General features: G+C 34.6%; 1 protein-coding gene across 1 annotated transcript; it reads right to left on the minus strand.

Moving 5' to 3' along the window:
* Positions 1 to 6452: 6452 nt before the first annotated feature.
* Positions 6453 to 40310, minus strand: LOC129220494 (6-pyruvoyl tetrahydrobiopterin synthase-like). The gene is made up of 6 exons (XM_054854917.1): positions 40058 to 40310; positions 39898 to 39977; positions 20499 to 20521; positions 20360 to 20416; positions 19183 to 19253; positions 6453 to 6625 (listed from the first exon to the last, which is right to left on the minus strand). Exons 1-6 carry the CDS (start codon positions 40120 to 40122, stop codon positions 6496 to 6498), a joined length of 426 nt encoding a protein of 141 aa, XP_054710892.1. The 5' UTR covers positions 40123 to 40310; the 3' UTR covers positions 6453 to 6495.
* Between the last annotated feature and the right edge of the window lie 31779 nt (positions 40311 to 72089).

Below are 72089 nucleotides of genomic sequence, written 5' to 3' on the forward strand. Positions count from 1 at the left end.
TTTCATTATAATTTTTTCCCCCAGGTGCAGATATTGAACTGTTTTTCTTTTAGTTATGCATTATTTTGACTAGAGACGTACCGAGTACTCGGTAACTACTCGGTACTCGGCCAATTTGCCGAGTACTCGGTACTCGGCCAAATTCTGATCAGATACTCGGCCAATACCGAGTAGTTGCAAAAAATGGAATATTGTCCTAGACAGATGCTAAAATGTATAAAAAAAGAGCAAGCATTATATTCTGCAATCATTTACAATTAAAATTTATAAGTCAAATTAAAATTTTTGAGAATAATGAAGTTTGTAATGCTTCATATCAATTATTCATATATGAATAAATCTTTATTTTAATGTCCGCAAAGTTAATAAAACTTATTTATTAAAAATTTTGCAAAAAAGGTAAGTATAGAAAATATGGAAGTTTTATATTAAAAATGAATTTTTGCTACAAACAAAAATTAGTTATAAAAAATATAAAAATACCTTTGTTTAAAAAGTAAAATTAAATAAAACAACGTTAAAAGCACAGTGCAGGAACACTGCAGACACTTCTTTTGGCGTTACAAGGAATTCCTTTTTCAATGCACAAAATGGAAGCTCGTGGATTCAAAGTCATCCGACAAAAGTATGATTTTTTGTCGAATTTCTTTACATTCTTTAGCTCACATGTTATGCACTGAAAAAGACGTTCCTTGTAACGGGGGAGGAGAGGGGCGTGGGCAAAAACACGTGCGTGCAGTGTTCCTGTACATTTGTTTTATCTGCTTTTAAAAATTATTTATGTTTGGCGGACTAGAACTATAATTGATTGGTATACAGTGAAACCCCTCCTAACGGACACCCCTCTTATGCGGACAATTTTTAATTCCTTAGTTCCAATGCAAGTAACATTATTACACCCCTGTCCTGCGGACACCTCTCTATTGAGGACAAAAAAATTGTCCTGTTAGTGTCCACACTAGAGGGATTTTACTGTAATTTGTTTTAAATTCCAACTTGTTTAATCATACCTTTAGTTTATTTATTTTTAAAAATAATGTCTTTGTAATATTTTTGACACAAAATTTTTTAAATAATGCTTAATTAAATTTCAGCAGGAATTTAGTTTTAAAAACTATTATATGGACAAGGAGGTCTATTCCAATAAGTTCAAAATTCATCACTTGTGTGTCGGTGGTTCTTCTTAAAACGTAATTGGTACTTGGTAACTCGGCCGAGTACTCGGTAACTCGGTACTCGGCCGAGTACTCGGTACTCGGCTACTCGGCCAAAGTGCTACTCGGTACGTCTCTAATTTTGACATTAGTAATTAGTTTTTGATCACAGTTTTCAGTAACTTTCATTTCATTTGGAACTGCTACGTCAGCGTTGGCGTGAACGTAATGGCGTAAACGTTTTGCGTTAACGCAAAAATGTACTAATCGGTATCTTAAATTGAAATTGTAGGTAAAAATCTTACCGTTTGCCGATTCTTTTTGGGCGCTTGCATCTTTTAATTGCTTACAGAGTTATTGAAATTGATTAAAGAAAATGCACAGTACTATCAACGAAAAACTCACTGTATTGACAAAATATTTACAACTTAGAATAACAAATTTACAAATCGGACTCCATTAAAGATCCTTCTTCCGTGTTTCATCAATTCTATTTATTTTATTTTTCTCGTTGGCGTTGATCGTCTGCTACAATCAACGCACGCTGTTGCTAGGATATCCACCAGTCACATGGTTTGGTTTATGAGCAGCAAAAGGGTTGCCATAGCTCGGTCTATTCTTATTATCAGTCTATGAATGGAAATGATCGGAAAAACTGTTACCATCTTATGTTTGTTAACAAATAAATTATTTGTAATTAATTCAAAATGCAAAGCTTTTAAAATAACTTTCAATTGGGTCGTTTCCGAAATTTAAAAGTATCTTTTTCTTAAAGAGCATGCTTCAAAACATGTGATATGACCATTTTTTAAATAATTTGTTTAAGTTTAATATTTAAAAAAAATTATTTAAATCGTTGCGCTTTCATTGTTTACACTTCTGTCGTGTAACATCACAAATGATGAAATGCCATTCACAGAACAAAATATTTAATTCGCATCTTTACTCACGCATATTGGCAACGATATGGTTGATAGCAAGCGTAGAGCGCAATATTTAATTCGCTGCTTGATTATCATAACGTGGAAACGTAGTAGAAAGATGCGCCAAATTGCATCATTTGTGACGTCATCAAGACCATGCCTTGTTTGAAAAATCGGACAATTAAAAAAATTAAAACACAACTGCTGGTAAAATAAAAATATCTTCTGGGTCTATGTTATTTTTTTACTTATTCTATCAATTTCAGTGACTAAAAGTAGTACTTTTAAATGAAGGAAACAACCCAATTTTCGCTTGATTTTGAGATAATTCATACATTGGGGTGGTCGTCAAGTTTTTGCATGTGTAATTTTGTTTTTGTTCGGAATATTGCTCCCTCTCAAGCATGGGGAGGGATCAGAATTAAAAGAAAGATATAGAAGAAGGTTTTGTGATGTCCATAACATACTAAATGACAGTGCAGGGCTACTGTTTAACCACGGATTGTATGGAAAGGCAAATTATCCGGTTTTTTTCACGTGGAAATGGAAGCATCTATTAGTTTTCAGGGATGTCAGATTTTGCAGATGTATGTTAGCCTCTAAATTAAGCAGAGGTCACATTCAAATAAGCGGAATACGCGCATAAAATTTTTATTTTTCCCCTCATTCAGATGGAGTCGCCTTAACTGGATGTTTGCCAATTCCATACAATCTGTGGTCAAACAGTACTAGTACTATCACTTGCTCCAAGACAGAGCTGAGGTTCACCTATCATTTGTACTGGTTATCTCCATTTTTTTAATTTTGCTACTTACAACACTTTGCTTCTCACTGCCTCATGTGCCCTACGGGTTCGCTAGCGCAGGGTCTCTCAATTCTCAAACGTTTTGACGTTGCTATCCCCTTTTTAGACTTAAGTATATTGGCGACTCCCCAAAGTTTTAACTCTGTCTAAACTCTTAAACAATAACTAAAAACTATATAAATGATTAAGTTTTGTCTTTCGAAACACAAGTAACTAGTGAAATAAACATTTTTTTTCTCTTGAATTATTTTATCAGGGGTGCCCGCCCTACGAGCAAGGGCACCCCCTCCCCTAAAAATTTCAATGGCGCAGTCTGCACCATGACACCCCCCCCCCCCTCAGGTGGGTACCCCTGATTTTATAATAAGAGTAGTAGACCTTACTGATTTTATAATCTTTTGCTCTCCTTCAAGTTCAATCATTGCACGCAGTGCAATAAAAGAAACAAAGATGACTCATGAAATAGACAATTTTTTTTTTCTAAATAAAAACGTAGCAATAAGATTAATTTTCTTTTAACTTTTCTTCCACATCTCGTGACCCAAAAGTGGCAACGATTTTTCACCGTCGCGAACAGCTATGTAGCTTAAAGGCTCCCTACTTGCACTGTTTCGTATGATGTTTTTCAAAGTTATAATAATGTAAAAAACGCCTGTATTGTAATAAAAAATATCATTAGTCACTTGTAGTGATTTGCAATACCCATATTTGATGGGGTAGAATACAAGTATTTTCAGTATTAGCTAGAAATAATAAGTTTTAACCTAAGTTTCCAATTTTACTAATTGGATATTTACTGTTATCTTAATATATAAAAATCTTCTGTGCAGACGTTTGTCACCATAAGGCTTTTAAACGGCTGGAACGATTTTGATCAAATATTTCGTGTGTAATTAAGTTGTGGCAAGCATGGTTTCGAAGCGCGATGGATCGAATCGGAAACGTTTTTGTTAATAAATTAATTAATTTAAATATTGGATGGTTAATATTTATTTTAACCTATTGTTGAGCGAGAACCATAGACTAATAATAAGAGTAGACCGAGCTTTCTCATTCTTACTGATAAAGAAAATTGGTTCATAGATGTATCATGTGACTAGTGGAAGGGCTTGGCGAAGACTTTGGCAGCATGGTTGCTAGATGGCAGCATTATCTATAGTTTGGCACTAGACATGTATTTTAAGACAATGTGTTTTCATTAAAAAAAACTTCCAGGTGCAGAGATTGAACTGTTTTTCTTTTAGTTATGCATTATTTTGACATTAATAATAGTTTTTGATCAGTTTTCGGTAACTTTTATTTCATTTGGAGCTGTCAGCGTTGGCGTGAACGCAATGGCGTAAACGTTTTGCGTTAACGCAAAAATGTACTAATCGGTATCTTAAATTGAAACTGTAGGTAAAAATCTTACCGTTTGCTGATTCTTCTTGGTCGCTTGCATCTTTTATTGCTTAGAGAGTTATTGAAATTGACTAAAGAAAATGCACAATGCTATCTAAACGAAAAACTCACTATATTAACAAAATATTTACAACTTAGAATAACAAATTTACAAATCGGACTCCATAAAAGATCATTCTTCCGTGTTCCATCAATTCTATTTATTTTATTTCGCGCTGGCGTTGATCGTCTGCTAGGATTAACGCCCGCTGTTGCTAGGATATCCACCAGTCACATGGTTTGGTTTATGAGCAGCAAAAGGGTTGCCATAGCTCGGTCTACTCTTATTATTAGTCTATGGCGAGAACTGAAATAAACACTTATCCCGTTGCCAAAGGACAATAAGAAAATCAGCTCTGCTTTTTGTAATGAAATTTCCTACTGTGATTATGTCAATTGAGAATAAATAAATCGTAGAGAGAGAGAGAGAGTGAAGCCTTAATTTCTTAAAAGCAACGATTTTAGGTCCCAAGATATATTTTAAAAGTAAAGTACTACTGGTAATATAAAGTAAAGTTCACGCAAAACGTGTGTTCTGTCGTCGTAGTTGAACTATGTGACCGAATTGGTGCTTTAGGTTTTCCTAACTAAATGATCAGAAAGTACAGTCCTCAGCAACATTTGTTTCTCGGCTCAAATCCATCTGAGTTTTGGCACTAATGTCAAGAATACTTTAATAATAAACTGATTAGTTTGATTATCCTTAAAGGAAAAGATGGTGGAATTTAAAGACGAAAAAAATTTTATTTTCGTCCAGATAAATTACAACAGGGTAGTTCTGTACACAAAAGATCAGTGCAGTGGAAGATATTTATCTTTGGTGGAAAGAACAAATTAGGCAATATTTGAAGTTTAAAAAGTTTTCGTTCAAAAAATCGGACCGCTAATCGGTCGGAGTTAGCTTCGCTCACTGATCCGCTGGATTACAGTAACGTGGTGGCTTGGCGACTTTGGCTTTAAACAATAAAGTTGCGTGATCATTTGTTTACATTTTAAAGCGACTGTTAATGTAATTGTATTTTTTGTTTATTTGGCGAAATATTTCGAATTGCAAAGAATTGTTTTTTGTTTTTAAAGAGTGTTTCGTCACTTTGATTGAAGAATGTGTTTATTTTACATCCGGGGGTGGGGGGGGGGGAGTGATTTTCTCTTATTCAGAGAACTGTTTCTATCTTTATCATTTTTTAAACGATATCCTTCCTATTGTTTTATTCTTTTTCATATGGAGAGGTTGCAGCGGGATTTTCCGTTTGTTCTAGATGGGTAGTTAGTTTTTTACACTTAATATTTGAGGACGCTTCTTATACTTTGAGTATGGCTGAAGGAACAAACCATCAAGTACGGGAGAAAAAAAAGTTAATAAAACAACTGCCCAGTGGGCATTAGATAAATCAAGTTGTGATGAATGTACGCATTCTGACACCAAGCAGCTTAAAACATTTTCTTTTTACTTATTTTTTTCAACAAAACGGTTCAAACACTGGATAGTTTATTGAAGTTTTTAAACTTTTCAATTAAATAAGTTTGAACAGAATAACGCCTGTCGGGTCCGCTAGTTTTAAATATAATTTTCTTTTGCAACGAGACCGGTCCAAAAATCAATCTATTGAAGTAAAAATTTGGCTTCAAAAGTACGGATTAAGAGAATATCAAATCACTTGTTATTTTTTTCACACGGAGAATCAATGACTTGTTATTCTTTTTTTTTTCCTTGGATTACTTAATGAACATACACCATTCAGTATTTTTTAGAAACAGAAAAGTGTTGAACTGCAGTTGACATATAGTAGACAGCGGATGGTTTCTGAACATACTTTGGGCCAAATAAAGACTATCTATTGTTTTCGAAGAACCAGAACAGTTTCCGATTCGTAAAACATTGAACATTACAAGTGGCCACATAGATAAACCCCGCGGACCGTAGGTTGGGCACCACTGATTTAAATCAATGTTTTTTTTAAAAATATATTTTGATTTAAATCATTGTTTGGAACAACGAACCCTGCATACAACCAAGATCAGGATATAACACCCCTAATGATTTGATTTAGTGAACTAAAGAGAAAATCAAAGAATGAATTTAAAAATAATAAATATTTTTGTTTCAAAATAAACTTAGTGTCATCAGCGTCATTTTTATTTTCATTTATTTATTTTTTTTACTATTTCTTAATTACACATATTCCCCGTGGAATGTTACAACATTTTTGTCTGTTTCGTGTATTTTAACACAATGGAGAACTCCGGATGGAAGATGATGCGATAATTCTTTCCAGATGAACACACAGAGATTTTCAGTAGTGCTGAAGGAAAAGGGAGATTAAAAAATATATATAAATAATAATAATAATAAAACTTCATAAAAACAGTAATAAAAATACTAAGTGTGCGTAAATCAATAGCTCAACTATCCGAGGTTACTAAAAAAGAAATATTTATGATAAAAACTTGTGTGTTTTCTACTCCTTTTTTGTTTTTAATCAGAAATAATAAGTGAAATTTTTCGGCCCATTTTTATTCTCAAACTAGCGGTACCCGCACGGCTTTGCCCGTAGTAGGAAATTAAAAGGTCATTTGATTCGCTTGTATATTTGCAAATAATTGATGATGAATTTCTGGCCAATTTGCTATGTTCATTTGCTCGCCCATGTTATAGTAGTTTTCTCGTCCATGTTATGATAATTTGCTCGGTAAAATGTTCTTAAAATTGGAATAAAAAAGAACCAAATCGAATTTTCGAAAAATCGCTTCGAGGTGCACACCTCATGCTAAAAAACTAATTTTGTGCCAACTTTCATGAAAATCGGCCGAACGGTCTAGGCGCTATGCGCGTCACAGACATCCAGAGATCCAGACTTTCAGGTTTACTAGTAACTAGCGGCACCCACACGGCTTTGCATGTAGTAGAAAAATTAAAAGGTCATTTGGTTCGCATGTATATTTACAAATAATGGATGATGAATTTCTCGATAATTTGCTATGTTTATTTGCTTGCGCATGGTTCGGTTCCACGTTATGATAATTTCGTAATTTACTCTTACACTTTATGATCATTTGTAGGGTAAAATATTTTTAAAATTGGAAAGAAAAAGAAAAAAATCGAATTTTTGAAAAATCGCTTCGATGTGCACGCCCCCATGCTACAAACTAATTCTGTGCCGAATTTCGTGAAAATCGCTATGCGCGTCACAAAGATCCAGACAGAAATCCAGACAGAGACACTTTCAGCTTTATTATTAGTAGAGAAGAAGAAAAAGAAGAATATATATTTTTTTAAATGGGTGCACTTTGCGATGTTACAAAGTTGGTTCTGTTGCACAGTTAGAATGAAAATAAGGTAACGTCCCAAGGTACAATATATTTGGCTGCCCCAAGATACAACATAACGTGGTTTGAAAAAAAATAAATAAAATGGCGTGATCAATCTAGATATACTGTTTGACCACGGATTGTATGGAATTGGCAAGCATCCAGTTAAGGCGACTCCATCTGAATGAGGGGAAAAATAAAAATTTTATTCGCGTATTCCGCTCATTTGAATGAGACTCTGCTTAATTTAGAGGCTAACATACATCTGCAAAATCTGACATCCCTGAAATCTAATAGATGCTTCCATTTCCGCGTGTAAACCAGATGTTTGCCTTTCCATACAATCCGTGGTTAGACAGTACTATCATTACTTTCTCATAACCAAAATATTTAAAGTACTTCTTTTTTATTTGCAACTCCGGCGCTCTGATATGCTATCTTGCGGTGATTTACAAAATTAAAGAAAAAGGTAAAACAATGCGTTCCACGTGTGTCTGCTGGTAAATATAGTGTTACAAATTCTGTAAATATTAGTTATTTTTGTGATTAATTTGTCGTAATCTAGCTAAAATTTGGCGTTCATTAAATTATCTGTCATCTAAAATTATTGTGGTAACGTAACCTGTAAATAGTTTCCTGTAATGAATATACAGCCGCTAACATTCGATTGAAGTATACGGTCCCCCTATTTTTCATTGATAAGATTCGTGAATGAATAAAAAGAAGATATAGAAATGCGTAGAACTTAGTAGGATTTTCTAGAGATTTCTTCGCTCCGTATAAAGCGCCGGGCGTCTTAGTCAATGAGTCAGTTTCGATTGAGAATTTGTACTGAGAGTGTATTAGCTCTGTTTATTGCGAGGCATTTCGCTGTGTTGTTTTTCGTATTTGGAAGTAAATACGTGTGTAACCGTTGAGTTTATGGTGTTGTGTGATATTTGCTTAAGTGCTGATGATTAATTTAGCAGTTGTTGACGATCTTTCCTGTACTTAGTGTAAATAAATTTCCTGTCTTTTTCTCAAGAACTGTGTCGTCCTTTCAAGAAAGTTGGAAGTAGCACCGGATCCGTTTTAATAGACAGTTTGTTATGAGTATTTATTAACGCATTCGATGTGTCTTAGATTGCTTTCAGCTACAGAAATTGTTTCGTCCCTTAATAGTATTCTCGAGCTTCCCAAAATAATGTTAGTTTTCATTATTTCCTTCTAAAAAGTGAGTTGATTGTTAAATGGTGAAAGCCTAAACACAAAAATCTCTAGATTAACAAACTTGGATAACGTTATACCAGGTAAAATTTTTTATTGTTTTGTGTGAATTTGTAAAAATATGGGGTATTTTTTTTAAATCTTTAATTAATTTAACCAACCATATTTTACAGCAACATTTAGTTAAAACGGACAGTATGGAAAATATTTTCTTGAATAGATTATCGTAGAACGAAATGAAAAATGTTTAACCCAGAAAGAATTTACTTTGTTGCTTACATTCTCGGCTGAAAGGTTCTCGCCAAATTTGTTTAGGGTTATAGTTTTAATATTGTGCGAGCAAAGAACCCTTGGCAAGATTTCGCATGTCAGTTAAACCATTTTTATTTTTTATCATGAGTGGAATAAAATGGTAGAAACAGTGGTTGGAAAAACTACATTTTTTTTTGTAGCGAACTACAACTACTTTGTTACAAATGTAGTTAACTACTACTACAACTACTTTTTTCAAAATGTAGCAACTACAAACTACTTTTGAAATGTAGTCGCTACTTCGCTACTTTCCAAAAAATAAGTAAATACAAAGCAAACACAATAGGTTGTTCCTCAAAAAATGAAAGTCAATTTTTCAAGTCGCATACACTCTTGTATTTTTCCTCTTGTGTCAAAACAATCGTAAAAAAAGTTTCATATAATTTGCACAACGGCAACCTGTGCCGACTTGCACCTGAAAGTGTAAAACAGTACTCGTATGCTAGGAAAAATCGAAAAAAAAAGACCTTTTTTTAGTAACTCGAAATTTCTGTTGATAAAACGTTGCCCCTGAACCCAACACCCACATGTACCACAAGAACATTTATTCAAATTAAAAAACGTTTAGATATGCCACACTTGACCTAATATTTATAATTTTATTTAAAAAATTGATTTTTTTTTTTCAGTTATCTTTCAAAAAATTACATATAAATTTAAATAGAATATCAAGTTCAAAAATTACTGGCGAATACATTTACAGATCAACAATTACAAACGAATAATAAAAAAATAATATATTTTAAATGAAAAATTTAACTCAACCTGGAAAAAATCCATATCTTAGAGTACTATGTGGGAGACTTAAAAATTGCAGGAAAACAAAAATTTCTATTTAACGCTAATTACCTACTTTTCTACTTTACTGTTTATATTTTTCAGCTTAATAATTTCGTAAAATCTTACATATCTGAAAATATGTATCAAAAACTTAATTTTTTGAAGAAAATTATAAATGTTAGGCCACGTGTTGGACATCTAAATGGCTTTTGATTTGAATAAATATTTTTGTGGTGCATATGTGGGGTATAGGAGCAACGTTTTATCAACAGAAATTTTGAGTTTCTAAAAAAACATTTTATTTTAATTTGGCCTAGCACTACACAAGTGCTGGTTCACACTTTTAGACATAATCGGCACTTGTTGCTGTTGTTCAAATTACATGATTTTTTTTTTTTTTTTTTTTTACATAAAAGGATAAAATATAAGAGAGTGTGCGACTTGAAAAATCAACTTCCGATTTTTTTTGGGGGGGGGGGGACACCCTAATACACAAACATACCGTAAGAGGATTGAACAAAAAAAGATTGATAAATTAGCTCATCAGAAGACACTAAGAAAAATGTCCATTATCATACTCTCATACATGCTGTAATGCTCGCGTTTATTGTTAGTCCTCCAGAACAGTTCAATTTCATCCTTTTCTATAACAGTTTCAGTAGCTTCTTTTTATTTGGTGAATACTGTCGAAAATTTAAGCCTCGCTAAAATATTTTTGTTTTTTAATCTTCAGTCTGTTCATATAAAATTCAAAAAAGTTTCAACTCGCGAAATCACCGATATCTTCATTTTCGCGAAAATAAGTGCTTTTTTCAATATAAATATTGGTGAAATATGAAAATTACGACGGCAAACAAACTAATGGCGTCGAACAGATAGAACGTATGGCGTCAAAATGAAATGCCTGAGGTCAGCTCGTATTTTTATGAGTCTTATTCCTCATTGCATCCGCTGATGTACTTGTGTAAAATTTGCACCAGTCATTGAATTCATTTAAACCTTGATTTGTTTCTTTATTCTTTTTTTTTTCAGTTTATTTAAAATTAGTTTCCAGAAATCGCTACAAACTACTATTTTTTTGTAGTTAACTACTCACTACACTACTTTTTTTTAAAAAGTAGTACGCTACACTACAAACTACTCAAAAATGTAGCTACTACAGTAGCGTCGCTACTTGTAGCGCGCTACTTCCAACCACTGGGTAGAAAGATTACAAAATTCGGTAAGTAAAGAGAAATAATGGTAGATCTCAATTGAAAAGAAAACTACCACCATATATCCGTAGGAATGTTGTTGATGATTTGCATGGCGTGACATAATTAAATCATAACGCAAAAATGAGAAAAATACGAAACATAAAAATTTAAAATTAACCGATTCGGCAATTTGAGAAAAATAACTCGGCTACAAATGCAAAACAATTCGCAACTCTAGCGCTCGAATACGCTACCTTGCGGTGATTTACAAAACTGCCGAAAAAACTAAAACATTGTGCCACATTGCGTTCCACGTGTGTCTGTTGACGTAAACACAGGCAGTTTCTTCTGAGTATTTATCAACGCAATCGATGTGTCTTAGTTTCCTTTCAGGTACAGAAATTAATTCGTCCCTTAGTATTATTCTCGAGCTTCTCAAAATAATGTTAGTTTTCCTTATTTCCATTTCAAATATGAGTTGATTGAGAAATGGTGAAAGCCACAAGAAAACTCTGGATTAACAAACTTGGATAAAATTTTATTGTTTTGTGTGAATTTGTGAGAATATGGGGTTTTTTTGAGCAATCACGATTGCTTATTGTTCTCATTTGACTGTTTTCGGCGTTACGATGATTTTATTTTCCCGACAGCACCCTCTGCAGCACCACCGTCGACCGGCTCCTCACGATACTGCTCCTCTTGCGAAAACCGTGTCCAGGTTGTGTCCATATCCTACACACACACGCATACATACACATACCTACACACACACACACACCTACACATACACACACTCATGCCTGCACACAGACACAAACACACGTGTCTACATACACACACGAACACGCACACGCGCATACACAACACTCACACACATGCATACATACACTCACACACACGCACCCACACACATGTGCCTATACAAACACACACACATGCGCCTACACAAACAGACACGCACATTCATACACACACACGCTCGTGATTGCGAAAAACATAATATGAATTCAAGATGCCAAAAATTCAAATTAATATAATTTTTTTATTTATTTTAATCTTAAATTAATTTAACTAACCATATTTTACAGCAGCATTTAAATGGAATAGACAGTATGCAAAATATTTTCTTGAATATATTATAGTAGAACGAAATGAAAAATGTTTAACCGAGAAAGAATTTACTTTATTGAGCAATCACGATTGCTTATTGCTTTCATTTAACTCTTTTTGGCGTCCTATCATTTTATTTTCCCACCGCCACCCTCCGCACCATCACCGTCGATCGGCTCCAGTGTTGCCAGATTGGGGGAAATTTCCCCATTTTGGGGAAATCTGGTGCTCTCTGGGGAAATATTGGGGAAATGGGTTTTGAGGGGAACTCTTTGGGGAAAAATATTTTCCTTGGGGAAAACATGGGGGAAAAAAACCCTCGGGAAAAAAAGATTTTTTTTTCGTATTTAAATTCGCGTCAAGAAGTAGTGAGAACATTGTATCAAACAGCGTTGGGTTAGCTTTGCTCAACTTTATGGAATTCGCATTTCGCATTATGTGGAACATTATGCTATGGAATTCGCATTAATGTTCTGCGTGAGTAACTAGTTGATACGTGAAACAGGTAAAAATAAGTGTGATGAAGAGTGTTCTTGGATAAATATATACAAAAATCATAGTTTAAATATACATACAGAAGCAGAGTAGTAAATGCGAGTAGAAAAAAAAAATATTTGGTTATTTCTTATCTCCTAGTCAGGCGCTTGTATTTATGACTAGTGGCACTCGTACGGCTTTGCCCGTAGTAGAAAATTAAAAGGTCTTTTGGTCCCCCTGTATATTTACAAATAATGCATGATGAATTTCTCGAAAATTGACTTGCTCACGTTACGATTCCACGTTATGATAACTTGGTAATTTACTCGTCCATCTTATGATAATTTTGCTTGGGAAAATATTCTTAAAATTGGAATAGAAAAAGAACAAAATCAAATTTAAAAAAAAAATCGCTTAAAGGTGCACACCCCCATACTACAAACTAATGCTTTGCCAAATTTCACGAAAATCAGCCGAACGGTCTTGTCACTATATGCGCGTTAGAGATCCTGACAGACAGAAAGAGATCCGGACAGAGAGACTTTCGGCTTTATTATTAGTAAAGATAAAGAAAGGTAAAGATAAAGAAGACAAAAAAAAAAAAAAGCGAAAATGTGAAGAAAAAAAAAAGTTGGGGAATTTTATAAGAAAATTTGGCTATTTGGGGGAAAAATATTTTTTTCAAGAGACAAAAATATTAGAGGAAGTCTATTCATTTTATGAAAATATTAGTGGAAAAATAATTTTTGCATTTGGGGAATTTTGGTAGAAAACATCGCTTTTTGGGGAAAAGTTGGAAGGGAATTGGGGAAATCTGGATTTGACCATCTGGCAACACTGCTTCTTACTCAGTACGCCAGAATTTTGAACTCGAATATCTCCTTGAATATTGTTCGCAAACGATTCAAATTTTATGTGTTGGGATTATTTTTCAACGGGGAGTATTACCCTAAACATAATGGAGTCGTTTCCTAAATTTTAAAAGTATTTTTTTCATAAAGAGCATGCTTAAAAACATAGAATCTGACCATTTTTAAAATAATTTCATTAAGTTTAGTATTTTTAAAAAATTACTTAAATCGGTGCTCTTTCATCGTTTAGCGCTTCTGCCGATGACATCACAAATGATGAAATGCCATTCACTGTTGCCATTCACGGTCCAAAATATTTAATTCGCATCTTTACTCACGTGTATTGGCAACGATATGGTTGATAGCACGCGTAGAGCGCAATTTTAATTCGCTTCTTGATTATTATAACGTGGAAATGCGGTAAAGATGCGCCATAGTGCATCATTTGCGACGTCATAAAGACCATGCCTTGTTTGAAGAATCGGTCATTTAAAAAAAATAATTAAAAAATAACTTGGGAAAATGAAAGCATTTTCTGGGTCTATGCTCTTTTTTTTTTTTTTTTGCTTATTCTATCAATTTCAGTGACTAAAAGTACTACTTTTGACTGAAGGAAACAACCCCATCATAAGGACTAGAGGCCATGCAAAAAGTTAATTTCATACTTTCCCACTATTTTTTCTTTTTTTTTTTCACTTCAAACTTTTAATTTCTTAAGTCTTATTATGACCATTTTTACTTTCTTCTATATCTAATATATAGAAGAAAGTATTGGATTCGTGCGAATTTTCGAATTTCGAATTTTGACGGATTCGAACGTTTTGAGGTGTGCTGAGTCCATTTCGACCATTTTTGGAAAATGTCTGTCTGTCTCTGTGTGTGTGTGTGTGTATGTGTGTGTGTATGTGTGTGTGTATGTATGTATGTGTGTGTGTGTGTGTATGTATGTGTGTCACGTCTGTGTGTGACCAGTTTTTTGTGGCCGCTCTACAACAAAAACTATCGCATGAAATCGAACGAAATTTAGTACACATATGTGCCCCTATGTGAACTTGTGCCCATTAGTTTTTGGCGCGAATTCCTCCAAGGGGGGTGGAGCAATGGGACGTTTTTCGAGTTACGCGTGCTTGCTATTCCTCAGGAAGTAACTGGCGGAATCAAACAAAATTTGGTCCATATGTTGGTATTAACAGGAACAGGTGCTGATTCAATTTTGGTGTCAATAACTCAAACGGGGGTTGAGCTATAGAACGTTTTTTGTCGTCAATTGTGACTGCTGTATCTCAAGAAATAATGAACGGAATGAAAGAAAAATTTATCGGCAAGTAACCCTTAGTGGGTATAAGAACTGATTTTATTTTTGTGTCAACAGCTAAAAAGGAGGTAGCGCAATCACCCGTTCTTTTTTTCCATTTTGAGTACCCTATCTCAAGAAGTAATGCTACGTTCTGGTTGAAATTTGGAATATATGTGAATCCATATGTAAACAGGCTTTGGTTCGATTTTGACGCCGATCGCTCCAAGAGGTGTTGATTTTCTTTTTTTTTTGCGAATGAAAATATTTTTATTAATGCAACAATAAGAAAGATAAATCGTAATAGATTGTCGTCTGCGTATTTCTCGTGATTTTAATTGTATGGAAATGATAGGAAATATTATCTCAATGATTTAAAATTTTTAACTGTTGCCATCTTATGTTTGTTAATAAATAAAATATTTGTAATTAATTCAAGTTAAGCTTTTAAAGTAACTTTCAATTTTCGCTCTTTGTTTTGTTTTTACAATAATTCAGACATTGGGATGGTCGTCAAGTTTTTGCATGTGTAATTTTGTTTTTGTTAGGAATATTGCTTCCTCGTCAAGCATGGGGAGGGATCAGAAAAAGGAAAAATATAGAAGAAAGTTTCGTGATGGCCACAACATACTAGTTGCAATTGGAAAAATATGTATCTAGGACTAACGGCTGTGAAAATAGAAGTTTTGCAGGTTATAAGGTGAGACGCTGTATATGTAGGTAATGATAAATATTACTGCTCGAAAAACTAATAATACGAACCAAAAAAGTTCTGCCGGCTTTAGATGAAGCAAAATGCAAAAGTGGCTAATGGGTACATTTAATTGTATAAAGCTGCGATATTTTTCGACAGACTACATATTACAAGACTTCGTAGATTAATAAATTTAGTGGTTTTGATGTTTGAATCGGATAATAGTAGTCCAGTCAATAGATACATTTTACCTTGCAAAAAATGGGGTCAAAGATTTTATTTTTTTAATTTGTACATATTGGTGCCGACATGGAAAAACCAAGTTATCCAACACGAAAGACCCCGGGAGAACTTTTGGGGGCCGAAAAACCACAAAAATTTATGACTTTTTTTGTTTTTTCCAAAATATCTCCGAAATGGTTCAACTTAGAAAAAAGTTTTAAATGTAAAGTTTAAAGAACATAAAATTTCCTACAACTTTTGCATTTACAACTTTTTTGTAGCACAAATAACAAGCTTGCTATAGCTCTTTGAAAATAGGCAGTTTTCCTCCACTCCGAAAAAAAAAAGCTTTCGCACCGAAAGCAAGGCGTCATAACTATTAGAACTTGAATAGAAACTTTAGTTTCAAAGAATTTATTGACAGTTAGAGTAGTTTGAGTTTCTTGCCCCCCCCCCCCTGGACACAGAGTAGCAATTCTGGCTGACAAATTAGTTCCCACTAGACTCCAAAAACAAACGATGTATTATGAAACTGAAATACATATATACACATTCATTTAAAGCACATACGACGATGCAATAATAAAAAAAAAAAAAAAAAAACCCTTTCCCACTGCTCACGAACTAACTTTTCTGATCTGACAAAGGTAGTCTTCATCAGACTCCAATAACAGATGATATATTGCTGTTTGTAACTGGATTACACAATATATACGTTCATTTGAGGGATATAATTCGTACATTCTAGTCTAATTATTGCAAACAGAGATGCGATTTTTAAATATTAATGTGAAGGAATGAATATTAGGCAGCTAATAAGCAAATAATCAACACAGTCATGCATCCTATGCTCTGATACAATAATAATAATAATAAACCCTCCCCCACCGCTCACGAACTAATATTTCTAGTTTGACAGAGGTAGTCTTCAGTCAGACTCCAAAAATATATGATTTATATTGCAGTTTGTAATTGAATTACATAATCTTCTCATTCATTTAAAGCACATAATTCGTATCATCTATTCTATTACAATCGAAAATGCAATATTCGAATATAAATGTGAATGAATAAATATTAGGGTGATAATAAGCAAACAATAAATATAATAATGCGTAAATAAAGGTACAATAGTAATACGTAATGAAAACTTCGAAAAAATTCTGCAGAAACTGACTTTTTGAGGCATGAAAAACCCAAAAGAATTAACTTTCAAAATGAAAATCAAGATGTAGAAGCTTAATACAGATTAATTACAGACAGAATAATACAGATCTAAATTACAGAGAGATTCTTTCGACCTTAAAGCAAATAGAGAAAGGACAACAGAATACGCTGTGTATCTTTTTCGAAGCCGTTTTGAAGGTCCAGGTTCTCCCGGTTCAGAATCTGTAGGGGGTAGAAAGAAGCTGTGGTCCTTTAATTGTTCATCTCCTTGTTGCAGTAATTCCAAAAGCTCCTGGAACAAATCATCTTCTTCAGCAGTCTCATCCAAAGATGAAATTTCTGCAACATTTTCACAATTTGTGCCACTGCAGTGTTTGCACGTGCTGGAGCATTTTAAACCTGCCTTGTGACAAGAACAGGCTCCAGTACAATTTTTCTTGCAGGTACAAGGCACAATCTTCAAAAGATTCTGAGTAACTGAATCTCTTTTCGTGTCAACATGCATTAGACCTTGCTTTCTGCGTTCCCAACCCCATTTCTCTGGTTCAATTATGTTGCCCAACCAACTTTGAATTTGGTGGTAGAACCAATATGAGTGATAACGTCCAGCATCCTCCCCCCCTCCCCGCACATTGGAGGTAGCCCTGCAAGATTTATCTTAGCCCTGTATACTAGTTTCATAAAAAGATTAAATTGCAAAGTATCCAAAGATAGGTTCAAATACTTTACGTCACCTGTGTATAATATTTGTAAAAGGTTTTCTCCAGCTGCAACTAAGGCATCATGATGACAGATTGGGTTCATAAATACTTCAATAGCTTCCTTAATTTCAGGAGTTTTTTTTTTTTTTTTTTTGACTATTTTGTACAACTTAATTTTGCCTCAGCCAAAGATTGCCGAAATCGTATCACACCCACTAAACGCATGGATGAAAATGAAAAGAATATTGCTGGGGTCAAACTTAAAAGATATAGTGGGAAAAAAAATAAATCACAAGCATTCCCTCTTCCAGGTTTTAAAAAGAACAAGTTGCTGAAAGGCTGTCCTAAAGCTGTCATCAGCACCAACAGATCTATATCCTCTCGCCCACTATAACAACCTTTTCAATTTCTTTTGCCTTTGAGGGGAGTAAGTAAGTCGGCATCATCTTGAGTCTGCCTGACTTCAATGCCACTCTTCGAAATATGTCTCAAGAAGTTGAATAAGACAATTCTTGTTGTTATAATTTGCCAGTAATCTTTCTTGAGGAATTTAGTTAACATGTAAGGTTCAACCATTACTTCAAGGGAAGAGATTGATTGCTCATTGATATAGCATTTGTGACAGGCAGTGTGAATTGTCACTTCTTTTAAGAATTTCAAAAAACGCTGATGTTCTTCATTTTGCCGTTTTGCACTGCATCTTTAAAGATTTTCTATTCCCTTCTCCTTCAATCTTTATTTCGCATTAATGGAAACTGATTTCGCAAATAATAATTATAACAATTAAAAAAAAACACCTTGGTCAGGCTTAATCATTTCTAGGGAAAAAAATTATAATACAGAACACACAAATTGATAAAACATACTCTCGCTCAAACCCTGAAGTGACCAACATGAGTAGCTATTGAGTCGATTCATCTCATTTGGAGAAAAAAAGGGGGGGGGGGATGGAATGGGAGTGTTTTGTTTAAGTTAAAGGGAACGGAGGCATTTACCCTCAACTGTGAAAGACAAATGATTTTCAAGGTCAGACTGCCGGCGTTTCTCCTTTTTTCCTCCGTTATCCGATGCGCTTTCACGCACTTCGCTGGGGGGTTCAGAAAAAGTGTGACTTTCAAGAAGCTGTAACTCGCTTGCTTTTCATGCTACAAAAATGTTGTAATGACAAAAGTTGAAGGAAATTTAATTCCCTTTAACACTTGCATTGGAAGTTTTTTTGTAATTTTAACCATTTTTGAGATATTTTGAAAATACTACAAAAAGTCACAAATTTTTGGGGGTTTTCGGCCCCCAAAACTTCTCCCGAGGTCTTTCGTGTTGGATAACTTGGTTTTTTCATATTGGCACTAGTATACACAAATTTAAAAAATAAAATCTTTGACCCCATTTTTTGTAAGGTAAGCCCGTTTTTTTCTACCTATTGACTGGACTATAGGTTGAATTTATGGAAATAAAATAACTTAGTTCGATGAAATGTTCAGGAATGAAGTATGCAAAATTCAGTCAAGGAAATAGTTTTTTTTTTCCTTTTTTTTCCGTACCTCACTGTATCTTTGAAGAATGGAACATCTTGATCTAAGTTCTTATGATCCAGAACATCTAATATTGTATCCTACAAAAAAAGAAGAAGAAAAAGTTGAAACAGTTGAACTCATCTAATGTAGATAACAGATTTAAGCTTTAGAGCAGATGTACTGAATAGAGTAGACCGGGGCACGTTTACGCGGATTTTTTTCAATGAATTTTCTAATTTTCATGTTTTAACGTAAGAAATTTTAGACATTGCGGTTTTATGAAGCAGTTAATGGAGTCACAATTGGTATATTCAGTTGTTGCTCAGTTTGTGTTTTCAACCGTTAAAAAAATATTTTTGAGTCCAAGTCGGTTGCGTAAACTTGCCCCGGACACGGGGCACGTTTACGCATACTTATTTTGACAGCTAACGTTGTTCTGTTAGTGTTTCGAACATAACGTCTTACAATCGTTAAAATAAAGCAAATTTGTTACAGACTGAATAGTGTACGAAGTAAAAGCTGAATGGGCATGAAGACAGTACTAAATGATTGTAACCTATAAGATACGAATCCGTAACTCAATTAAAAAAATAACATTTTTAAAAAAATACCAAGCACTTTTCATAATGCACTCAAAAGGACAAAAAAACCGTCAGGGCACGTTTGGAAGTAAGACACCGTAAGAACGTGGGGAAAGGTGCTTCGACGTCAACGCGTAAACTTGCCCCGTCGCCAAGTTTGGATTTATTTTTAACGTGAAAAAAAAGAAAAATAATAATAACATCATTTCAGTTCATACAAGTACAATTCTCAAAAAAAAAAAAAAAAAAAAAAAAGGATAAAATTCTGCTAATATTTATGTATTTGTTCTTTCTTAACTAAGTATTATTTTTATTCACAATAAGCTTCAAAACGTTCAACATAAAACTCACTCAATTTGGTGAAAAACAGATTATTATTTCTGCATGCTATACCGAAGCTAGACTAATGCTCAAAAACTTATGCGAACATGTGCTAGAGCGAGACCCACGGCTAGAGAGCAGCATGAATCTGTTATGACTCTTGGCTCTCTATTTATAATTCGTTTTGAAAAAAGGCACTGTGTAAACGTGCCCCATGCGTAAACGTGCCCCAGTCTACCCTACTGTTGATTTCTTCTTTATTATTTAACTTGAAGAAAAAAAAAAACTCTTATTTTTAATACCTGCATAATTTTCTTTAAATCAGAAATATTCATTACCATTCCAGTGCATTTGTCAACCTAAAATAAACAAGAGTTATTAATTTTTTCTTAAATTATTTAATCTTTTAGTTTAACCTAAAAACAGTTTTATTCAGCTTACCTTTCCTTTAACAGTTACCTCAACTGAAAGTAAAATGGAAAGAAAAAAACGTTAATTGAATTTAAAGAAACTTCCAAACAGCTTCAGTAACTATAATACAAATAAACACAATCATATACAAATTTAGAGTGAAAGCATTGTATGGTACTTGACCGTTAAAGGTGATTTGTCGACGGTTTACTTTCTACATTGGTGACAATAGAAAAATTGCTTAAAGCGATTGGTGATTGATATCTGCAAGTATATCGCAACCATAGAATTTAAAAATTAAAGTTGTTGACCGTCACTAACTACGGAATTTTAAGTTTGCAATGGGGTGGTTTCCTTCAGTCAAAAGTACTACTTTTATTCACTGAAATTGATAGAATGAGTAAAAAAAAAAAAAAAAATAATACATGGACCCAGAAAATACTTTAATTTTCCCAAGAGTTATTTTTTAATACTTTTTTTAATGTCCGATTTTGAAAACAAGGCGTGGTGTTTATGACGTTACAAATAATGCAATTTGGCGCATCTTTCTACCACGTTTCCACGTTATGATAATCAAGAAGCAAATTAAATATTGCGCACTACGCTTGCTATCAACCATATCGTTGCCTTTCGAGTAAAAGATGCCATATACTTGCCATATACTACCTATCGTGAGTAAAGATGCGAATTAAATATTTTGCTCTGTGAATGGCAACACTCAATGGCATTTCATCATTTGTGATGTCACACGACAGAAGCGTAAATAATGAAAGCGCACCGATTTAAGTAATTTTTTAAAAGTATTAAACTTAAACAAATTATTTAAAAAATGGTCAGATCCTATGTTTTTAAGCATGCTCTTTCAGAAAAAAATCTTTTAAAATTTTGGAAACGACCCCATTGCGATAAAAAAAGATTCAAATTGCAAAAATAAAAATTGTACCAAGTGAAGTATCTCCCCCCCCCCCCCCCCCCACCAACGGAGAAGTACCCGTTTTATTTTAATTAATGTGTTAGTGTTAGTATTAGAAACAAAACACAAAAACTGTTAAATTTCGTTTTTTAAATTCTTTTGGTCATTTAAAATCTCACCATTTTTATGGCAAACCCAAGTTTAACTTGAAAGAGTCTCAGTTCAGATTTGACTTGATTTTGAATCACGAAGGGAGCCGCTGGCCCTAATTCCAGCAAGAAGAACCATACTTATGGTTAGAATTCTATGTTTTATGTGTTAATAAATGTTTGTTACGTTGATTGATAGTTGACATTTTTTAAGACTTGAGACTACAATTTTGATTTAAGAAGAATTTGAAACCTGCAAATATTGGAGCATCTGATTGCTACAACTCACTAAAAGATCAATATCAGCGGTCGCCACTCGCAAAGCCATCGATAGTGAAAGTCATCTTTAATTTTCTCTACAGAAAGGTAGGGAAACAACAATCGACATGTTCAGTAAGTTACCGCCCTATAGCCAGGGCTAAGGCAGAAATACCTGAAATACACCGCCAGCTCAGTCATTTCCAGCCGAGGACTGCAGTTTCGTGCTTATTAGCACTCATCAGCCCGGCATAGGAAAGTGACTGAGCTGGAGATGGAAAACCTCTTAAGGAAGCCAAGAGTGCCAAACAAACTGGTAGCTAATATAGAATTAGCGCAAACCAGACGAGTGACCGAAACCGAAACCAAACCGAGTGAACCGAACCATTGTTTACGCCACACCAAGTGAAACGATACCTCTGGGGGTGCTAGTACTAGGTAGCTATTAGCTCCTGGACTAGTTCAAAATTCTCACTAACTGTTCGATCCGGTGATGGTGCTGCCATCTATCGGTATATAAAATAATGGAGGCAAGGCACTTAGTATGCAGTCCTCGACATAAATACAGTTGAAGTCAGTTGTGACTCTAGAATAGAATAGAATAGAAGTCGCAATAAATGGTGGAACAAGGATGATGTGTGGTCAGTTGTCTTATTTTATTCATTATATCGCATAAATTTCATCACATCGCAGAAATATGAACAACCCCGCATCTACCAGCACCTTTCCGCATAAAAATACAGTCCGCTATCGCAGCTATCGAACAAATTGGTCCGTCTTCGCAGCAGAACATTGATTATTTGCATCGCATTACAGAACTTCAAAACAGTTGTTCTCAGTAGAAAATGGCGAAAATAACTGCCTTAAACCGCCAAAAGGGCGCACTAGAAACGCAAGTAACTAAATTAGGACTATTCTTCGAGGACAAAGAATGGACATTTTCAAAAATTGAACTGGATATTAAACTTAAAGCCTTGAAAAGAATTCAAGAAAGTGCTTCAGAACTGCGTTCTCAGTATTATCAGCTAATTGAAAAAGATGAAGATTTGCCTCCAATTGAAAAGGATCTCGATGAATTAGAATCGAAAACAGAAGAATTAGAGGTAAGAATTTATACATTTCTTTCAACGCATGAAGAAAATAATTCTACCAATGAAAGTAAAAACAATGCATTAGTTAGATTACCGGAACTTTCGATTTCAAAGTTCGCAGGTAAAATTGAAGAATGGAACAATTTTAAAATGCAATTCAATAGTATAATTAATAGTAACAACCAATTATCAGATGTACACAAACTTCAATATTTACAATCTTGCTTAGTCGGTGAAGCAAAACATTTAATGTCAGCAGAAGACACTTACGACTCATTATTTAAAGCTTTAGAAGAAAGATATGAAAACGAAAGAATAATTGTAGAAACACACGTAAATTCTATTCTTAAGTATTCTAAAATTCAGCAACAATCTACTAAAGAACTTAGACATCTAATTGACACTATTAATAAAAATATTCGTGCCCTTAAAGTTCTCAAATATGAGAGAAATCATTTAAGTGATATTTTATTGATAAATATCATCTTAGAAAAACTAGACATAGAATCTCGCAAGCAATTTGAGCTAAACGCAAGCTCCAAAGAAGTTCCGAAATTGGAAGAACTTCTATCATTTTTAGAAAAAAGGTGTCAAGTTTTGGACAATGTATCGAGGAATGTTTATCATAAAACCTCAAAAAATGCGTCAGAACAAAAATTTAACCCAAAATCGTTAATGATAAATAGTGATAAAAATTTGTGCATTTTATGTTCATCTCCCGATCATGCAATATTTAAATGTAAGCAGTTTTTACAGTTTAATGTTCAAGAAAGATGGAACACAGTAAAGAGACATAATTTATGTACTAACTGTCTAAGCTATCAGCATCAACTTAATTCATGTAAATCCAAACATTTCTGTTTTACTTGTGGGAAAAGGCATAACAGCTTATTGCACAAAGTCAGAGAGACTACGAAACCCACACCCCCTCTCCAGTCTTTGGATACAATTGAAAAATTGCAGTTCCCAGACAATGCCCCTGACAATGGTTCTCCCGCTGTCTAAGACGTTAGGACTTTCGCTGGCTATACTCCCTCAGCAGAGCGAAATGTGATTTTGTCAACTGCACTTGTTTCAGTTTTAGATGCTTCTGGAAATCCAGTTATTGAACGTGCTCTCCTAGATTGTGGTTCCCAAAGCAGCTTCACCACAGCTGCATTCGCTGATTTATTGAATTTAAGGAAAGAAAGGTTTCACGCGTCCGTTTCGGGCATCAATGGTAGTTCAGTGAAACTATTTTCAAAAATAAAAGCAGTAATTTCGAATGAAAATCGCACTTTTAATAGAAAATTAGATTTATTAATTCTTTCAAGAATTACTGATGTCATCCCATCCTATGTCATAAGTACAAAAAATATGACATTGCCTTCAGGTGTAATCCTAGCAGACCCGGGTTTTGGCACTCCAAATAAAATTGATTTATTGATTGGCGCAGAGTTGTTTTGGGAAATCATAAAAACTGGACAATTTCGAACCCCTTCACCGGATTTAAGATTTCAAGAGACAGTTTTTGGCTATATAGCTACTGGAACAAGTACAAGCGCATCCGAATTTAAATTTTGTGGTTTTGTTAAAGGTTTGGACTCTCTTGAACAAAGTATTCAGAAATTTTGGGACATTGAAAACGTGGAAGACGATAAACGCATCATTAGCGATGAAGCGAAATTTTGCGAAGAATATTTTACGTCAACGTATAATCGAGATAATGACGGTAGATTCATTGTATCTATGCCTCTTAAAGAAGAATCTTCCTGCTTAGGAGATTCCAGAGCAAATGCAGAACGAAGACTTGAAAGCCTTTGGAAGCAATTGAAAAACAAACCAACAATGATGCAATTATATCAAAACTTCATGCAAGAATACGAAGATCTAAATCACATGGAAGTTATCTCAGATGAAGATATCAAAGAAAAATCTTATTATCTGCCGCATCACGGAGTATATAAACCAGAAAATCAGACAACTCCATTACGTGTCGTCTTCAACGCATCGGCCGCAACAACTTCTGGAAAATCCCTTAACGATATTTTATTGAAAGGTGACGTCCGAGAAGATATTTTTGACATAATGGTCAGATTTCGCAAACATAAGTACGCATTCATAGCCGATATTAAGAAGATGTACAGGCAAATTGGAATTCATCCATCTCAGCAAAATCTCCAAAGAATTTTGTGGAAAAAGACGGCAGAAGACCCTGTTCTCACATTTAAGTTAAAGACTGTAACATACGGGACATCAAGTGCCCCTTATTTAGCTATTAGAACACTTCAACAACTTGCATATGATGAAGCATCAAAATTTCCTCTTGCGTCTGCTGTAACTCTAAGTGATTTCTATATGGATGATGTGGTATCAGGAGCCTCAAACATTAAGGAATTTGAAGAGGTCCAAAAACAACTTTTGGAAATGTTTAAAACCAGTGACATGTTTTTTCATAAATGGAGCTCAAATGTCAGCAATTCCATTTTTAATTCGGCTGGAGAAAATCATAGTTTTGACGAGAAATCGGAAAATGAGAAAAAAGCTTTAGGGATAAATTGGAACCCAACAGAAGACAAATTTTCCTTCAAGGTTTCCTTGAAACCCAGGATAAGTTACACCAAACGAGACGTTCTATCTGACATTGCAAAATTGTATGATCCTCTTGGCTTAATTGGCCCCATAATATGCAAGGCAAAAATCTTTATGCAAAGACTGTGGCTACTGAGACTAAAATGGGAAGACAAGTTACCAGATTCAATCGCAACCGAATGGCGTAATTTTGTGATATCCTTAAAGGAGATAGAAAATATTAAAGTGCAGCGTTACCTAGAAAATGAAGACGGTGACACATTAAAATTACACGGTTTCGCAGATGCTTCAGAAGCTGCTTACGGAGCAACTATTTATCTTCAGAGCATTTCTGAATCTCATGAAGTGTCCTCGCATCTAATATGTAGCAAATCTCGGGTAGCTCCACTGAAGAAAATGTCAATTGCCCGTTTAGAACTCTCCGCTTGTCACCTACTCGCAGAATTAACACAAAAAACCTTAAAATCTTTGAAAATGAATATCAAGGAAGTCATCTTGTGGTCAGATTCCACCATTGCACTTGCGTGGATCAAAACTCCTTCGCATCAATTAAAGACCTACGTTGGCAACAGAGTTTCTACCATTCAACAACTTACTGAAGCCTACCAATGGAAACATGTAGCATCCGAACAGAACCCTTCAGACTTGATCTCACGCGGAGCAAGCAGCTCTCAACTCTCATCTTTGTGGTTTAAGGGTCCAGAATTTCTACAACAAGACATGTCGGAAGAGAAAATGACAGAAACCTCTACAAATTATCTAGACTCTAACACCTATGAAATTGAACTCAAAAAGAACATTTGTTTGACATTAACGAAAGACACTTCGTTTATTGAGACAGTCCTAAATATTTCTAACAGTTTTTCTAAAATTATTCGCACATTATGTTTTATTTTCAGATTTGCCAAGGGCCGAAGCAGCTCTAAGGGTCAGATAAGTATCCAAGAGTTGGAGCAGTCCACTAAATTCTTGATTAAATGTGTTCAAGAAGTGGAATTCGCAGAAGAAATAGAACTGCTGAAGAAAAACGAATCAGTAGCTCGGAAAAGTAAACTTAAATTTTTAAATCCATTTCTAGATAAGGACTCAATTCTTAGAGTGGGAGGTAGGTTAAATAATTCCAACTTAAATTTTGATCATAAACATCCAATTATTTTACCTAAGAGCCATAAACTCACTTCAATAATTTTTGAATATTTCCATAAAAAGTACTTACATTTGGGTCCACAATCATTGCTGCATCATGTTCGCATGCAATATTGGCCAATTAATGGTAAAAGTACTGCACGAAAGATAGTTCATGAATGCATTACGTGTTTCAAAAATAAACCTGTTACTGTACAACAAATTATGGGTAATCTTCCATCTGAAAGGACCAACCCTAATTTTTAACCGACGAAAAAACGGAGGAGGTTCTCAATTCGACACGTATATATTTTTTTTTTAAATGTATGACCACGCATAACTTTTTACAGAACAGTCTGATTTTGATAATTCTTTTTTTATTGGAAAGGGTATACCCCGAAGGTGGTCCCATAAAAATTTTGAAAAAAAATTCCTACCCTAAGGGTGGGAAAAGGGGGAGATTTGTTGTTCACTCACAGATTTTTTTATATATGACCACACATAACTTTTTACAGAATAGTCCGATTTAGAATATTCTTTTTTTATTGGAAAGAGTATAGGCTGAAGTTGTTCCTATATAAATTTGAGGGGAAAAATCCTACCCTAAGGGTGGGGAAAGGGGGGCGATTAGTAGTTCACTCTAAGATTTTTTGATGCTGAATTGGGTATAACAAAAAAAAAAAAAAAAAAAAACTCACGATGAATGAGATGCAGACTTGTATGTCTCTCGTGTGTACTGTCTTGAGCAGGTAAACGACAGTATCTGCAGAAATGAGTTTTCGAGATATTTGAAGAACTGTGCGCTGGATTCAGTACTATCAACTGGGAAATGTTGGAATTATATTTTTTTTAGCGGAAACCAAATAAGTTAGTTTGTACAACAAAGCTAACGTACAAACAATGATGACAAAATGCAAAAAAAAAAAAAAAAAAGATAAAATTGCAGTTATAGCCCTTTACCTGCACACGGCAGTGTAGACCTCTCAATCTCTGGTACTTGTGATTAGGGTTAGTTTTCAGTGCCAGTCATCAAACATTTTTTATATTCAGGATTTGTATGAAAAAATAGGGCGAAGTTTAGTGATGGTGACGTACTATTTTTAACCGACGAAAAAACGGAGGAGGTTCTCAAATCGACACGTATGTATATTTTTTTTTAATGTATGACCACACATAACTTTTTGCAGAATAGTCCGATTTTGAATATTCTTTTTTTATTAGAAAGGGTATAGCCTGAATAATTCCCCTATAAATTTGAGGGAAAAATTCCTACCCTAAGGGGGGGGGGGAGAGGGGGTGATTAGTTGTTCACTCCAAGATTTTTTGATTCTGAGTTGGGTATTACAAAAAAAAAAAAAAAAAAAAAAACTCACAATGAATGAGCTTCAGACCTGTATGTCTCTCGTGTGTACTGCCGTGGGCAGGTAAGCGGCAGTATCTGCAGAAATGAGTTTTCGAGATATTTGAAGAAATGTGTGTTGGATTCAGTAGTACTAACAATAAGAAAATGTTGGAGTTATGTATTTTTTTCAGCGGAAACCAAATAAGTTAGTTTGTACAACAAAGCTAACGTACAATAGATGACAAAATGCAAAAAAAAAAAAAAAAAAAAAAAGAAAAAAAAATGCAGTTACTGCCTTTGACCTGCCCACGGCAGTGTAGACCTCTCAATCTCTGGTATTTGCAATTAGGATTAGTTTTTTAACCGACGAAAAAACGGAGGAGGTTCTCAAGTCGACCCGTATATATAAGTTCCTTTTTTCAGGTATGACCAGGCATTACTTTTCACAGGTTCGTCCGATTTTGATAGTTCTTTTTTCATTGGAAAGAATTTTCCCAGAAGTTGTTCCCATATAAATTTGGAAAAAAATTTCCTATCCTAAAGGATGGAAAACAGGGGTGAGTTATTGTTCGCTCACAGGTTTTTTACTTTTTTTCGTGTAAGACGACGCATAACTTTTACAGAATCGTCTAATTTCGATAGTTGTTTTTTTATTGGAAAGAGTACCTAGAATTTGGTCCCATGTAAATTTGGAAAAATTCCTTATCTAAAGGTGAGATATTAGGAGTGATTTATTGTTTGCTCACAGATTTTTTATTACTGAGTTGTGTATTACAAAAAAAAAAAAAAAAAAAAAACAACTCACGATGAATGAGCTTTAGATTTGTCAGTCTCTTGATTTAGAGCTCTCAGTCTCTGCATTTCTGCTAAAGCTCGTTCATCGTGAGGTTTGTGTAATAACTTATTTGGATCTAGATCAGATAAAGCATGCAAGACAGTATAGTTATTTTTATTAACAGTTGACCGTTCAACAATTGGTTCTTCACTGTCATGAACATGTGCGGGTTCGTCAGTAATTTGTGTTATCGTAGAAATATCGACCACAGTAGGAAAATGCACACGAACATCTTTATACAGTGCATTATTCTTTAGGAGCCACTGCAATGCCACTTGAAGTTTACCTATATCAATTTGAAACTCCCTAGAATGTTCTAAATTTTCACGACTTTCTATTACGAGCACTAATCCAGTTTGATTAGGTTCAAGCGGAAGTTGTTCCGCCAGCTCGACCACATCCTGAGCAAAAAGGATTGCCTGCCCTTTGCACCAGTCTTGGCTCAAACGATTTTGAACTTTTATTATTTTAAGAAATGGCACTACTCTGCAAATAAAACGTTTCTCAATTTCCGATAACTCATCAATTTCTGTAGGTATTGCAGCTACCGACATTTTGTTCCAATAGGCCTGGGGTGGAGTTTTATGTTTTTTAATATTGTTTGAGCATCGTGAACAAGTAATTATATTACCTAAAGCTACCAGTTCGTTAGGCAAAATAGAGCCTAAATTTTTAGTTTGCAATTTCCTACGTTGCTGAGGATACAAATTTTTTTTGCATATTGAACACGACAAGTCAGCATAAACATTAATTGATTTCTTAAAGTTTTCTGCGTTACACTTGTTTATTTGCTCGCGAGCTGCTTGTCGCATGGCGCTCAGACGATTAGTTCTCTCCTCGGAAGATTCGTGAAGTACCACCATTGCTGAACGGTTACGAGCAGCATCCAAACGCAGCATACGTTCGTCCTCAATTTCATTTGAAAGTCGCTCTCTTATCAGATCTAAACGATGAGCGCGTTGCTCTTCACTCTCATTTGAAAGTCGCTCTCTTATCAGATCTAAACGATGAGCGCGTTGCTCTTCACTCTCATTTGAAAGTCGCTCTCTTATCAGATCTAAACGATGAGCGCGTTGCTCTTCACTCTCATTTGAAAGTCGCTCTCTTATCAGATCTAAACGATGAGCGCGTTGCTCTTCACTCTCATTTGAAAGTCGCTCTCTGATCATATCTAAACGACGAGCGCGCTGCTTATCACCTTCTTGCAATAACCTATCGTTATTGTAGCTTCTCATTCTCGACAGTCTTTCCTCGCGCTGACCTAAACTCTCCTGTGAACGTGTTAATGTAATTCTCTTTCTGTTTGCTTCCAACCTTTTTTCTTTCTCATTAATAGATTCTTCTAAACATCTTTTCCTCATCCGAGCAGCATTTTTTGTAGACCTACCCATGTTAGTATATAAAGCCTGCTTTTTAAAAATTATTTATGTAACACAACAGATAATTGTTAAAATACGATTATATACATATATATACATATATATATATATATATATATATATATATATATATATATATATATATATATATATATATATATATATATATATATATATGTTAATAGCTAAAGTAAGGTAGGTAGCTATTTTAAAAGTAATCAAAAATGTAAGCATACAGATTATAGCCACATAAGTAGCTTATAGCCACAAAAAATTATAAAATAAAAACTTTTTAACAAAAAAATTGAACCGCCGAAAAAACTGAAAAGCAAAAAATAATAAACCATTTTAATTAAACCTTAATAACTAAGTTCTTAAACTGATGTAAGTATACCTGAGTATATATTTTTGTAATAATTTAGAGTTTTTAATTAACCTTAATAACTCAGTTCTTAAATTAATGTAAGTATACCTAAGTAGTTTTGAGTCGGTTCCAAACAATAAATAAACAAAGATCCCTAAATTACCTAAATTTAAAGAAATAACCAAATAAAATTAGCAATGTAATGTGAAATGTCCGGCGATAAACATAAATGTTTCAAAAAATGCTCCCTCCACACGCCATCATTAAATCATGAATACTAGTAGATCGTATACAACAAAAAGTACCTCTCGTTGGAGCTTTGAAACCTTTGGGACCTCGCACGAGAGAGGCAAACAACCAGTGAGAAAAATCTTCAGGATCATGTATGCAATTAACGGCTACAGTTGTTATGCCATACTTACGCTGAATAATACTATGACCCACAAAACCATTTATTTGAGCTTTTAACAAGATGAGAAATCCTTCTTCAGTATGATGAACAATGATATAAACATTTTGTCTGTTGTATATGGGGCAAAAGCTCAGTAGCAGCCAAATACTCGACACGTGCTTCTTCGAGACCACTCGACGACGTTCGGGTTTAACTTCGTGAACGCTCGACATTTTCCTGCGAAGGGGCGTGTCGCCATACGCCACCGCTGCGCCTCACGCTTAAAAAAAATAACTAATTTGATTGTTTGGCACCGACTCAAAACTACTTAGGTATACTTACATTAATTCAAGAACTGAGTTATTAAGGTTAATTAAAAACTCTAAATTATTACAAAAATATATACTCAGGTATACTTACATCAGTTTAAGAACTTAGTTATTAAGGTTTAATTAAAATGGTTTATTATTTTTTGCTTTTCAGTTTTTTCGGCGGTTCAATTTTTTTGTTAAAAAGTTTTTATACATTTAATGTTGCGGGAGTTGACTTTTGTGGTCCGTTTGAAATTAAATACAAGAACCAAAGAAAGGGAATCTATTCCAAAATTTACTTAACTTTATTTATTTGTTTGGCTACAAAAGTTATTCACATTGAATTAGTAACAGAGCTGACTTCAGAAGCTTTCATAGCTGCTCTAAAGCGTTTTTTTGCTCGCAGAGGGAAAAGTTCAACTATTATGTCAGATAATGCCACTAATTTTAAAGGTGCAGATTCGGAGTTAAAACGATGGTTATCACTTGTTACTAAGCAAAATAGCAGTTTTTCTAATTATTTAACTTCTGAATCAGTAATTTGGAAATTTATTCCTCCCAATTCCCCAAATTTTGGAGGTTTGTGGGAAGCTGGTGTTAAGTCGGTTAAATACCATTTGAAAAGAAATTTAAACAATGTTAGACTTACAATAGAAGAATTTTTGACTATCGTTATTCAAATAGAAGGCATATTAAATTCGCGTCCTTTAACTCCCTTGCCATCAGATTCTAACGAATACGAAGTTCTCACTCCAGGCCATTTCTTAATCGGTCGTCCAATTAACGCAATTCCAGAGCCACAATTAATTGATACTAATGAAAATCACTTGTCAAGATGGCAAAAACTTACAAGGTACTCGCAATTGATATGGAAAAGTTGGCAAAGAGATTATCTAAATTATCTCCAAAACCGTACTAAGTGGTGTTTCAAACAAGGTAATATTCCTATTGGAACTATGGTTCTTCTTAAAGATAATAACTTACCCCCAGGTAAATGGACCTTGGGCAGAATTATACAGACCACCTGGTTCAGATGGAAATATTAGGGTGGTCAAAGTAAAAACCTCATCTAATATTTATACAAGAGGGATATCAAAGATATGTGTCCTGCCAGGACAAAAGGAGTGTTAACAATTTCTTTTGTGAAAAAACTCATCTCATTTTATGTGACAATTATTGAAAATTCTTTCAATGCCGGGCGGAATGTTGTGTGTTTAGCGTTAAGGGAAGTTCCGCTGCTTAAGTTTAGCCTTGCTCTGAATTGAATAATAACGCAGACGATTTTTATCTGCAGACGAGTTTTATTTTGGCATGCATTTTCCATTCTGTTTTTGGTTTTAAGTCGCAATAAATGGTGGAACAAGGATGATGTGTGGTCAGTTGTCTTATTTTATTCATTATATCGCATAAATTTCATCACATCGCAGAAATATGAACAACCCCGCATCTACCAGCACCTTTCCGCATAAAAATACAGTCCGCTATCGCAGCTATCGAACACAAACTAAAATTAAATTTATATGTACGCACGTTGCGAAAAACGTAGTGAGCAAGTGAACCAAAATGGCCGCTTTCTTTGATGGCCTGTAAAATTATTTCGCGCAGGATTCAACATGTCTACCCAAGATATTCTCACTTTAGAACGCCTACAGATGAAGATTCTAAAGAGAAATTTTCTGGACCTAAATATTTTTACGGGACTACATTGTGGGGCCAGGACTAATAAACGAACCTACGGTTTTGGGTACGAAAAATTTCTGAAACTGCTAGGGGTCAATAAAAAGCATCAAATCGGCTAAGAATAAGACACCTAATTGGGGATAAACGCTGCAAATTAATTTCATGATCAATGAAGCGAAGTATTAGTTCAAATATTGATTTTCAAAAATAATTAATGAACTGAAAAGATACTGAAATCGTTTACATTTTTTGCATCAATAGTTTGAACACAATGCGGACGAATACTGTTTGTTGTCAACGATTTAGTGGGGAGGGGGTCATGACCCACATGATCCTCCCCTTGTATCTGCCACTGTCCATAACCATAGCCTACTTTTCTGCTTTGAAAAAGGCATTCGTCGAAACTCCGCAACTGTGTATTCAATTCGTTGCAAATTTTTGCTTTTTGTAACGTTATTTTTCTCATTGTTACACTTTACTTTACAACCATTTATTAGCATATATTATGCCCCCCCCCCTTCCCCAAAGCAGAATACTTGACGATGTTATGCAACGTAAAATCATTTAACCAAAATTGTTCTGCAAGTACTTCAAGCATTGTATCCACAGGCAACCAACATGACCTTTTCCACAAATCGGGAGCCCTAAATCAAAATCATTTCATACAGGAGGTTTACTTTTTTTCTTTTCTTTTTTTCAGTTTTTAAAATTTCCCTGTTGTTATGCATTTCTGTGAAACCTAAACCGATTGAGATTCTCCAAAAATATTTTATATGCTTTCTTAAATACATAGAAAGAGTTTTACAAAAATCCGAAATTAGGAGTCAAACCACATTTTTTTTTGGTTAATTTTAGATGCATGAAGGAGCAATTAAAATAATGTTAGTAAATGAATAAATTACTAAAAATAATAAATAAAATGAGTCGAGTTAGGTTAGCATATATAATAAAACACTTCAAAACTTTCTAAATAGTTGAAATATTTCTAGGATGCAAAAAAGATTGAAATCTCAAAAAAAAAAAAAAGGCACGCAATTTTCGGCGATGGACGCGTTTCAATGTTGGCATGCTTCTAAAACATACGTTTTAAAGGGAATTGCGGTGAATGAAGATCGATTGAGTAAAATAAGGAAGAGGGGAACCAAAAACGGTAGGAAAATCAGAATCTTTTTAGATTAAGATTTTGATATTTCTGCAGAAAATCTGCAAAAACTTCCGATTTTCTACTAATATCTCCCAACTCAAGATAGAATTTTGCACAAATTCTGCAGATTTCTTTGCGTTCAAAGTAAATCTAGAGTTTCCGCAGATGACATCGAATTCCATATTTTTCGAGAGCTTTCCGCAGTAATTTCCGAGAATTTTAGATTTTCTTCTAATTTAAAGAAATCTGCAGAATTAGTGCAAAATTCTTTCTTGAGTTGGAAGATATTTGCAGAAAATCTGCAACCCCTGCAGATCTTCTGCAGAAATCTGTAGAATTTCTGCAGAAAATTGGTCTGAGTTTTCCTCTCATATTTGAACGGAATTGTTCTGCAGCTCCGTCATTGCTCTGCGACCTACGTCTCAAATTTAGTAGTATTCTGCTTTGGGGCTCATTATATTTAAACTATTTGGCATGAGATAAATAAATACCTTTGTGCTGAACAGTCAAGTAAGACTTTGTCGGATATCTTTTCATCCATAAGCTCATTATTTTTTGCATTGAAAAAGGCGTTCCCTGTAACGCCGAATCACGTGTCAGCTGTTATTTGCAAATTTGTGCTTCTTCTAACGTTGTTTGTCTTACTTTATTTGGCATGAGATTAATTTAATTTTTTTACCCAAAAAATGTATTTTGCTTTCTTTTTTTTGGGGGGGGGGGAGAGAGAGATAGCTAAGGGATTTTCAAGGAAAAGCACCAGTGGTGTAGTTTAGGGCTATGTTATCCCCAAATTTTCTTGTTATAATTCATGCTTCCTTCTACTTTTTTACTCCAATGACTTCTAAATTTTAAAAAATGTTATGTTAGTATCAGCAAGCGCTCCCCCCCCCCCCTTTTGTTTTGTGGTCTGCACTCCTGGGAAGCCCCACGTCATTCCTACTTAGGGGGAGAGTCCTGCACAAGAAATACATTACTTTTTCCAGAACAGGCGCTTTCCCTCATAAGTTGATTCAGCTTCATTTAAGAAAGCTCAAAAATTTCTTAAAATATCTAAAACTAAAAATCTTATATAATTAAAAACTGAGCTATGTACCTATGTATGCACCTATGTGTCTATGTATGTCCAAGCTTCTTCTCCCGAACGACAGTGAACTGACCATCGCACCAGGTATCGATGGATTCGTAATCTTCCAGTCTTCATGTTTGGCTATTTAACATAATCCTCCGATAATAATTAGTGGAGATATCAATTAAAAACTATTAATTATGACATTTAGCTTTCGACAAAAATCCCTATTTTTCGAAGGCTTTCCTCCATTGAAATTATTATTCAGTGCTTCATCTCAACTTTCCACAACAATGCTTTTATTAAAATGTATAGCGTGAAGAAAATCATTGAGATAAAAGATCTGTTGCCATTTTTTTTTCTCGAATATGAACAGGTAAAATTCTTGTTTTTGTTTCGAGGCTTTTCCTGTAATCAGGGGAATTAAAAAATGTTTACCTTTTGGGGGGTTTTCCGCAATCTGCCGCAAAATTTCACTGACTTTTTTTTTTTTGTTTTGGTTCAAGCCTGAGTATTGAACTCGTGTCACTTGACAAAACTTTTATTTTCAAGGTGGACCGTGCAAAGCCAGGCGACGCAGCTAGTTTTGATCATAAAATTTGATAAGGAGTTATATTTATGTTGTCAAGACGTTTCCAAACAAATGGAAATTATAAGTACTTTTCATATTTCTGTAAAAAAAAGCTAAAGTATCTCTTTTATTTCAACCGTCTTCTATGCAAATTTAGGTATCAAAATTAAGCCAGCCTGTCATGTCCTTTATTTATGGGGTCCAGGGGAGTCAATTGCCTCTTCCCAGCTTTGAAAAATCAATGTATTTACACAACATAAGTAAGCGTAGTTTTTGTTGTTTCCCAATAAAATTTGGGGGATATTTCGATAATTGGGAATCTGGCGCGGTCGTCTCATTTTTGGTGCAAATAATTTTTTCCGATATCTTTGTTTTGTTTTGCAAAGAAAAATACCTCTCGCGCAGGCGCTGGAGCCAAAAATTGACGCCAATAAAGAAAGATCGCCAGATTCCCAATTATCGAAATATCCCCAAAATTTGCATTGCGCGTACACTCTTTATCTCCCCAAACACCCCGCCGAAAAATTCGAAATGACAGGCTTGTCCCCTTTTATAGCATTAAAAAAATGAATTGGGAAACAAGTACATTTTTTCGCAATAAAAAATACTAATTATCAATAATCTATTTTTTTTTATTAATTACATCTGTCAAGGCAAGACTTTAAACTTTTAAGTACCTCTACTTACTAAACACTAAAGGCTCTCCTCTGATATGCCCCCCTCTTGGCGAGATTTTAATTTTTCGCTCGATACGAAAATCGCCAATAAGGCGATAACTTGGCAACCCTGGTTTTGCAACTTGAACGCTGGAAAGTAGTTTCTCGAAGTCTGTCTTTTTGCACTTGTCTGTGTGGTAGGAGGTAGGTGCTCATATGTTCCGCTCTTAGGGAGATTTTAAGTTGAATACTCTAAAATAAAGTTTCAATTCAAACTTTATTTTAGAGTATTCTTTTTCTTGTTGTTTTTTAATGTTAATTTAGTTGAATTTTCTATTTTAATTATGAGTTCGGTTTGTGATGTTGTCCAAATGTATCAATTGAAATTTTTGAATGAATGAGGATATGTTTGTAAAGTTTTTGGAAATAATTCGCGAAATTAATTGGGTGGAGTACAAAATACAAGTAAAATAAGGTTGTTTTTTTTGGAATTTTTTTTGTCAAAACAAACATAATTTAAATATTTTTGTAAAGTAATGATAATAAAAAATGGGATAATTTCCCTAAGAGCGGAACATATGTGCACTGCCTCACGTGAGGAAGTAAAAGAAAAGTAAAAAAGGTAAGTGAACATATTTTGAATTATTGTGTTTTTAGTGTGTTTCTGGTAGTTTGTATTTTGGTCTGGTTGGCATTTTTGTAGCACAAAAATGGTGTTAATTTCACATAAAATCTGTGACTTTATTGTATACTGAACGGAGGAGATCTGTGACTTATATCCGACTGTGATGTATATTAAAAGTCGGAGGGATAACGGACCGAGCGGCAGCGAGGTCCTGGAGAGCCCGAGGTCTCATAGTACTTTCGTAATGAGACCGAGGCAGACCGAGGGCTCGTATCCCGGAGAAACAACGGAAAAAAATTAATGCATTAATTTCATTAAATAATTAATGACATAATTTGAATTTTTCCTGTTGGCGCTAAAAAAGCATCGCTAAGAACGATGTATGACATATGACGTCATACATAGTTTTCTTGGCGACGCTTTTTTGGCGTCAACAGGAAAAAGTAGCCAAGAGGGGGGTATATCAGATTTGTTCCAACTATTCCATCTTGACAAAATAAAGATCAGGCGGAATGAGGAAGCCGCTACTTTTTTTTCTAACTGCGACTTCGCTTGGTTGAAAACAATTGGCGTTGTGCCATCTAGGAATTTCACCTCTTTCAACTCAAACATAAGTGAGCGCTTCCGAGGCCAAACATTGTTTTACCAGGGCTAGACAATTTAGCGGAGGTCTTTAAACTTGGATGGTGATCAGTACTGGCGCCCCCCCCCCCCCACACACACACACACACAGCGTCGTCCCGATGGAAAGTCACCGGAGATTACTGTGACCATTAAAAAAAAATTTTGGGGGGAAACATTTGACTGTTTCGACAAATTAGGAGACAATATTGTAACTTTGGAACAAATCTGATATACCCCCCTCTTGGCGACTTTTTCCTGTTGGCACCAAAAAAGCGTCGCCAAGAAAACTATGTATGACGTCATATGTCATACATCGTTCTTAGCGATGCTTTTTTAGCGCCAACAGGAAAAATTCAAATTATGTCATTAATTATTTAATGAAATTAATGCATTAATTTTTTCCGTTGTTTCTCCGGGATACGAGCCCTCGGTCTAGCCGAGGTCTCATTACGAAAGTACTATGAGACCTCGGGCTCGCCAGGACCTCGCTGCCGCTCGGTCCGTTATCCCTCCGACTTTTAATATACATCACAGTCGGATATAAGTCACAGATCTCCTTCGTTCAGTATACAATAAAGTCACAGATTTTATGTGAAATTAACACCATTTTTGTGCTACAAAAATGCCAACCAGACCAAAATACAAACTACCAGAAACACACTAAAAACACAATAATTCAAAATATGTTCACTTACCTTTTTTACTTTTCTTTTACTTCCTCACGTGAGGCAGTGCACATATGTTCCGCTCTTAGGGAAATTATCCCATTTTTTATTATCATTACTTTACAAAAATATTTAAATTATGTTTGTTTTGACAAAAAAAATTCCAAAAAAAAAAAACAACCTTATTTTACTTGTATTTTGTACTCCACCCAATTAATTTCGCGAATTATTTCCAAAAACTTTACAAACATATCCTCATTTTTGTATTCACAATTTTTTTTGTATAAATAATAAGCTAAATAAAATTTAAAATCCCCTAATCTATTATATGTTGGTAGAGTACTTTTAACGTGTCTCCATGTGGATTCAATTGTGTTAGTGTGACATTTAGTTTCTGGATCTACAAAATTAAGTTTATGGTTGACTGTTAAATGCTCATACCCCTCCTCCCCCAATGTATCATATGCCCTCCAACAATCGGAGTGCACCGTCGTGCCTGGTAGTATCCACTGCTTAATTGCCAAAAATAGAGTTTCCCTACCCCTATCCCCAACAGCAACCAAAAAAGTTTTCCCCGAACCCCGTTCAACCCCCCCAAAAACCCATTGTCCCTCAACTGCATGTCCCCGATTATATTTTCTTTTCCCAAATTTAGATTCATCAACTTCAATAACTTTCCCAACCCCCCTATTTGTTCGGATTTTAATTCAATGTAATTTAATATTTCTTCATCAATATAATTTCGCCAATCGGCTAAAGTTTGTGATGAAAAAAAATATTGACTTTCAATATCAGCAGTTTTGGTCCCAATTAAAATCTCATATGTTATCAAAAAAATTTCCTCTATTTTCAACTTGCTAGAACTAAACCATGACCCACTCCTGATCGTTGCTTCTTTTCCACAAACAACACCCCCAATAACCTTTCTACAAAAAAAATTAACCGATCTGAACATTTTTTAGTTTTTTTAATTTTCATAACAGAATTACATCTAGAACATAACATTTCATTCTTAAGTAAACCAATTTCCCTTAAAAATTCTAAAAAAACCTCTTTATTTTCAATTAGTTTAAATATAAAAAATCTATTTAGGACTCCGGTACGTCCAAACGTTGGACGACCTGACGAAAAAGAAAAAGAAGATTCATTCAAAAATTTCAATTGATACATTTGGACAACATCACAAACCGAACTCATAATTAAAATAGAAAATTCAACTAAATTAACATTAAAAAACAACAAGAAAAAGAATACTCTAAAATAAAGTTTGAATTGAAACTTTATTTTAGAGTATTCAACTTAAAATCTCCCTAAGAGCGGAACCATATGAGCACCTACCTCCTACCACACAGACACGTGCAAAAAGACAGACTTCGAGAAACTACTTTCCAGCGTTCAAGTTGCAAAACCAGGGTTGCCAAGTTATCGCCTTATTGGCGATTTTCGTATCGAGCGAAAAATTAAAATCTCGCCAAGAGGGGGGCATATCAGAGGAGAGCCACACTAAATTATCAACTACCAACAACACTACGAAAACAATGGCGTTTTTAAAGTTAATTCAAAAGACCGTACTTGTAAAAAAAGTAAAACGACAAAAACGCAGCGAGAACCAGTTTTAAACTTTAGTTAGAAAACCAATGAAACAAAATTATGTACAAACAATAATTACCTTTGTAGTTGTGACCATGTCCGTTGACGTTATTACATTTTCCAAAAATGCGCTTATTAGAATGGTCATCTAATTGGGAACTAGGAAAAAAGTTCAGAAATATGACAAATGTCTTTGTTTTTACAAATAACGTGATAAGTCTACAGTTAACGTTATTTACCTATGAAGTCTGTGAGCAGCGCTGAAAGATTCAGTTCGTGTTAAATAAACTACAGGTTCACTCATAATTACAAATGATTTTTAAAGTTTATTTTCACGTAAAAGCAGACTACGACGTAAACAGTAAACACCTGTAAACGGTGACAGTGAATGATCCCGTTTAGATTCAGAAATATTAAACTCCAGTATAAATTATTAAAAGACATTTTCACTTTTTTTTACTAAAATTTTTCGTCCATTCAGCCGAAATATTAATTTGTATTTATTTTCTTTTTTTGAAACTTTCGATAGTTGAATAAGAAGAGGATAACCGATTCGAAAGGTAAATTATTGCAACAAATAGGTACTGCCATCTATTGGTAAAACGTAAAACTATTCTTTGCTTATTCCATATCAAAGAGGGATGCTTTTTTTGTTATTAATTTATTTCGCACATCCTGTTAGTGCCACTAGCATCATTATTATTGTAATAATTAATACCAGGAATAATAAATAAAATAAATGAATAAAATCAATAACAAATTCAAAACATGATTCTTTGTAACGTCCCCCCTCCCTTTTTTTTAAATATTACTTCGTGTTTCTAATTTAAAAATTATAACTGTGAATGAATTTCAGTCTCTTTTCAGATTTTTTATTCAAACTAAATATTATACTAAAAATCTTTTTATGTTTAAAGAGTTGCATCGCAAAGTCGCATTAATCAGCAAAAAGTTGATTTCTTCATGCAAATAAGAATTGTACTCAATTGTATGTATGAAAAAAAAAATAATAATAAATAAATAAATAAAACAAATAAATAAATCCAGCATCCAGCAATGGGGTCACTTTCGAAATTTTAAAAATATTTTTTTCTGAAAGAGCATGCCCCCCCCCCCCCTTGGAGGAATTCGTGCCAAACACCAATGGGGGCAAGTTCACATAGGGGCACATATGTGTACCGAATTTCGTTCGATTTCATGCGGTAGCATTTTCCAAAAATAGTCGAAATGGACTCAGCACACCTCAAAACGTTCGAATCCGTCAAAATTCGAAATTCGAAAATTTGCACGAATCCAATACTTTCTTCTATATATTAGATATAGAAGAAAGTAAAAAGATCTGCCCCGACCCCTTCTCCTAATATAATACAGTAAAATGCATTTTTAGGACTTCTGCTTAAAAATTTTCCAGAGGAAGGACCCCAAACCAGTCCTTGCCTAACGCCAGTACTAAAGATTACTTGGGTCATTCTACAAAATGTGTAACTTTTCTGTCACATGCCTTTTACAAAAAAAATTTTAAGGAACCATTCATTTAACAATGCTTTTTAATTTCATCAAAAATTTATCTATTTAAACCTGCCAACAATTTTTTAATAATTTTTATTTTAGTATATTTTTTGGTTCACAACATGTGAATTCTCACCTCCGTGGCATGTCACACACCTTGTGTGACTGTTTATGTTGCTTAATAACTTGTCTACTTAAAAGTATGTACTTATTTATTTATTATTCCTATCACAAGTGTCTCAAATACTAATTGTTTAACTATATTTATTTTTTTAGTATTGTGTTTTAGTTCGTTTTAGTACGACAAGTGTCACACACAATAAATTCTCACCTCCGTTACCTAAACACAAAATGCCATTCCTCATTAACACGTGGTAGTAATGACATCAAATTTTATTTTCCATGATACAAGAGAGCCCCCTTGTTTATTTTCAGCCATAGTTGAAGTTGTGAGATTTTTGTCGAAAAACAAGAAGATAGATTTTGCTTTAAAAAATAGTATGGTTATTCTGACTTCTCACCTCCGTGAGCTTGAATTTCAGGGATGTAAATAAGGGTAAAAAATAAAATGAACATGTTTTCATATGCTTAACATGTGCAGATTGTAGCGACGAAGAAAAAAATTATTTCCCGAAAAATGTATGTATTAGGCCTATATTAATGAAAAATTCCTCACCTACGAGAATCTCACCTCTGTGATAGACCTTATTAATGTCATTATTTCTGAGGCGAAAATAAAGGATGGGGAGGAAATATATCAACAAACGGCATTCTACCAAAATTATAAATTGCCAGAACATACTCAAATTTACTAAATACTATTTTTAACATACATTTGAAACAACTAATTAAGCCGTTCATTAATTAAGAGAGCTTAATATTATATTCCCACTAATCATTGCACAATCAAGCAAATTACTACTTTGCAGTTAAACTGGCCTCGATTTTTAAATATTAAAAGTTTTTTCCTTTTTTTATTTGCGTGAACAAGGCATTTTTTAATTTTTTTTTTTTTATTTATGAGTAGTAATTGGAACTAAGCTGGGTCATTGTTTATGGTTACTTCTAGTACGTAACACTAAAATGGAGCTCAATCGCCAATTTAAAACACCTCCCAGACACGCCTGGTATTTTGCAAAATGTCCTGGTGAGTCCTTTAGACTCAAGGGTAGACTCCTCCAGACAACATATTCGAGATTCCTGAGTGGCCACACAAAAGCTCTTAGATTCTCTGGGAATATCAAGACTTTTCCGGAGTGTCACTGGTGCTCTGCTGGAGAGGTTTCACCTGAGCACATTCTATCTTGTTTGGGTTTTACGAAGGACGAGGTCCTTAGTGACCCATTGCTGTTCTTAGATTTTTTGCAGATATTTGGATTCATGGGGGTTGTTTAGCATTGCTAAACATGCCCGAGATAAGTCAAAAAAAAAAAAAAAAAAAAGTACGTAACACTTACATTTAAGATTGAAAAAAAAAAAAAAGAAAGCAAGAGGTTTCGAAATTGAAAAAATATTTGCGTTCAAAAGTTACGTTTTCTGGAGAGTGACCCACTTAAGTCTTTAAGATTTCATTTTCGAACATTTTACAAAGCAGCTCCGTATTCCTTCCCCTAGTGATGCAACGAGTATTCGGCTTAGACTGAATGTCTAGTTTACTACTGAGCCTCAGCCGAATACATTCCAAAAAAATGGATTTTATTGTCACACACTGAAAGTTTTATATATTTTTATTTATGCTTATCGTGTTTTTGGGCAATTTAAATGAAATCTTATTATACTATTTTACATTGCCACTATTAACTCGTGAATGACAGCTACAAATGTCCGTATAAGAAATAAAATTTTCGGTTGAAGTCGGATTTTTAAAATTTTTCTCATGACATATTAGGAAGGTTGATATTTATTTTATCTTTTGAAAATATTTCTAATTTATCTAGAATTTCAGTAGATAAAGTACAACCATAAGTGATATATGAGGCAAAAGCTAGTTTTTTCTCTCTCACAGCAAAATATGTATAAAAATTCAATAATGTTTTCTTTTTATCCAATCTTTAATTTTTCTCTTATTAAATATGACAGTTTACAACACAAAAATTATCATTAAAATTTTGGTTACATGGCATTTTTAAAGTTATTAATGTAACATATAATGTTAGCGGTTGTGTAGCTCACAGAGCAAAGTTTTTTTCTGTACAAACACAGTTTCTGATGGAGGAAAAAAAATTGTTGAGCATTTTCAATAGATAGTTTTTTTTTTCTCGTTTTTTTTTTTCCTTCATAAAAAAATGACAGATTTTGAATTTGAGAATAAGTGTTCATTACATTTGGTGTTCATATGGTTTTTTTTAAAGACCGTTTTGTTCTTTCTAATAACGATTCTAAGAAAGATAACAGTTGATTTCTCTATTTCAGTTCGAGCAAAGGGTTCTGTCGAGCATTCACTTTGTGGCAGGTTTGCAATTTCGTTAAAATATCACAAAAAATATTTTTGTCTCTATTGTTTTACATTACTGTTCTGTCCTTCACTTGAATTTATTGAAGAGCAATTTGAATCTGATATCAAAAACAGTTGAAATGTAACATAGTGCTCATGGTCTATAATTGTAAAAAATTGCATCTCCAAAGTTTGTCCAAGAGGGGCTTTTCGTGGCACATGCAACCAATATTATCTGCAGATTTATCGAAACGTAATTTTATCTTTTCTGCGATAATAACTTCAGAAATTAAATTTTCTAACAAAAAAATTTTGCTTGTAACCGCTAATACATAGGGATAGAAATTTATGAGGTGCAATTTCATGCTGAATCATTTCAGTTTACTATAAGTACAATAATAGCCCTTGTAGGGGAAGGGGAGGGAGGGTCATAAGGCAGACAATGCCATTGAAATTTTTCGAGATTTTTTTTATAAGGATTTCAGTCTCTTTAATAGATGGAGGCGTTTTTTTTTTTTTTTTTTTTTTGAGCAATCACGATTGCTTATTGCTTTCATTTGACTGTTTTGATCTCCTATCATTTTATTTTCCCGCCAGCACCCTCTGCAGCATCACCGTCGACCGGCTCCTCACGATGCTGCTCCTATAGCGAAAATCGTCTCCAGGTTTTGTCAATATCTTACACTTACATGCATACAGACACGCACCCTATACTATAGTGCCTAGAAAGAGTAGTGTGCCGATCGACGGGGATAAAGGAAAATCCAGATAGCGCTGCGCTCGAGAATCAGACTCGTTTTAAATCAGCGATTGCATTCTGATTTCGCAGTTTAAAAGCCCCGTTTTTCGGATTGAACTTATTTCTGCGCCAAAGGCAAATTCTGTAACAAGTGCTATTTGTTTCATGGGTGTTCATTTATTTTTCGAAGCATATAAAATTACCTTATGCTAATTTATCTTCAATGAAAATAGTAGACTATAAGGGGCCATTCATTAAGTACGTAAGGATCCCAGAGGGGAAGGGGAGGTTGAAAAGCTTCTACGTACCCTTACTTGGGACTTGGGGGGGGGGGGGGAACTCAATATTACGTAATATTTTCCAAGTCGGTATTTCACATTAGAAATTGGGCGGTCAAGTGATATGGCAGAGATCATGTTTGATTTGCGTCTGGAAGATAAGAAACGTGTTAGGGTAAGATGTTTTTTTATTTGTTTTATAAAAAATGAATAGTGTAAAAATATAATAAAGGAGTAGCATTGTGTATGGCATGTTTTATTTTTGATTAATCGTACATCAAAACGAAAAAAAAAAAAATGTCGAAAAAACATTTAGTTTAGATTCTAACTTTTCAGCAACTATTTCTTTACGCAAAAGGTTTAATTTAATAAAGGTGAATGTAATAACGATTCCAGTGGTGTAACGATTCCAAGATTTGTTATTTTATCATTTTGAAAAACGAAATGGAATCTTACGTAAGAATAGGGGAGGGGGGGGGGGCTTACGTACAATTACTTGGGGGGAGGGGGATCAAAAATTGCCAATATCATCCTTACGTAATTAATGAATGGCCCAATAAGTATTCAATAACTGCGCATCTCTTATTTCTCTACTAATAATAAAGCTGAAAGTCTCTCTGTCTGGATTTCTGTCCGGATCTCTGAGACACGCACAGCGCCTAGACCGTTCGGCAGATTTTCATGAAATTTGGTACAAAGTTAGTTTATAGGATGGGGGTGTGCACCTCGAGGCAATTTTTCGAAAATTTGATTTTGCGTTTTTTTTTAAATTTCAATTTTAAGAAAAGTTTCCGGGGCTAAATTATCATAGGATGGACGAGTAAATTACGAAAATATCATGACGTGGAACCGTAACATGGGAAGAGCGAATGAACAAGAAAATTGGCGAGAAATTCATCATCCATTATTTGTAAATATACAGGCTAATCAAACAGGGTTGGCAAAACCCCGGGTTTTTTTTTAAAAAAGCCCATGGACCCAGGGGTTTTTTGGGTTTTTTTAAAATAAAACCCAAAAAAAACCCAACTAAAGTTGGGTTTTTTAAAATAAATGTGGTTTTTTTTTTTGTCTTTTTTTAGGGAAAATGTGGGGTACTTGTAGCATATTGTAGCATAAGTATATGGACAAAGCGCAAAAATTATCTTCGGGTAAAAAGCTGGAAAACTAGTTAAAATTCAGAGTTTTATGTAGAAAAGTATAAAAGACGAAAAAACCCAAGAATGTTTAAGTTTCAGATTTTTTAATTTTCATTATTACCAACAGTTAAGGCAAAGTTACGTCTCGGGTGACAAAATCTATTGTTCGTTTTTAATTACTAATTTTTTTTTTTTTTTTTTTTTGCATTTTACTTTATAGTATTTCATTTTTTTATGCAAAAACTACTGTAGAACCTCAGAACTCCAGCTTAATAAAGACATTTCTTTGAATTTTATGTTGCCTGTTTTTCTATTTCTGTGTACAGGGTAAGAAATATTAAACTTTTTTGTAAAATAATGAAAATACTGTACCTGTTCTGTTTTTTGTCGACCGTTTGAAAAATCTGTTTATTTCTAAAAAATTTACCTTGTGTTTATTCAAGATTTGTGACGTGTTGGTTAGCAGAAAATAATTTACATGAAAGCCTTTTAACTAGATTAGTTTCCTCTGTACAATCTACAAATATTGAGAAAATCAGACGTGACAGGACTTGGTCAAGATAATTTGAGTTATTTATTGACCAGAAGAAAAAAGTTAAATACATTTATTTAAAATCTTTGAAGTATATTTTTAATGCCGTTAAGAGTTAAGAAATACTATTAAAGCTCAAAATTCATTTTTTATGATCATTGTCTGTGGTGAAGAACAAATAAAAAAGAAGTTTAAATTGTAAAAGTATTTAAATTAATTAATATTTTTTTTAAATAACTTCTCACAAAATTTTAAAATACCCAAAAGTGGGCTAAATAATGGGTTTTTTTAAATGGGTTTTTTCAAAAAAACCCATTGGGTCCAACCCAATTGGGTCCAATTCGGCCAACCCTGTAATCAAATGACATTTAAATTTTCTCCTCCTGGCAAAGTCGTGCGTCTGTGAGAAATTGGTACCTTCAATCCCTCGCCAAGTGTTTAAATTTGCCACTTTTCTTAAAATTTCGAGAGACTTAAATACCTTTTATCTCGATAACGAGGGACGATAACAATAATAATTATCAATTCGTACAGGATTTTAAAAAGCTGAAATTCAAGGAAAAAAAATTTTTTTTAAATATAACTTACGTGCTCGTTGATTCCGTTTGTCCGAAAGTCTTATGGTCGGTCGCTAACAGTTACCAGACGTAGCGTTGCTGGAGATTTCCAACCTATAGACACGTTTAGTGTGACGTCAGGGGTTGCCAGAAACACGGGGGAGTTTCCAATCATGCCGTTGCTATGCGCGTTGCTAAGGGAGAATCAGCATAGGATCTTCGTAGGAATAGGGTTAGAGCGATGTTTAATTGATAGTTTTTTGGCAATTAAATGGTCTAAATAATTTTTTTAGTGGTTTCAAGTTACATATAAGCCACCTGTAGACATCATTTGACGAGTATCGATAGATTTTACATGTGAATCGGGTTAAAATTCGGCAAAACATAGAATTATGTGGAATACAAGTGTGTTTTCTAGAGTTATACACTCTTCTTATTGTTAATTTCTTTTTCGTTGGGGGGAGGGGGACAGGTCCGACATTTGAGAGGGTCAGGAGAGGTATTGTCCCTCTCATGCCTTTTGGAAAATAACTGTATTTCTATAAATTTGGCGTAATTTTTGCTGTTTTTCGACGCAACATACTCGTACATTGACTATTTCCTTTTTGCACGTACCCTTCTAGGAAATTTGAAATATCATGACTTGGGGGGGAGATTTTTCTTTTAAAGTTTAGAGCGAAATTTAATTATTATTATTTTTTTTTTTTTAGGAAGAGGAGTAGTTTTAATTAAATTGTATGCATTCTTTTCTTTAGAAGACGAGAGACCATGTCAGCCTAGTCAGCGATACCTGGAGGGGGGGGGGGGAGAATTTTTCTGCATTTGTTCCAGTAATAATGCATATTTTAATGAAACTCCATTCCTTCGGGCTCTTTGGGGGAAAGGGAGAATTGCGTGTTTTCTTCAAATTGTCACGAGTATTTTAATCTTTTTTTTTTTTTTTTTTTGTATTCCAAGGCGGGGATTTTTACTTTACTCTACTTTTTATACATATTTTTTATATCAATATACATAAATATACACTGAAAATTTCAGTTTGTTCTACTATTTGCAATTCATAGTTCAATTAAATTCTTTTTTTCTTCGGGGGGAGGGGATATTTCTTCTTGCTGCGCGTAATTTTAAGTAATTGCTCTTTGGGGGGGGGGGGGACAAGGATATACATATTAGTTTTTTTTCTAGGTAAAAGGAATTTTATCAATTTCCTCAAGCTAGTTTTTATTCCTATTCGGAATAGAGCTCAATTGGAGTTTAACTTAAATTACGTGTGTGTTCTCGCAGAAGAAAAACTTTTAAACTAAAATATCCCAATCAAACTCGCATTAGAATAAGGACAATGTAACCTAACATCCCCCCCCCCCTCCCATTCGAAAAAAAATAATTTCAATGCAAACAAGCATCACAATCGAGAAAAGTGAAAAATTCTCCTTCCCCAAACAAAAAATTACTTATACCATTAAAAAAATATCCTGCCCGAAGAAAATAATTATAATCAAATTCTTAGAAAGCTTTAAACGGGATTTAAAAAAATATATCTGCCTCGTCCCGTCATTTCAAATTTTTCTGCAAAGGGGGGGGGGGGGGGGGTAAATCATATATATAGTCAATGCATATTGCATCGAAAGACAAAAAATTGCGCAAAATTTATAGAAATACAGCAATTTTCCGAAAGCGGGGGAGGGGTGGCAATGTCTTTCCAGACCCTCTCAAATGGCGGAGCTGTTCCCCTCCACCCAAAGAAAAAGAAATAACAATAAGAAGAGTGCATAACTCTAGAAAACACACTTGTATTCCACATAAGTCTATATTTTGCCTAATTTTAACCAGATTCACATGTAAAAACTATCGATATTCGTCAAATGATGTCTACAGGTGGCTTATATGTAACTTGAAACAACTAAAAAAAATTATTTAAGCATTTAATTGGCAAGAAACCATCAATTAAACATCGCTCTAACCCTATTCGTACGAAGATCCTATGTTGTTTCTTCCTTAGCAACGCGCATAGCAACGGCATGATTGGAAACTTCCCCGAGTTTATGGCAACCCCTGACGTCACCACTAAACGTGTCTATTCTCCAGACCTATAAACTGTAGAGGTGGTGCTACCATATACCGTGCCCAAGTCGGGCTCTTTCTCATTTAGAGGTCTCATTGACTCAGGAGTCGCTCCTTTCTGCTTTAAACTCATACTGGCTACATGAATGGGGCTTGAGTCTCCCAAGTGACATTAAAAATAACAACAAACTGCGCCCTAAACCATCTCGATTGATAATACATTTGCCTTAAAATATAAGTATCAAATTTTCAGAGTCAATTGTGTAAAATTTTGTTTTGAAAACATCCTTGTTTTTGTGTCTACTTCAATAATGATCTTTTTATCGTCAATATTATTTTCCACATAATTTTCATTATATACAAAAACTACAATATTAGGAGATTTTTTTAATTTCGTACAAACCCAATATTTTTTAGGTAAATTAATATGTACAATTTCATTTATAATAGATTTATACGTAGTTATTTCAGTTTCATCTGTGGAAAGATCAAGTTTTATTTTTTTCAAACAGGGAACATTTTTCTTAACTGCATAATTCCTGATGAACCTTTTTTTTTTTTTGGTAATTTTTTTAGTAAAATTTGTTGGCAGATTTGGGGAAATTGTCGGAATTGCCTCATCTTTCAAAAAAGGTTTTCCCCGATGAATCAAAACTTCCTCAATATTTATAATATGCGTAAAATGCGTTTCAATAAAATGTTTTTCGAAATGCAGAGCACAAATTGAGGAATATTTATCAAAAACTTTATCTAACCTGGGAATTAACGAGTTCCATTTTAGTTTTTCTTCACCTGCTGTAACTTTCAAAAGCGTAACTTTTTCCTTGCATGTTTTGTATCCACTTTTGCACTCTGGTACGAAACAAGATGAAGCTTTATTTCTTCTAATGTTTAACTTTGATGCCTCCATTAAAAGCCTTAAACGCTGTTTTATGAAATATTCACGAAATAAAGGTAAAAAAGAGAAACGCGGAACTAAATTGTAACAAAATCCCGCGTCTACTAATGTAAACACCGCGAAATTGAACGTACACCTCGACTGCACTGCCCTCTAGCGGATTTCATACGATTTGTCCTCAAGAATGGCGGGGGAAAAAGCGCCGATCGGCACACCATTCTTTCTAGGCACTATACCTATACACATATACATATATACACCTTCACACACACACAAACACATACATACACTTACACACATACACAAACACATCACATACCTACACAATCACATGCACACAACTACCCACACACTCATGCCTGCACACAGACACAAACACATATGCCTGCACACACATACACCCCTCACACCTACACACAACTACCCACACACTCATGCCTGCACACAAACACACACGCCTACACACATACCCCCTACACACAAACCCTTCACACACAAACACACACGCCTACATACACACACATACACTCGTGATTGCGAAAAACATAATTTGAATTCAAGAGGTCAAAATTCTAATTATTATTATTATTATTATTTTTTTTTTTTGAGCAATCACGATTGCTTATTGTTCTCACTTGACTGTTTTTGGCGTCCTATCATTTTATTTCCCGCCGCCACCCTCCGCACCATCACCGTCGACCGGTTCCTCACGATGCTGCTCCTATAGCGAAAGCCGTCTCCAGGTTGCATCCATGTCCTACACACACGCGCATACATACACAACTACACACACATGCACGCACACACACAAACACACACACACACACACACACAAACACACACATACACAAATACATACACACAACTACCCACACACTTATGCCAGCACACAGACACAAACACACATGCCTACACACACATACACATACGCCAAACACACATACCCCCCACACACAAACACACACTCGTGATTGCGAAAAACATAATTTCAATTCAAGGTGTCAAAATTCAAATTAATTTTTTTTTTGGTATGGGGTGGGGGTGATAAAAGTGAGGGGAGCCATCGCAATTGGGGGGGGGGGGAATGGGTCCCCTAGCTATCCATCATATACATTATAAGATCTGCAATATAGAAAAGTCATCGAACATCTTGATAAGCAAATATTCCAGCAAATTAGTCGAATAATAATAGCGGGAGCAGGGTACACATTCGGTGGCATGGGGGGTTGGGGAGATTGAAGTTGACTATACCATTGAAAGTATTAGAGAACTTATTTTTAAAGAATTTTTGTCTTTTAAGTAGGGAGTCTTCGTCTTTTTTTTTGGGGGGGGGGCGATCTTTGGTAAAATGAAAATGAGGGAGGCTGTCGCACTTATTGGGGATTGGCAGCCCGACCATTATTATCTGTATATCAGCAATAGAGAAAAGCTTACGGAAATCTTGAGATAGGTAAATATTCCAGCTATTATGCTAATAGTAGCTAAAACTGGGGTGCACATTTGGAAGGAGGGGGGGGGGAGGGGCATAAGGCTGACTATACCCCTGAAATTATCAGAGAAGTTATTTTTAAGGGATTTTAATCGCTTCAATAGGGGAGCCCATTTTGGGGGAGCGGTGGGAGGCGCTCGGTAAAATTGAGGGGTGGTGTCGTACTTGGGGGGATGTGTTTACCTAACTTTTTTTGTATATTGAGATCTGCAATAGAGAAAAGCCATCGGACACTTTGGAAAGTAAATACTAAAGTAGTTTATCCCAAAAATACTTGCTAAAGAAGGGATATATGCCCCTTAGGAAAGCGGGAGGGGCATGAGGCAGACAAAACTGAAAGAATCGGAGATGTTATTTAAAAAGGATTTAGACTCTTTAATAGAGGTTCCTATTTTTGGGGAAGGAGGGGGGGGGAGGGCTGGTAAAATGAAGGGAAGGGCAACGCACTTGTGAAGAATTGGTAGCCCTAGCTACATGATCTGCAGTAGAGAAAAGTCATCTGAAATTTTGATCCGTAAATACTTCAGTAATATATTCTAATAATAGCTGAAGTAAGGGTCCCCGTGCGCGGGGGGGGGGGAGGCGTAATGAGACACACTTTACCACTGAATATTTTAATATTTATTCTCTTCAATGAGGGGTCGTGTTTATTTTTTTTTGGGGGGGGGAGTGTTTGTTAAAATTGAGAAGGTCATCTTTTTTTGGGGGGGGGAGGGAGCACTTGGACATATATCTATGCATATCAATATCTGCGATTTATAAAAGCCCTTTTAAGTAATATTCCAGTATTTTTTGATGATATTCGCTACAATGACCCTCCCCCTGCTCAGTTGTGGGGGAGGGGGGTCGCAGCACAGACCATGTTGAAATTTTACAAAGGGTGCTTGAAAAATTTCTTAATGAAAGAGGACTTTATGAAACAGATCTCAGTATCGTTGCATCGCATTTTTAAGGGGGGGGGGGACGTGCCGTGTAAACTTTCGAGGGGGGAGGGTTACGCCCATATTTAAATCATCTGCACATTAAAATTTTCTTCCTTTACACAATTTGCAAAAACCATACAAGTTTAGAAATGCAAGTTAATTTTCGGTTTTCTACAAAAATCGATGTTTCCCTGAAAACCGGAAATCCTAATATATGCTACCTTGCTACCCTAATACCGCAACCTATGTTTAATTAGTCATATCAAATAAAATATTGGATCTTGAACGACTTTACTTCTCTAACGGCAGTATTAATTTCAATAAAAATTTTTTAAAAATAAATAAAATAAAAAAGAGAGCTAAAATATAAAAAATAAAAAAAGGGAAAGAGGGTTGAAAAAATGCGGGGGGGGGGGGAGTTTGCGTCATCGAACTTGGGGGGATGGGCACCCCTGTCGCCCAGCCCTACTACACACTAATAAATCCAAAGAACGCATGACGTGTCTTACTATCTTTATTTTGAATACTGGGTGGGCAACAAAATTAAAATTTGAAAATAAAAAAGAAAAAAACTTAGGGCGAAAAAGAAGAACTTCGAGACAAAAGCCGAGGTTGGTCGACCTCGAATCGCGTTTCCGCACTCGACAAAAACTTTCCGGTCATTTTTTGCGCCACGCGGCCGAGCGTAAAGTGAGCCCCGCGCCCTCTGCTATACAAACACACGCTAGCAACCGAAATTCACAAAAAAGAGTTTTGGTTTATCCAGATTAAATTCTGACACATGTCGCTACTCTGACGTCGCAGATGATCTTTCTTCCGGTTCAATTCAAATGCTGTGGCATTACCGGACTAAGTTGGTAATCATTCTTGCAGATTTGTCTTCTTTTTCTTTCTTTCTTTCTTTTTTTTTTTGGCGTAACTGTCTTCTAATCGTAAACTAAGGAGAACAGCTAATGATTACGAGTGAAGCCTTCTTTCAAATCTTTTTTTTTAACAATCAGTTCATTAAACTTAATTCTCTACACTTCCGGAGGGTTTATGTATAGAACTAAACAGTGAAAAAGAATCCCTGAAAATCCGTAAAATTACGACAAAACGTTGTAATGGTGTCCACGATGTATGTATTTTTTTACCGTAAAATGCAGGGCTGTGGAGTCGGAGTCGGAGTCGAAGAGTCGGAGTCGGACTGCTTTTGGGGTAAAGGAGTCGGAGTCGGAGTCGTTAGAAAACATGCCGACTCCGACTCCGGGCTTCTTTTTTTCTTTCCTTTTCACATAGGCGGATTTAGGACTGAGTTCCAGGGGGGGGGGCAGGATTTTTTTTTTTTTTTTAGCAACATTTTTATTGCCCCCTACTTCTATGTATTTGTCTGTTTCCTGTGATGCATAAGTCCATGCTTTACTTTTTTGTGCGTGGTTTTCATTAATGTGTGTTTTCATGCTGTCCTTATTTAATCGACCTTAAGGGAGGGAGCTATTAAGAGAGTGAGGCAGGGCTCCCTTTTAAGTGGGAAACAGAATATCTCCAATTTTAGGGGGCCGGGGGTTTCTCCCCCGGAGGAAATTTTGTAAAATGGATATAAAATTCTGCATTTTGAAGCCTTATAAAGGTTAACTGGATAGACATAGAAATTGATAACTAAATTATACAGTTGTACAGTATTGTTCAAACTTTGTAAGAAACGGCCATTTTAAGTTTGAAAGAAAAAATAAACTGTAGATTTCTCATTACAACAACCTTTTTTTAATTATAAGTAGTGCAGAAAACGAAAAGGAATAGAGGTGTATCATTTTTTTTCCCTGGCTAAACAGATTAACAATATGCAGTAGAAGTAATTGGAGCCCATTTTGCTTAGGATTTTCAAAGACTTATCTAATTATTTTCAAGGACTTTAGAATAAATAAAATTATTTAATGCACTTCATTTGTACTTTCCAGTCTCTGATATTTTAGTACTTGATTGTAAATTTTTACAGTCCTGTTCTAACTTTGTGAGAAATAGCTATTTTAAATTTAAAAGAAAAAAGAAACCATAGATTTCTCATGACAACAACTTTTCTTCAGTTGCAAGTGGGGCAGAAAACGAAAAGAAATAGAAGTAGTGTGTATTTTTTTCCGTGCTAAACAGATAGACAATATGCAGAAGAAGTAAGATAAAAGCAATCAATACAAAAGAATTTCCAAAATACTGCATTCAGGATTGAATAAATAGCAAGATATGAAACATGTGAGTCACAAAAATTTATTTCAAATAATATGTTACAAACGTGAGAACCATGATTTTTACATTTTTAATACAGGATGTGGCAAGGAGCTGAATTTGACATATGTTGGCATTCCTCCCCCTCTACCATTTGTTAGAAATTTTAAAATTTAAGGTTTGTAGCCACACGTTTCCAAACATTCAAGGTTTTCAAGCACTTAAAAATGAAATTAGTTTTTTCAAGCAATTTCCATTTTTTAAGGAACGAATCATGAATTTTTTTTTGGGGGGGAGTTAGGGACCCACTTCAAAGCAGGAGCCCTATATAAGCAACAGCTTGTTTATCTTATAGGAAAATTCTACCCTGTTTGTAATTCACTCTTACCTGTAAATTTTTGCTTGATTTTTTTGTAATTTTTACGAAAATTCGTCATTTTTTACGGTTAAAGGATTTTTACGATTTTACTAATCTTTGTTAGGTTTTTATAGACTTTTATAAAATTTCAGGAAATTTTTCCAAATCTTTTGATGACTCAATTATTTAGATTTCAATTATGAAAAGGGCTGACTCACTTAGACTTAGATGATTATGACTTACCTTGCTTTTTAAACAGTATTTATAAAGTAAGTAAAATTGTACTCTCCCTCTAAGTAAAAAAATTTATTTAATCAGAACACTCAGATTACTGAAATTTATTCAGTTTGCGACAGTATTTATTCTCATACTGTCGCATATACTAAACATAAGTTTATTTTCTATTTGGGAAAAAAAACTTATGTTTTTTAGAATTTCTCAAATGGCCAATTAATATACTAAGAACATAAATATTATGCACAAATAAATACTTGAAATGTGGACACAAATCATAACGAGTAGACCGTTCTGTAACGCGAATAAGGGAGGGGGGAGTTTTTCCCCTTTGCTTTAGGTTCTAATTTGTTAAAATAATCGTCAATTATTAAGAGTGTTGCAGCTTGATGTATAGCTCGTTTAGCCTATATTTTAATTCATATACTTGCCCAAATGGTTTTCAGTCCAAAATAGTGAATTTAGACACATTTTCAGCACCCCAGTGACAGCTGTACTATTTGTATTTAATGTCCTTTTTTTTTCCTTTTTTCCCCCATCAGAATAGGACATTTCCTTTTCTCTTCATTTTCATTGAACTATTCAAAAAAAAAAGTCAAGATTTTTTTGTGTTAAGATTTTGGAAGATGTGTTTGTTGCTACATAAAGTCCTCCCAAAACTGGGGGGGCATTGCCCCCCTCTGCCCTCCCATAAATCCGCCCATGCCTTTTCAATGACTCTCCTTGCATTTTTTAAAAACTGATTACCAATTGGTTCGATTACATGTATATATAGATACTAATGAGAAAACAACTGCCATTATGGCAATCAGCTAGCTTGAATGTTTACCGAACTTTCTGTAGCCGTCTCCTAGTTAGCTTGCTTTTTAACTTAACTAATAGCAACTGTTTGCAAACGGTTTTGTTGCCTAACATTTTCAAGTAATCACTTTCAAATAAAAATAGAAATATAGTGTTTTGTTCTATCTCAGTTATAAAATAGTAAAAGAAACGTAACAAATTAGTAAGTCGACGCCCGTAGCTAAAGTTGAAACGTTTAAGTGTGATCGGCAAATTCAAAGAAGTTCTGGCGCGAAAGCACGAATCCAAAAGATTCGATGAAATAATCTAATGTTTTTTTCTTTATTAAGACTATTTCTGTAAGCTTGGTTCTCACTAAAAAGTATGGAACAAAATAAGTGTAAATGATTTCTTGATTACAACACTCAAGAACTGCAGTTAATCTTAAAATCTTCATATTTAGGTTAATTCTAAAGCAGCCAATAAAATTAAAATTAAAAATTTAGCGAAGAAGAAATATAGGTATAGTAAAAGGTATCCGTACAAATTTGTATACCGCCGCGTTTTGTGTAAAATTAGCTCCTGACGTATAGTGCCCTATTTTCGTTGAAATTTTATTGATGAAATATAATTTAAAATATATTCGCGAAAATTTTCAGAATTAAAGTGTATTTATATTTTTTATAAACTCTGAAATTAACTTTGGGTGTCATCTACCAGATGGGTGTCACCCGGGGCAAACCACCCCCTCTCAAGAACTTGGATTTAGAAGAAAAGGTTTTTTTTTCTCTCAAGTTACAGCTTTCAAAAATTGAAATCACACGATTTGATCAATATCTATTTGTTAAACATTAAAGGGGGGAAAATTACAGATAATCCTTTTCAAAATTTTTAAAAGGGATTTTTAAGTCTAAATTGAATTTCTAACGTTGTATGGCGTCTTGGGTTTACAATAAAAAATAAAATGCGAAATTTTCATAAAAAGGAATTTAATATTTCAATCTCTGTTAAGAGGTTTTCACCCTTCCCTTGAATGGAGAGAGGGAGTTGAAAAAATACAATTAAAAAAAATCCGGAGTCGGAGTCGGAGTTGGGCGTTTCAAAATCCAGGAGTCGGAGTCGGCCATTTTCCTTCCGACTCCGCAGCCCTGGTAAAATGTCGGAGCCGGAAGTGGCAGGCTTTAAAATTCCAAGAGTCGGTTTTTCCCTCAGAATTCGCTACTCTTCCAAGGCTGCGAAGTCAAAATCGGACTCCGACTAATTTTGGGGTAAAGGAGTCGGAGTTGCAGGGGTGAAAATAATTCATAACTGAAAGAAAAACAGTTCAATCTCTGCACCTGGAAAAAAAAAAATTATAATGAAAATCCATTACGTCTTAAAATAAATGTCGAGTACCAAACTATGGATAATGCCGCCATCTAGCAACCATGCAGCAAAAGTTTTCGCCAAGCCTCACACCAGTCACATGATGTATCTCCGAACCAATTTCTTCATCAAAAGATTGGGAAAGCTCGACAGTAAATTTCATGTAATTTCCCCATTAAATGATTAACGAAAATTTTGAATCAAGGCTTCTCCGAAAGCAAACATAAATTAAAAGTCATTTAAATATTTGGAAACTTTACTTTTTGCACACTTAGGGAAATATATTTGAGAGCATTTTTTTCTTCTGTTTGTGTGTGTACTATTTAATTAAATAAAGAGCACGGTTTTTTTTACTATCTTTACTTTGTTTTTGTTAGTTCATATTTTGGAAATTCTTCAAATTTTATATGCTTCAATACGTGCTTTCGTTTCTAAATGAATACTTGTTCAGGGGCGTAGCTAAGGGGGGGTTTTGGGGACAAAACCCCCCCCCCGAAAAGTTAGTCTCAAAAAAAAGAGAAAAAGAAGAGAGAAGAGAAAGAAAAAAAAAAGAAGAAAAGGAAAAATTCCAAGCGATTATATATATATATATATATATATATATATATATATATATATATATATATATATATATATATATATATATATATATATATATATATATATAAAATAACGAAAGTCGGGTCTAGCTACGCCACTGTACTTGTTCGTTCTTTATACTTATTGCTATTTTACTTTTATGGGTAAGGAAGAAGCTCTATTTTTAATCACGTCAAAGCGAAGTGTTTTAAGTTCTTTCAGTTAAAACAGAAAACGAAAGAAAGTATAGCGACTGTTTCGCACAATTATTACTGACCCAAGGAACGCCGAATATTTTTACTAGTTAGCCAATAGTTGCGATTTCTAAAATGAGATTACTTTTAAATCCCAATTTTAAAAAATTGAAAAGGTTTAATTTGCTCCTTTTTAATGTTTAACAAATAGTTGTTGATCAAATCCTGTGCTTTCAATTTTTCAGGCTGTACCTTGAGAGAGAAATTTTTTTTTTGCTAAGGCAAAAAACTTTTCTTGAAGGGGCGCCCCCCCCCCCCTCCCGGGTGACACACCCATCTGCTGGGTGACATTTCAACTTAATTTCAGAGTGTATAAAAATTGAAATACCTTAATTCTGAAAAAAAAATCCCAATAATAAAGCTTAAATTTAATCTTAAAAAAATTTCGACGAAAAAATTGCACTATATTATGGGATGAGGTTGGGGTTGGGTACACGTCTGGAGCAATTTTTACACAAAATGCGGAGGTATACATCTTTGAACAAATAGCTTTTACTATACATACATTTCTTGGCTCAATTTTATTTTTAGTTTTATTGGCAGCTTTAAGAGCTAACTGTAATATGAAGATTTTAGGATTAACTACAATTATTGAGTGTTGTAACCAATAAATCATGTACTGATTTTATTCTGTACTTTTTAGGGATAACCTGGTTTTCTTCGATAAAGTCTTTAGATTAAGAAAAATAATTTATATTTTATTTTATCGGATTTCTGGATTTGCGCTTTCGTGCCAACACTTCTTTGAATTGACCAAGACCGTCAGAAGTTTCCCGACTTGCTCAAGCGATACATTCCTTTTACTATTTTATAACTGAGATCGAGGTAAAAAATCTATTATTATTTTTATGTGAAAGTGATTAGTTATAAAGTGTTAGACAACAAAACTGTTTGCTGAGAGTTGCTATCAGTTAAACAAAGTTAAAAAATAAGCAAACTAGGAGACTGCAGCGAAGGTAGCTGTTACATAAAGTTCGATAAACAATCAAGCCAGCTGGTTGCCACAATGGCAGTTATTTTCCTATTAGTAGGCCTTTATACATGTATCAAATTGGTAGTCAGTTTTTTAAAAATTGCAAGCAGAGTCAGTGAAAAATTAAAGAAAAAAAAAGAAACCCGGAGTCGGCATATTTTCGAACGACTCCGACTCCTTTACCCCAAAATCATTCCGACTCCACAGCTCTGCCACAACACAGACACGTCAAACTTAGAACCCCCTTCCTTTGTGTGTTGGGGGTTAAAAACACAAGTTGACAAAAAATAATTCTTTTAAACCTGAGCAAGGCTCGGTCGCCCAGGTACTTTATTTTATTAGATATACTGTGCTACGCCAATGACATTCACCCACACAAACTAAATAAATGAAATAAAATATAAACAGAATAAAATTTAAAAAAAAATTCAAATTAAAAATAAATCGATAAATACATTTAAATAAATAAATTAAAAATCCCCCCCCCCAAATTTGGATGGCGCAACTTGAGCCATAATCCCCCCCCCCTGTGGGCACCCCCAGGGGTACCCAACTAAGGGGGTCATGGAGCAGACTGTGCCATTGAAATTTTTAAAGGGGTGTTTTGAGGGATATTTTCCCAAATTTGGCGGGGGCCTTTGCGTAGTTTATGGGGGGGGGGTGCCTTTGCCTTTAGGGGGCACCCCTGTCTGAGCCGGTCATTTTCTCATCGACTCCGCAGCCTATCTGAAAACTACAGAGCTCTTATACATTTTTTGTTAGAAATTAGGCTTTGATAGTAAACATTTTTCAACTTGGCTCATTAGTGCTTTACTTCCCTCTTTGTTTGTAGTAAAGTTCAGGTGTTGCGGCTTGGTAATTTAAACGTTGTTACCTTTCGGTTTGTTATGTGATGAATTAATAAGTTTATTCACATCCAGTGAACGAAACAAACACATATATTTTGTAAGCTTAGCTTTCGCAGTTGCAATTTGTTCTGCTCTATATAGTCGTTTAGAGAACCGTCTGTTTTAAACGCACTTCAAAGTTTATTGGGCCAGGAGTAAATTATTATTTATATCTTGTTAAACCCATGAGAATTAGATGAGATCGTGTCTTCTGAGATACATGTTGGAATAGCGTGAAACATGCAAGGTTTTGTTCTGCTTTGCTTTGTTTTGTTTTGGCGGGAGAATGTTTTGCTCTGTTGGTTAACACGGTATTTATGTTTTCAGTAGCAACAAACAAAGATTAAATTAATATAATCATTTTCGTCTTCGAAACATGTTTCAGGGAACTATTGGCGGATGAAGTAATGTAAACGGAACGGAAATGAGAAACATGTTTCGAACTTAACTTGCTGATTCTCATAGACCGAGTTTAGTTGTTGTGTCCGGTCTAAAAATAAATCTTTTAAATAATTTTCGTTGAAGCTAAAATTTAATGTGATTCGAAAGAAAAGAAAGATCAAATCTTCTCAATTTTTTAAAAAATATTTTATATATTACGTACTTATATCCATTAAAAAGAAAATAATTTTGAAAAATAAAGCATCCTAGTTTTTATTAAGTTGATAAGTTGTGAAATAAATAAAAAATGTTTTGCTTAGTTCAAAGGTTGCAACATGAAACCTTCATCCGATTTAAGCAGCCATAAGCTTTTGTTGATAAAATTATTCTTTAGTGATAAGTTTAGACACAAGACAACGGAAGAATTTTGGAATCAAGGGAAGATGGAGTATATATAGTTGTGTTTCTGGGCTTGGGTAATCTGAAATTACATACACTATACCGACAACACGGTTACCACATCCTGAGACTGCCGTTTTGTCCTCTCTATGGACTCATCAGTCCACAAAGTCTCCTCCCCGCCCCCCCCCCATAATGAGAATGAGGTAGATGTCTTCTCATCAGGGTTGCCAGACGTCCCGGATTTCAAGGGACAGTTCCGTATTTTGAAAAATTGTCCCACATCCCAGAGAACTTCACTGCGGGACGGCTTAAGTCCCGCATTCTAGCTGATAACAATATTTTACAGAACGAGACATTATTTTATGGAGAAACAATAAAGTTAAACAAAAAATGTGAAATAATGAGCTCTGAAAGAAAATCATGTGGCAGCAATCGCAAAAATAGTTTTCGTTTTGATTTGGTTTGTATGTTTTTGTTTTGAGGAGCCGTATGGTTGCTTCTTTGCTCATTGATTAATGCTGGAAATATAGTTCTGCGCATGCTTCGTCAATCAATCGCAATGAAAACGATTTTTTTTATTTTGATAGGCGACATTTTGCGAAGTTTAAAGATTTCTTGTGATTGAATTTTTCAGACTTATTATGAATAGACGTCTCAAAAATACCCCTCCCCCCCCTATTACTCCTAGAAGCCTGTCCCGTATTTACTGTTCTTAAATCTGGCAACCCTGCTTCTCATGGTCAACAAACTGGTAGATAAAGTAAATATATCTCGCTAGCTACAGTCTGCAGTTATGGTGCGGTTTAGGGATTGCAATACCGGTATACCGAATACCCGTATTTCGAGCGATTTTGCAATTTCGTAATACCGCTATTTGCTGAGGAAAATACCGGTATTTTCGGTATTAGCTGAAAATAATAAATAGTTCAATATAAATAATTCAAGAATTTTCAATTTAACTTATTAAATATCTACTTATACTTTAAATGTATATTTATTTTCCCATGATACTGAACCGAAATCAATCTATTGATGCAAAAATTTAGCTTCGAAAAAATGAACTAAAAGAATATCATTGTACAAAAGTATTTTGTGCACCATGTATTTATTTTTTCCAATTCTCTGATCGCTCATTTCCCCGTTTGGGAAAGTTAATTTCGAGTATAATTTTGAATGCTGCTCTTCCTTTTTCCGATGAATAATTTATTCAAACCATCAATTACAGGAATGCTTTGAATTTTTTTCTTAATTATTTGTCTCAACTGTACTAAATTTTGACGAAAATTGTTTCTTGTTAGTATTACAAATGGCAATTTGTTGGCACCAGTATTGGTTTGTTGCGCCGTCTAGATATTTGGTTTCATACTTGGCAAGATAATATTTAGAAATTATATATTGACTTGAAAATTTGCGTAAAGGAAAAGCATAAATATGTTCCACGAATTCAAAAATATTTTCAGATATTTACATAATTATAAATGCAAAGAATTTTGAAAAGAAAGCTGAAACGAATAAGAGAAACCAACAAGATCAAATTTAGCCAAGTTTATCGTAAATTTCAAACCAAAGAACTAATAAAAAGTAAACACAAATCCCTCCTATTCAAGAGAAAATGATGCTAATATTGGAAAAGTATCGTCTCTCTGGAAAGGAATTTCAACTAGCTTTAAATTAAAAAAATAATAGAAATACACATAATAGGAAAGAAACACACACACACACACAAAAGGGTTTGTCCAAAAATGACATGCAACAGACCGAGTTTTTTTGAAGATAAAATACTTTTAGGCAATTGGCGTATCACTCATTGTTAACAGTACCATAGACCTGGACGAATTCAGAAAGAGTAGTTTGAACTGTGGGAAAGTTGAGCACTAAAATGAGTTCCAAACTTAGAGACAGTTCAATAGATGCATTATGTTCTTTACTAGTATTGATTTTTTATTGTGACATTTGTTCCTTTATTTTATGCTAGTGGTACCCGCACGGCTTTGCCCGTAATATAAAATTAAAAGATCTTTTGGTTCGCCTGTATATTTACAAATAATGTATGGTGAATTTTCTCGCCAATTGGCTTGTGCCCATGTTACGGTTCCACGTAATGATAATTTCGTAATTTACTCGACCATCTTATGAGAATTTTGTTCTTAAAATTGGAATAGAAAAAGAACCACATCGAATTTTCGAAAAATTGCTTCTAGGCGTACAACTCCATGCTACAAACTAACTTTGTGCCAAATTTCATGAAAATCGGTCGAACGGTCTAGGCGCTATGCGCGTCACAGAGATCCTGTCAGACAGAGGGACTTTCAGCTTAATTATTGGTAAAGATTTGTTCACAATACGTTTTCATAATAATGCAATTTTTGTACAAAATTATGAAATCTGGCAACGAAACAATATGTTTTCAAGCAGTTTTTGAGAAATTTCAAATACCCGTATTAATACCGGTATTCCGGTATCACGTTTTAAAAATACAGAATACCGGTATTGAATTTTTGGCCCGGTATTGCAATTTCTAGTTCGGTTCAACTTGAAAATTGAAGGCCTACACGACTGAGAAGAGGAAGAGGGGGGAGGCTGCAGGGTAAGTAATTGCCTGCTGTCTTTGAGAAGTTAATGCAGTTGCATTATGTGCGCTTTTTTGTTGGATTTCGATATAATATGCATTACCCTTTGGCCCAGATTCGGAAAATAATTGGTAGGTGTAGTTAGTCAGTGTCAGAGGAGGGGGGAGTCATTTAGTCAGACACGGGAGGCAGTGGGGGTGGTCGCCCCCAGCGTGACGTATATATTTTGAAACGAGTTATACGTCGAGTCTCGACTTATGTGAGGGATGCGTTTCAAGACCCCTCACGTAAGTCAAAATTTCGCATTGTGGAAAAGGGTAAGCATACGAATTTTTTACAAACATATCCAATTATTTTAGGCAGTTGTAAACACCTCTCAAACTGTTTTAATCATTTCTTCACTATATATTCACATTTCTTACATGAAGTGAATTTTTAATACAAAATATGTATTCAACGAAACAATATTGCTACGACGCACAAAATCAATGATCAATGGGAGAAAAAAGAGACATAAAATAAAACTGTACGGTACGTACAGTATGAAGTAATAATAAGATGCAGCGCTATATTAATAGTGTACAGTAGATACAATAACTTCATTTATAACTTAAAATATGAAGAAGACGGTTTAGGCTGCACGTTCAGATTGTTATCCGTCTTCCCCTGACACCGCATGCATGTCAGGAAACTCATCAGAAGAAGAGGAAGAACAAGAAAGAGTGATGAATTAATTTTCTTTTCTGCCGAAAAATTTCGCGTTGTGGGCGAGGAATTCGCGTTTGCTCTAAAACTCGTTACTCGTGAAAAACTCGCGTTAGAGACATTTCGCGTAAGTCGAATCGCGTTGTAGCGCGAGTCGACTGTATATAAAATTTTAAAGATGACTAGCACTTACTACTATTCAAATCAAGTAAACTGTATTTGTACGCCTAAAATTGCTTTAATGCAGTGATGTTGTTATTGAAGGAGAGTTTCTCCGCTATTTTATAGCTCAAACTCCCCCCCTCCCCCCTTTCCAATGTCTTTTTAACTTCAATAATTCTTATGTTTGTATATGCGAGTGTCCTTCCACCTTATTTCTCAGGATTATACTTTATATCAGTAGCGGCGATTCGGGGGGGGGGGGGCAACTTCTCCCGCATTTTTTTTATTATCAAAGATTGCCTCATCGTTAAGATTTCAATTTCAAAACATTCTGGATGAGATTACCCGAACATTGATGTCACCAAATATTGTTCAAATTTTAGTTTTAAAAATCAATTTTGAAAATTTTCTGGGAGAAAATCCCCGAGTGTCACACTTTACCATACTCCCGCACCTTCTTTGTCACATGTCACGTTATTTTTGATTAACCTCTTGAACAAAATGCGTGATATCATATATTATAGGGTATATGTAGAGTATGTAGTAATGGAGGTATATTCCTGTTACCTCCTCCCTCACCCTCGTCACAAACTGTCACAATATCACAAAGCCCCCTCCTCCTCAAAGAGTGACATCATTTGTAGACCCCCCTATTCAAACATAAATGGACCATTTTTTTACGAAATCATATGATACAAAAAAAAAAAAAAAACTCTGCAAAATTGACCACATGTTATGTTTCGTTCTGTGCCAAGACGTGCGCACTAAAGACGGCGGCAACAATAACAAAGAATCACATGTCACCCTGGCGATTAGAAGCACTTTGTTTTCCACTGGATACATCGTAAATGATAAAACGCAACGACTATCTCACGCTTACGGCCTTTCCCGACTCACAAATATTAATGCCCTAAATTTATATGCTCACCCACGTGCAACGTCTTAATGCCGCCTTATGAAGATAGCAGGCGAGCTTTCAGAATATTGCCCTGGGGTCGGAGCATAAATCGGCGACCAAAAAACTCTTTTTCAGCTTGATATATTAAGCTCTATTCTTAGGCTCCCTTCCTCAAATTACGTGAGAGTCCATTGGATGAAACTATTACGTGCCTGACTTAAGCGTCCCCCCCCCCCCCAGCAGCTTGAATATGTTTGTTTGCAGTGTCGTGTTTACTTTTTAATGCATGGTCGAGGTCAGGCCAAAAGTTACGGCTACGATGAACTTTTTCGTCTCTTTTGTGAGCGATCTGCAAAAACGCTGGTAGTATTCGAGAGCTTGTTTTTTTTTTTTTAAGCATTCATAATATTCCTGTTCTAACGGCCCACATAGCAAAACATCTTGATTCACTTGAAATCAAGCAAAGTTTCGAACGTTGAGGCCTTCCGTAACTATATGTATTCAACAGATTTTAAAACAGCTTCCAAACACTATAGAGTTGAGGCAGTGAGAAGCAAAGGAATGTGAATTTCGAGTAAATCGCGTTTAAAGTTCACATCCTAGGTAGGCTTTCATTAATTTTTTTCTCTCTAAATCATGCTGTACAGCAGCACCTACTAGGGGCTACCTGGGCTATCTATTGCCAGAAGACAGAGAGGTCCACCTACCATTTGTACTAGTTTTCTCCAAGTTTTTGATTTTGTCCCTTACTCCACTTTGCTTCTCTCTGTCTCACCCTCAATTGCTGTTTATAGGTTTACTAGAGGACCCGACAGACGTTGTTCTGTTCAAACTTTATAAATTAAAAAGTTAAAAAATTTTAATAAAAAATCAAGTGTTTGAACCGTTTTGTTGAAAAAAAATAAGTAAAAAGAAAATGCTGCTTGATGTCAGAATGCGTATATTTACTACAACTTGACTTATCTAATGCCCACTGAGCAGTTATTTTATCAACTATATTTTTTCTCCCGTACTTGATGGTTTGTTCCTTCAGCCATACTCAAAGGATAAAAAGCGTAGTCTGATATTGGGTGTAGAAAAATAACTACCCATGTAGAACAAACAAGAAATTCCGCTGCAACATCCCCCATATAAAAAAGAATAAAACAATCGAAATTATATCGTTTAAAAAACGGATAAAGGTAAAAACAGTTCTCTGAATAAGCGAAAATCACTTATCCCTCCCCCCTCTCGATGTAAAATAAACATTATTCAACTAAATACTAGGACTCGACCGATGCATCGGCCTGGCCGATGCATCGGCGCCGATGGTTCAACAATTTAGCCATCGGCATCGGCATCGGCGGCCGATGCTAACTTGCAGGAAACATCGGCACATCGGCCTTAAAAAACATCGAAAAGCCGATGGAATTGGCCGATGTTTTTGAAAAAAAAAAGGACCTTTGTTGTTTTACTTTTTAATACAAAGTAAAGGAAGTTATTGTTTTCATATAAAATTTTTTCCTTAGACTTCAGTATGAATTTCTATTTTAGTCACGGCTGAAAGAATTTTTATTACTGCATTCAGGTACCAAACAAGTTTATTATTGCGTTGTTTCTTGCGGCTGGATGTACGTATGTATCTCTTATAAGTCATAATTCAAAAATGGTAAGCTGTAGAAGGCTAAATTTTCGCATGTGGGGTGTGCGTACGTTTCAGTTGTGCACTTCCCTTTTTGTTTTCGATCGGGGGTGTTCAAAAAGCCTATTTACTCAATTTTTGTGGCTATTAATTACTTATTTCAACGCAAAACTAATATAGCGTCTCAGACTGACGATCATTTTGGTGATATAATGCCGAATTGGAGACCATGGAAACAAATATGAGATAGCGAAACCGGTTTTGTTTCATTTTGTTAGATTCCCGTTGAACCGATGATAATTTTTCGATATTTGTAATATGAATAAAAGTAATGCAGTCTTTTCTATATCGCTTCTGCGGAGCTACAAGTTTGAGGCCCGTCGAAATACATTTTGGGGCCCTATTTCTCTATCACAGAAGTTGTAAAACATTTATCATAACCATTTTTGTAACTCCTACGGTGCCCCTATGATTATGGGGCCTCTCGTGCAATTGCAAGATTTGCTATATTTTGAATCCGCCACTGCATGTCAAAACAAACTTGGGTGCAAGTTTTAAAAGGGTTTTTCTGCTCAATGATTATGATCATTATGAACGACTATTTTGTGTCTTTCCGAGAACACTTGCGTGCCCCTCCTCCCACTCCCTCAATTTCTGAAATTAAACTCTAGTACTTCTGAGTTGTTTAAAACTAACACCATTCATAAAATTAGGGATTTTCTTTTTTTTTCAAGCTTTATCTATTGTTTAGGAAGAATTTAGAGCATTAATGTAAGAAATTGATTAAAGACGTTTTGAATGGCGACATAATTCGGAAATCGAAGAGACTTTTGAATGTTTTCTTCAGAAGTGCTGAAGTAGATTCAGAAATTCTTCCGAGGCGTTGGTGGTAGCGGTTCTGTACTAAAAAAATGAGGCCGAAGTTGGGGGCCGAAGTGTAATGTTGTGAGTTACTCCAAAATCAGAGGGTAACCCCCCTAAACCACCCTCGTCGTTTCAAGTATTTCTTAAATATTTAACGATTATTTATTTTGGTCAAGAAATGTCATTTTGCGTATTTCTTATACTTGTTTCACCTATATTTCGTAATGAGCCATCTTTTTTGCATCATTGCGATCGATTTTTTTTTCTGATGTAAGAAACTATTTTTATGTATTTATATAAAATCAATGAATAAGTTATTTTCGTTTCCATCATATTTTTAATAATATGTTATAAAAAAGTTTCAAGGATTTTCTATTATACAATTTCTTAAATTTCAGAAAATTATTGTTAAATTGAAAAATTCAATTAAAACTTTGTTTTAGTTCTTCATAACAGATTAAACAATCAAATTGTTCAATATTACATGTGCAAACATCAGATTAAGTAGTATATGTATTCAGTTATTAACTTGGTGTAAATATTGAGTTTGTTTATTGTAGCTGCGTTTTAAGAACCTCGCTCTTTTCATGGCTATTTCTTTTTTCCGCAAAATTTATGTCCCTGTCATAGCTTTTGTGAAAAATGCAAACTTTTCTATTCATAAATTTTGAATAAGTATAAAAATATTCCTATTATGATTTAGTAATGTAATTTATCTGTTACCTTTTTTGTTTAATTTGATGACTAAAAATGTCAACGTGCAATCTTTCCACTTTAATTGCGTAATTTGTTGACGGTTTCATAGTTTTATTCTTAATATTTTATGAATGATTAAACAGCATAATTTAATGTTTTTTAACTACATTTAGTGTACCTAAATCAATACATTATTACAATATTACTAAAATCTTAGTTGTATGTTCAATTAAAAATAAAAAGAAATCAATTGGTTATTAAACAGTCTCTTTGTTTTTCTTCCTTTTTTCTTTCTTTTTTTTTGGCTTTTGTTCTTTGTCTTCCATCATACAGCAGACAAAAAAGGAGAAGCACAACTACACCCTATACAGATTGTACGTAGTATGATCCAAAAGTTGGGGGGACAAGCTGTATAAAATCCCTCCCAGAATAATTCAAATTACCGAAGCACATCCACCTTCAAAAGGTCATGTTGAGGGATTATGTACTTCTGCCAGTATGCATATAACTTTTGGAAGCACTCCTGGAAGCCATTTTTCGCTACCTTCTGTGATGCAGTTTTATCTTCTCCTAACGGAAGAAAGCGGCGTCCATGCAAATGTTTTTTTTGCTGGGAACAGGTAAAAGTCACACGGAGCTAAGTCCGACGAAACGTTATGTTATTTGTTTGTCATATCAGAGTATTGACCAATCGAACCGTGCATCCTCAACATGAAAGTCGCCTTATTCCCCACGATGAAGTTAAAGGAGCAGCGCAAGAGGCCTTACAGGACGTTGCGATAAATGTCTTCCAGGAGTCCTTCTAAAAGCTATACGAACGTTGGCAGAAGTGCATAGTCGTTCAAGGTGACTATTCTGTAGATAAATGTACTTCGATAATGTGAACTATTCATTGTAGGGTTTTATACAACTTGTCCTCGAACTTTTAGATCATACTACGTACGTTTGAGTTTTCAACTTACTATTTCATAACGTTTTTGAGTGACGATAGTTTACGCGCATGAAGACATCACAAGATAATTTGCAATAATTAACTAAGGAGGCGTTCAAAATGAATATTTCGGTCATCTATATGTTCTTAGGTACATATGCATGTACAGATGTGCCGAAAAAACTTGTGAAGTTTAAATTGGGTGATTGTAAAATAGAAATTTAGGCAGAAATCTTATTATTATTATTTTTTTTTTGTGATTACACTTCTTTATTCGTAGAAAGGAAGTAAAGTGAAATGAATCGATGATCCTTTAAATCCCTGACAGTCTTATCAATTTATTTCTGTTAGATTTTTTTTTTGCCATCGGCCAACGGTATCGGCAATCGGCCATCGGCCATCGGCCATCTTTGAACACTCGGCCAACAATCGGCATCGGCCCATCGGCCAAAAATGCCATCGGTCGAACCCTACTAAATACTTTAAAAACGAAAAACAATTCTTTGCTATTTGAAATATTTCACCAAATAAACAAAAAATGCAATAAATTACATTAATAGTAGCTTTAAAATGTAAACAAATGATCACGCAACTCTATTGTTTATAGCCAAAGTCGCCAAATCACCACGTTACTGTAATCCAGCCGATCAGTAAGCGAAGCCAACTCCGACCGATAAGCGGTCCGATCTTTTAAACAAAAACTTTTAAAACTTCATATATTGAATAATTTGTTCTTTCCAATAAAGCTAAAGATCTTCCACTGCACTGATCTTCTGTGTACAGAATTACTCTGTTGTAATTTATCTGGACGAAAATAAAATTTGTTTCGTCTTTAAATTCCATCATCTTTTCGTTTAATAATGTACTGATGAGTTTGAAGTATTCTTGACATTGGTGCCAAAACTCAGATGGATTTGAGCCGAGAAAGAAATGTTGCTAGGTACGGTACTTTCTGATCATTTGGTTAGGAAAACCTAAAGCGCCGATCAGGTCACATGGTTCAACTACGACGACAGAACACACGTTTTGCGTGAGCCTTCCAGTATTTTACTTTAAAATATACCACGGGACCTAAAATCGTTGCTTTCAAGAGAAATGAAAGCTTCACTCTCTCTCTCTACGATTTACTTATTCTCAATTGACATATAACAGCAGGAAATTTCATTACAAAAAGCAGAACTGGCTTTCTTATTGTCCTTTTGCAACGGGTTAAATATTTATTTCAGTTCTTCCTCAACAATTGGTTAAAATAAATATTAATCATTTGGGAGACATAACCATCCAATGTTTAAATTAATAAATTAATTAACAAAAACGTTTACGATTTGATCCATCGCGCTTCGAAACCATGCTTGACACAACGTAATCACACACAAAAAATTTGATCAAAATCGGTCCAGCCGTTTAAAAACTTTATGGTGACAAACGTCCGCACAGAAGATTTTTATGTATTAAGATTTATTTTACAAAAGCCGAATAGTAGCGCCTAAGCCATTAGTTCACGAGCTCCCCAGAACTTTTTAGCAGTGTCCTCAAATTGCAATAGCACAATTTAACTTTCTATATGTTCAAAAGTCATTGACTGCTTAGAGTATTTTTCACAATACTGCCAGGTTAAGTTTGCCCCAACTGTAGAAAACGTGTTTCATAACCTTGCCATAGAGTATAGCGCTGGGCCTTCTATAGTTGGGGCAAACTTTAACTGGCAGCATTGTGAAAGTTACACAGATCCTAATCATAGTATTACGACGATGTCATGTTAGATTTGCCAAAACTAGTTCAATTTTTACGAAGTCAAATGTACTAAAATTTTGAAGTGACTTAGTCAACTGACAGGGCTGAAAGTTACTTGAATGACTATTTCATTTGTAATCGACTTTTATTTTTTATTTTACTGCATACACGATGTGTGTATAGCATGCTGAATATTAATGCAAAACTTCAAGAGACAAACTTTTTAAAAGCTTTTGATGTTTAACTTGTTCTTATAGCAGGGGAGACTAGGGATACTTGATCCCTAGGATACATGATCCCATAGCCAAAAATGTACCAAAATCATTATGTAGAAATTTGAAACCTGACAATTACATTAAAGTTATACTTGTACGTATAAACTGGCAACATTTTGTTTTTTTTTTTTTCAGCCATTTTGTTTTAGCTTAAGAAATGATCGTCTGAATGTAACGGAAACTTTTTTTTAGGAAAACATTCCGAAGTTTACATTATCCGTTAAATACAATTTAAAAAAAAAAATTCCGAAGTGTAATATAAACGTATAGACAGTAATAATTGAGATATATTTTTAGTAAATTTCCACTGATTCATAGTAATAAAACAAGCATGTTTAAAAATCGCATATTAGGGATACTTGATCCCTTCGTTTAGAGGGATACATGATCGCAGGGATCAAGTATCCATATGAGAATATAAACACAATGAAAACAATATAAATGATGTTTACTTTGTTGACATTAACTTTAAACATTCAAAACCATGTTAACATAATAAAATTTTTCATAGTTTGAGTGATAGATTTAAACAATCACTATACTGTAAATATGCTAAACAACTGAAATATCAGTTTGCACTTGTAACCCACATAACACCTCAAACATCTAAACATAAACTAACTCTACTGATAAATTATGTTCTGATCAGCCAAATGAGCTTCAACAAGTTGAAATAGATGTCAAGTCTTTGTTTGAAAGAAAAAAATAAATGATTTTACTATAGTTAGATTTACAACAAAAGAGTGAGTTTTCCATTATGTTGACCCATTAGAGGATAGAATGCAAAGTTGGATTTCTAGAGTTTGAAATAAGTTTTCTGAATCAAAAAGGTAATATGTTTATAACCAAT

The sequence above is a fragment of the Uloborus diversus genome, chromosome 4 (genome assembly GCF_026930045.1).
Source record: "Uloborus diversus isolate 005 chromosome 4, Udiv.v.3.1, whole genome shotgun sequence".
Taxonomy (NCBI): domain Eukaryota; kingdom Metazoa; phylum Arthropoda; class Arachnida; order Araneae; family Uloboridae; genus Uloborus; species Uloborus diversus.

Bases quoted from the DNA above. Each gene is read 5' to 3' on its own strand.
- LOC129220494 (XM_054854917.1), bottom strand. From the start codon at position 40,122: ATGAGTGAACCTGTAGTTTATTTAACACGAACTGAATCTTTCAGCGCT. The intron at 20,522-39,897 runs GTAATTATTGTT...TTTTACTTTCAG, and splicing joins ACATGGTCACAACTACAAAG to TTGAGGTAACTGTTAAAGGA. The intron at 6,626-19,182 runs GTACGGAAAAAA...CTTTTCCTTCAG, and splicing joins TTCTTCAAAGATACAGTGAG to CACTACTGAAAATCTCTGTG.